Here is a 72,089-nt window from a genome sequence, read left to right on the forward strand (position 1 = left end):
CTGTGCCATTTCTCTCTTCCCTCACTAACCCAAACTCTCCATGATGAAGGCTTCCAGAATGCAAATACAACCTAGGCCTCTCAGATGGATTTGATTTCAATCAACATCCGTGCCAAATGAATATCTTTGATATGCAAAATGTCCATGCTAGTGAATAATAAAGAATTATTTTTCCCCAGAAAAACTTTTCTTCCGGGAGGTTAAAGGAAATAGCAGGTCTGTAAATGTTAATATACCTATTGTAAAGATGAAGAAATTGAGGGACAATAGTTAAGGGAATCAAATGATCAGAAGAATTGAAACCCATAAAATCTTGGGGAAAGTTAATATTTCATGGTATTTAATAAAGTGAGGCTATTATAATCCTCAGATGGAAGTACTTTGAAAGTTTATAGCTAAAGCCTATTAAAAGCATGTTTTATCAATAAATTTTAACATGCTGAACATGTTACCAATATAGTTTTTAATGGGAATTTTAGAATATCAAATAGAATTATGTACTAAGCTAAGGTGCTTGGTTTTTACATATTTTAAACCATATTACATTATACAATTAACTCACTTTAAGTTCATAAAAATTCAATGTGCTTTATCCATAATTTGGTTTACAGATTTGCTACTTTTAAATATAGTTTAAGGTTTATGTAAGCATGTGCAACTAAGTGAACAACATTAGGTAACCAAACTACTGTTTGAAAGAAAGCAGAGTAAGTATATGATCTTAGTTTTGTTTGTTGTGGTCCATTTTAACTGGTGACTACACGGCTCCCGCTAACAAGAACAACTGCTGTCTATTTTTAAATGAATCATTTGCTCACAGGAACCAGTGAATACATACATAGATATGTATGTGTGTGAAGAAAAAAAAGAAATAAAACCTCTGACAACATTTGTTTTCCATTCTTAATTATTCTGCAAAGATTTTTTTAAACTAGCAGACATGAACACTAAGAAGGAGGTGTTATCCGAAACCTAGATTTGCCCCATGTGATGGTGTCATGCTATTATCAGGCCTTTGCCTGCATCAACACTAACATGATCCAGGAAAGGGAGACCCATTTGTCTGTGTCCTAAAGAACTAGGTCCTTGACAGCATTTAGACAAGATGAAGACATGCTGGTATCTGGAGAGATTCTAGGACCTTCTTACCAGAGGAAATCACAAGTGAAATGGTTAAATCAAATAGCAACTAAAAAGTTATATCAATTAATTCTATGCTGGGATCATTGAAATAAAATGGAAAAAAAAAGTATGCTCTGTTTAAAAATCTCTCAAGAAAATACTTGTGGCAACAGTTGATTTAGTGATGTATCTGAATATGCCGTCCAACGACTAGAAATAGTAATCCAGCCAGCAAAGAAAAAAATATCCCAGCTGGGGCCAGAAAAAATGACCAGCCATACAGAACAGAAGGGGTGAAATCCAAGCAGTCTTTCATTTTCATGTTTCTGTAGCTTTCCATGTCAGCCACTGCCTGGACCCAGATGACATACAGCATTACCACCAGGGAAAATAGGATGCCTGGGAAAAAGAAAAGAAAAAGCCTTTAGCCTTTCTGAAGATGTTTTTTCAAGAGTGTTGCACTACACCAATCATTTGCCTGATGATAAGCCTCTACAAATATATTTCTAGCTAAATCAAATACTTTATGCCAGACCCTTTATTATGTGCTTTATAAACATGTCATTTATCTTTCACTTTCAAAGCATCAAGGGGAGGGTTATAGCAGCATAAGAACAACAGTAACCACTGATATGTATTTATTCTGTGCTTACTGTGTGCCAGGCACTGTATTAGGTGCTTGTGAACACCAGTATCAAACATCCCAGCCCTTGTAGAGATTATTTTCTAACATTTATCCATTTTTCTTTACTGCATGTTTGGTTTGGGATGAACATTGTAATATATTATTTCTTTCAATATATGTTCTACAATAAACCAGCAAAAGAGGTACTAATCTTGTCCCCCTGTTGTAAGTACACACAAGCACAGTGAGTGGTTTTCAGCACTGATTTTCAGCTCAGTTCTTTCTGACTCTTGTTATACTGTTATATCCCAGCCAACTAGTGCTGCAATTGAATATGGCCATAAAAATAGAAGCCAAGGTAAGCACCAGACAAGAATGAAATGAAAGCACCAAACTAACATAGAAGAACATACATGATTTTTCAAAACTGAAATATATGTACTGAAGATTGATTACAGCAAAAGAAAATACCGTTTTGAATAAATGAAATGGGGGACTGATGATAAAAGATTCTATAGAATATAAAAACACATGTTTGAGATCAAACCCCTTATTAAACAAAGGATGGAAATAAGGAAAGAGGGAGGGAAGGAAGAAAGGGGCGAGGGAAAGAAGAAGAGAAGGAAGAAGGAAGGAAGGAGGGAAGGGAGGGAGGGAGGGAGGGAAGAAGAAAAAAATGCCTGACCACTAAGTAGAAGGTATCATCACAATTTATCAACAACTCCAATGTAGCTATAAACAGTTAAAAAATACTGTTGGAATTAGAAAAAGAATTACAGTGTTGGATCCTTGACCTTAATAAGTTGTATGACAGAAAAGCTTTATGAATCCTGACATCTGAGACTATAGCTAAGTATGTACTTTTCCCATGTACCTGTTACCGTAATTACCAGAAGGGAAGGATGTGGCTTTGCTGAGGGGCAGGCTCCATTCAGAGTCCACTAACTGATTCACTAGTAAGTGGCAGGCTCCACACACAAACCACACAGCCCAAGGGACTCAAATTTATTCCAGAGCAAAATATACTTGAGGGCACTTGCTCTTTGTCCAAAAGTTCAATGCAAACATGCCAAAGCTCTATTACACTCATTGAATTAACGACCTGAACCATTAGGTATAAAATTTCCATAATCTAATTGCTAGTATGTCAGAAAGATAAACTCCAACGCTGAGACTAGGAGCAGAGTCCGGAGCCCAACTGGCAGAAAAGGGAAGATTCTAAGGACCCAGCCACCGATCACGCTTCTCACGTCAGTTGTGCTCCTAACAGTATTTAGGATGCCCCTCTCTCTCGGGCCACCAATTTCATAAAGAATCTTGAGAAGTAAAAGCGAAAGAAGAAGGGCTCATAAGCATGGTGGGAATTACCAGCATCAGAGCTTAAACTTTCTCATAATCATGATACAAGATACAGAACAATGAAGAATCAACGTAGATGCTTCACTAATAAGAAGCATTCTTCACATCATGGTCTGTATTGTAAATGCAAATATTGGCTCACAGAATAATGCAACGTAGCCACAGAACAACTAATCACAGAGAAATAGTAAAGTCATAGCCCGCGAGCAAACTCCTCACAGAGCCGTACCTCAGGTTTTGACAACAATATGGCAATTCCATGTGTTGTCTAGCAACTCTGTGCATTTTAATACATTTTTCAGCAAATATATAGACAGTGCTCTCTGTTAATGTAAAGGTTTGGCTTAGGCATTTGCATAATATCATCTGCCTTATGCAAACACCTTGCAAACCTTTGTATTATTTGTTGTTATGAGTTTTCTCTTCCTCACATCCTGTGAATCTCTTGTGCTTTCAGATATTTTTATGAAAAAAAAAAAAGAAAAGAAATTGCCTTTGTGAAAAACCAGTAGCCTTAAATACATTTTTTTCAAAAGTTGCAAAACCCATTACTGAATTTTGGGTGTTAAAAAAATGCATTACAGGTAGCTGATTCTTAATAAGGAAGAATTCACTTATATTTAAATATTGCCATCATTTGAAGAAGAATTACATCCTGAAACCAATGAAGAAAAGTCATTTCTATAACTATAATCTTTAACTTTTTCACTAATTGAAGATACGGTCCATTTAATTTGTATCAGATCAGTTTATGGTTATGTCTCACCCATGGGGTAAAACAGTCAGTGCCCCTCTACTCATTAAATTGCCAGCGTGGGGTGTGTGTGTGTGTGTGTGTGTGTGCACGCGCGCGCTCGCGTGTGTGTAGAGAAAGAGAGAGAGAGAGAGAAACAGACAGACAAGAAGTAAAATGAACTAACAAATATGGGAAAAGTACTTACACCAAAAGCCAATGGTTTAGCAGCTATAGCAGTATACCCTAGGGGCCTTTATGAAGTATGTGGCCAAGAGAAGAAACAGGAGGCTGCTATTTACAGGTGGAATGATCAGATAAATAAATGTATTGAGGTTAAGCCCTATGGTGCCTGATTGGAATCGAATATGTCAATGCGAATTCATGGTTTTTGATAAATAGATAGCTACATAGATAAATAGGTAGATACTACAGAAATGAATATAGAAGTGAAAGTGTGTGCATATTTTTAAATATACATGTATGTATATACTAGATATATTTCCTGGCTCTGTCTCCCGAGAGGCCCTGGAGGTGTCAACCCCCAGTAGCCTGGGGCACCCCAAGTGACCCGATCTTGACTCCTAAATGCCAGGACCCAGAGCTTCTCAAAGAAATGGCTGAATCCAGGCTAAGAGATAAAATAAAAGATGAATCTGGAACATCCTACTACACCAGAAAGTAAAGATGTGCTCAAAGAACGATGGGAGTGTTTCAGAAACCAGCTTGTTGGGACCTGCAGCTCAAACTGAGACCATTTGATCATCACACAAGTAGTGGTACCCTATATCTCATTGATAAAACCCACAGTGATTTAAATAAATGAGGGAATAAATAGAGAGAAGGGAAAGCTTTTCCTTACAGTAGCAAACTAACTTATAAATGTAGAAAGAATGGCAGAATTAGAAATCACCATTTTGTAATCATTTAAAAAGTATTTAATGCAAGTAGGAAACAAAAATGGATGATAAAATTAGTGGATGAAATTTCTATGAAATATAGGATATTTACATAGATTCAAAATCTCTTCCAGCAAACTACTTACTAATCATAAAGAGGAAAATAGTAACTCTATATTAAAGAGACCCAGCAAATACCATCTTTTTCAAGTGATGAAAGTTAACATCACCAGTGACATAACAAATTGATGTTACAAGTCACCTGATGGGATGTGGTAAGGACACACCATCACTGCTATGATCTTGCAGCCAAAAATACAAAGCTTGAATCCAATCATGAAGAAATATCAAACAAACCCAAATTCAAGACTGTTCTACAAAATCAAAACTGAGAAGATCATGAAGGTCAAAGAAAGACTTATTCTGGTTTAATGGAGACTCAAGTGACACAACAAAATACAAAGCATGATCCAGGATCAGGTTCTTATTAATGGAAGAGTTAGGAAAAAATCAAATGGAGTCTCTGGGTGAAAGAACTTCCAACTTTTATGTAAAGTTGAACATATTTCAAAACAAAAGGAATAACTCAAAAGAAAATTGTGGCAGAAGTCTTTGGCCATGTGTGTTAGAGGGAACATATGGGTGGAGAAGGGCCAAGGGAAGCATGCTTTTACCCAGAAAGACACATCTTCCTTTGGTGGGATATTGTGACTATTAATAAACAGTAATATCATTGACTTGATCCACCCATGGAGTGAAGTATCTCCTCTGAGACAATATTATTACTATGGAAAAATCTTAATTATTATCTCTTGATATCTTAAGACTCTCATTTATAAAAACATCAACAATAACTGGCTTGAATAACAAATGAGTTACATTTCAAACCCAATTTCCACCGTGATATTAGTAAGAATAGAAAATATTTGACCATGCATGGTGGTTCACACCTATAATCCCAGCACTTTGGGAGGCTGATTAAAATGCAACTCTGTGCATTATAGTTGGAGATTGCAGTGAGCTATGATGACACCATTGCACTCCAGCCTAGGTGACAGCTAGATACTGTCTCTAAAAAGTAAAAAAAAAAAAATTTTAAAGAATAGAAAATATTGCTAATATTTAGGTAGTAATTTATTTTTAAATAAAATTACATTTAAATTTGGTCATACATTTGGAAATAAAAAATTTATTTCCAATTAAATTTACCTATTTTTGATGTCCAACAAAAAATTTATAAAATAACTCACTAGAAGCAGAATCAAAACATGGCCCAAAGGCCACAAAGATTTGTGATCATAATAAAACCATGGACAAACAATTGAGCCGCTCCAAGAAGTCATTAGATTTCTTCTTATTGGCAGTATGTGGAAGAATCATTCAAACTATAATTTTGCATGGATTCTCTCACAAAGTTGAAAACTTTTCCCTTTAAATGTCACGAATTCAAATTGGAAAGTATTTTTCTTCCTAAACAAAAGACACATAAAATTTAGTCGCAAAAGGCCATTAAGAACGCAATTGCTGATGATAAACAATATGGAAACAAAAACAGACAGATTCTCCAAGGCCAAGTCAAAGACTCAAAGATGGAGAAATAAAATTGCTCATCCTCATTATTTCACAAACACAAGAATGAAAAAAGGAGGCATACTAGAAAGATCTTTCTACTATAATATATTATAAAAACCAGATTTAAAAACACATCTGTAAAAGGAAAAATTTAGTCCCAGAAATGAAAAACTTTCTTCCTTAAAAAGATAGGCAAATTATCAAGCTTCTATATTTTTGTCTAGAAGTACATATACTGTTACATGTATTCTTTTTTAAAAAAATAGTTTTGGAGTTACTTAAAAATTATAAATTTGATCTTTAACTGCTTAAAAGTAACTAAACTGCCTTTAAATGGGCTTTAACAACTTGAATCATGGACAGTTATAGGTTACTTGGGGAAGAATCGTAAATTCCAGATGATTCAATGGCATCGTTCAGTCATGCCTCCCTACAGGGACAACTCAGTTCAGCTTTCTATGAGCATAAGAAAGTTCATAGAATCCCATAATCAAACAATGCATTATGAAGCAAGGTAAGGTGAAAAGTAAATTAGAATCAGAAAAATTGTCTTTTCTCTATCTGGAGGATGTACACATGCTAGAGATAGGGCAATGTTCAGCAAGGCCATCTGCATAGAACTCGAAAGTAAGCATCATAAACTTTCAGGGATGACAGCATTAGCTTACTCATTGTGGCTATTTTCAGAGGATGAAAATAAAGTGTGTGGTAGTTATTTGTCTGCCAAGTTCCAACACTGAACCTGTGGCATATAACAGAATAAAACCCTGATAACAGGAGTCACACATTAGGCTGACAACATTCTCAAACGTTCCTCAGAAAACATTCTGAGGAAGCAGCAAGTGACTAGGTTACTTTTCCAAGTGGAGCTACCCGGAAGGCAATAGGGAGAATTTGTGCCAAGTATAGAATCAAAGAAAAAAACCTGGGGTGTGAGTAAGTGTGCTAAGGACAGCGGCATTCATGGAATGGCGAGCCTAGATCTGACGTGTCCAAAAGAAAGAACAAAAAGGAAACTTGATAAGCTGTGTGTTTACTGTCACTTTCTAAGAGGAAACATAGCAGTTCATCAAGAAAGAATGAATGTCTTCTGTAGATCTTCATAGGAACATTGAGCAGCACGACTGACATCTCTGCAAGGGCCCTTTAAAGACAACACATAAATCATCTTTATATATGCATTTCTTAAATTGCCCATACCTAATATTTGAAGGTATTATGTTAAACTCCAATAGTTTGAAGTTTTGTCTAAAGGGTAAAAACATTCCAGGTTTATGGTTTTACTTCTCTCTTTCTTTTAATTGATGTATACTTTACCTAGAATAAAATATACTGATTTTAAGTGCATGATTTGATGTGTTTTTTACAAATGTAAACATCAATGTAGCCACAATCCATTAATAGGATATATTCATCACTGAAAGAGGTTCTTCATGCCCCTGCACTCCCCCCGCCTGAAGTATCTATCACTATAGCTTAGTTTTGCCCTCAGAACGTCATATAAATGAAATCGTAGCAGCCTTTTGTTTGAGGCTGTTTGTACTCAGCATAATATCTGAGAACTCATTCGTGTTGTTGCATGTGTTAGCAGTCCACTGCCTTTTATTGTTGAGCAGTTGTTCCATTTTATGAGTACACCACAATTTGTTTATTCATCTACTGATGAACATTTGGGTTGTTTCTAAGTTTTGACTGTTATGAATTAAGCTACTATGAATATATTGCTTTGTGATGTTCTAACTCATACATAAAGTTTTCAACTAATGGATAACATTTCCTTAGACAAATGGTTTGGGACAAAATGGCAATAAAATCTTTTTGTGGCGCATGATCTTATACAAAATTGGTGAAATGGCCCTGGGTCTTACTGATGCTACGGCAGGGACCTGAAGTGAACCTGCTGAAGCTTCTTTCCTTTTCCCCAACCCCACAACTGCACAGCCTGCTAAGTCCCACTGAGAACACAGTTCTTAGAAAACCACTGCCTTAGTCATCTTCCTCAAACATCAGTTTTCTCAACAAAACTTCTGACCGACATTCAACAGTGCCCACTGAGCAAACACGCTTTCCAAGTGCCTAGAGCACAGGGATTGTTTCGTGACCGGTGGTTTTCATTTCCTTCATTCTTTTTATTATTGCATATTATTTGCATTTTCATTATGTGTTCTTTGAAATTTATAAAAATGTTATAGAAATGAATGAAGCTTAATTATAAGACCAACACCTGTAAACTGGTCTCCAATCTGGGAATCAGGATACCACCCATGACATTTTTTCTGGGACTCCTTTGGAAACAGAGTTGCACCCCCCAATATTTAGGGAGCATCTCGCAGATTTAGAGGGTCAAAAATTACAACCACAGAGAAGGAGCTAGACTCATAAGCAGCTGGCTATTCGAGAACGGGCAAGTGATTTAGCCTCTTGGGATGGAATCACAATGCTCCCTCATGCTGTGCATAATATTGGGGACCATTAGGATTATTTGACTTGATCCCCACATTCATAAAAGACTCTCAATTAGACTTCAGATGATACCTGCAAATTACATTATATGTAGGATCATTCATTTATGTATGTATTTTAAAAGCATAAATGTATTAAATATAAAAACTTTAAAAATGCTACAATATTTGCAAACCTGTTTTCACATGTATTAACTTTAACAACTAGGAACCTCACAAATTGTTTGAGGCTTTTCCCAACTTCAAAGAAGCCCTGTGTGTCCTGCTAAAGGAGAAAACAGGGTGAGGGCAGGCTGACCTACTGTCCCAGTCCATTCCAGTGTCCAACATGTGTACTTGTCTTTCTCCGCCTTATATGATGGGAAAAGGGAAACCTGCCAATTCTACATTTGCAAAAGAGTAATTCTTGCCAGTACACTGTAATATATTTCAAAGTAGTCTCATAAATATTTTTGCATTCATTAAAAAAATTAGGCAGTTTTTCCAGGAAAATTAGCTAGAAGTTCTTTAAAATGATTTCAGATGGGGTTTTTGTAATAATCACTTCTTTATTCTTTACATTAATATGCTACTGTTTTCTCTTATAATACAATTGTGCTCATTTTTATGTATCATATTTCAGAAATTATAAAACAACTAATGCATAATGGCCAACATTCTTGATTTATCTGCATTCTTCATTTCCTCAGACTTGTTTTCCACCGATTTTTCTCTAATTATCTGAAACAGCCTTAATTTCTTATATAGTTATAATATCATGATTACATCTTTCTGATTTTCAGACACTCATTGCCGCTCACACTTCATCATACTACTTTCCAAAAACATTAATTGGCTCTTCCTTTTCATTTTCTGGACTCATATTTTCATTTAGTCAACCAAACATATATAACGCCTATTGGATTTCTCAAACATGTATGGCTTTCTTAGATTGGCATAATAATTCTCAGCATTAAACATCCTGTATACTCAGTACTCTGCATTCTGCTGAGAAAAAATTATTAACAGAGAGTGATCATGGGGGTTTATCCATCTCTACAAGTAATTAGGGATTCAATCTGAAAAGCAAAGTTGCATTTAATGCCAAGGACGTCTTGATTCACAACAATTGAGTTTCTGGAAGTAGGGTGTGGTTGCAGAGCACATGCCTGGATTCTAACTGTCTTGTTTCCAATCCTGGCTCCAAGGTTTATTAATCAAAAGGTTTTACACCTCACTGAGTAAACTTGAGCAAGTTGCTTACTTCTCTGTCTCCGTTTCCTCATTGGTAAAATAGAGACAATGCAAGGGTCTCCCTCAGAAAGGAGCCACATGGAATTCCCGGAAGTAAAGCACTTAGCAGGTGTCTGGAACATGCCTAGCCCCTATAAGGAGCATTGGCTAATTCTGCCGTCATCATTATTATTATTAAGATTTGACATGAGCTCCTGCTAATAGCTAGCAAATACTACTTTCTGAAATCTTCTACAGCATCAGAGATTCTCATGTGACTGAGCTATTTCAGGACTGGCCAAGAGGCAGAAGAATAAACTCGCCAGGGTGCCTTCCAGTTCTGAGATTTCCTGAGAGCAGTGAGGGAATAAAAACTTCAAACGTGTCTCTCCATGTCTTACTGGAACTGTCCACAAGGTGGCACCAGTCCTCCCGCAGTCCCAGGACTGAACGTTTTGAAAACAAGGGGAATAGGGACTTGTGTTAAGAACAGTTTCTGCTTTAGGTGTCCCGTCAAGCAAATCTCTTCTCCCTCCCCATAATCCCTTTACTTATAGGAAAAGTCTTTCTGGGTCAGACTCTTCGTATGGGTCAACGTGGTCATTCCAAGGAGCCTACACTCCATACCTAACGCGCTTCTCTTCCCATACAAGGAAGTATAAAGATTCCTTCTAAAGTCTCAGGATCAAAAAAATAAAATGAAAAGAAAACAGAAAGTGTAAAGAAAACACAAACAAAAAAATTACAAAACCCATACAATACAATACAATACTCTTTAGTCACTCACTACTAGTTATTTGGAGCAAAGTGACTATTTTGGGGAGGGTATGCAGTGAAAAAGAGTATTTGCAAAGAAATTAAATCCATTACTGTAATGAGTAAAAAGTTGATGTTAATGAGATACATACTTTGAAAAATAAGAATAGATCATACGGAAAGTCAGTCTGCCTTCCCACCGTAACAAAACCTAATTTCAGACCAGAGAAACTACTCATAGGCCAGAGATAATCTTGTCACTTTGCACATCTGAAAACTCCCTTTCAGGGTAAAGACTCATCACACCCTATAGTAATATGTCATGTGAGTGCAAGCATGCATTTGCCAGGCTTGTAGCTCTAGTTCTTAGAAGAACGCCCATTTTTTAAAGGGGGATGTGGGAGGTGTGGGGAAGAATTTATTCAAGTTTGAAGTCCAAGGTTTTTCAGAAAAGCTCCACCAAAGCTAGTACTGAGCTGGCGATTAATCTGGGTGGGCGTTAGACCCTGACCCGGAGTTTTGCCCAGGAAGGGATGCATAACAAGTCAGGTAAGGGTGACCACTCACAGGACAGGAGTAGCTCTTTCCGGAGCAATGGCTCTGCGTCTCTTCTCCTTTACACGTTCTCATTTCCGCTCGTGGCCTTGGTCTGGCTGAGATGTTCCAGACTCACAGAGCAGGGGATTGGTCTCCCTCACTGTCACGTGGTGTAGCTACTATATCAGAACCACATTCAAAGCTTATTCTAACAGCCTGTTACACATATATCAACTAAAAGAAATGCAGAGGCAAATAAACTTTCAAGAAGAATCTGAGAAAAAAAGTAATAATTTTTAAAGTGCTTTTGTACATAAAAACTCCTTGCAACTCTTTCCTGTATAATATTAAGCAATATTGACTTATTTTTAGCACTTGACATTTATATTAAAATGTCAGACCAAGGACGTTAGAAAAATCCACATTAAAATTTGAAAACAGACATTCCCAGTTTATCAGATCAATAGGATGAGTATCTGGAGTTTGTCCGCAGGAAGTATCTGTTTATAGCCTGGATCCTTCACTACGTGGAGACAGCAGGTGCGGCAGGGTCTGCGCGTGCGCGTGCGCGTGCCTGCAAGTTTAGGACGCCTGCCTCCCAGCCGTCAGCAATTCTTTCCTAATCCCTTCCTGCGCTAGTTCTTCCCTATGTTGCCTCCATACACTCTCCTGCCCCCAATGGCTGCTTTACCTCCGGGAAGATGGAAGGATCCTCTGTAGGAGCCATGTGTTTAGTGTCAGCCAAAGGAAAATGAGCACCTAAACCGTCCTTTGGCTGCTGTGAGCTATTCTTTCTAGGATTAAAAGGGAAAAAAAAATCTTGTTTTATGTATGCATCCTATCTCTTCTTATCTCGTATAGAAATAAGTGTGGGTTACTGATGAGCTATTGCAATTTCCCTTGATCTTTTGAAAGAAAAAAGGAAAACAAACCACAAATCCCACTTCCTTCTCGGTCAGTCTTTTTATTCCCTTCATATCCAATGACCTTTCCTACACGCGTTTATTAGGAGGGTTCGCATCACTACACTTTCAGAAAGCGCTCCCCTCCAGAGCAGGAGGAAACAGGGTAAGCTCCAGGAGTCTGTCCCACATGGCGGAGGATTTACACGGTTCATCCCACCCAGCTCTGCTCACGTCTGGGGAGCAGCAATAGCTGTGAAGTAGCCACCTGGGGTGAAGAGCACACCCTGCGGTCACGGAATGGGGTGCAGCAAACAGGAACCCGCAGGAAGCAAACCACACTTTGCCTGTATCGCTTTCCAGAGGCCTAAATTATACTGCACGGCTACCCTCTGCTTCCATTAACATATCTTGGGCCTAGAGGAATAGGGTCTTCTCTGATCCGTGGACTTACAAGATACCTAGGCAGTCTCGCCCAGGGGACAGCCTAACGAGGGATTTAGCAGAGGTTCAGGAGCTCTGCAGACCTCTCCACCCAGGTGGGGAGACTCTGTCTTCATCTCCACTCAGCAGAAAAGCTCAGTGGTCATCCCAGTTTGCCATTCAGGAAAAGGTGATTTCAATTATGGCAGAAAAATATTTCTACCCTGATGTGCTGATAAAATAGCAATTGCTAGATTTTATGGCTAATCCCCCAATGCCAGCATCCTAGAACATCCAGACCGCAAGCTTATCCTTGTCCACACACGTAGACGTCTTACTCATGCACAGCAATTGCATGTTGCTTTGCCATTGTGTTGATGTCGCTGTGCCCGGGGGTGAGGAATATTCGGCTCTGCACTAATTTCCTTCGTATAATGCAAATGTTTGAATGCCATGCCTACTCATTCTAACACTTCCTGTGTCTTTCCTATCACATCCAATGTCATGGGGGCAGGAGAAGACAAGTGTCAACCCCGTTGTGTCTAAGAGTTCTCCCAAGTCCACATTCAAACAAATGGCAGCAGTTGTCTGGGCCTTGTGGAGGTGTGTGATGACTCACTGAAGCACAGGCTCAGGGTTGTCATGTCCTGACAGTTACTACACACTTTGTCCAGAATAGACCCTCCTCAGAAAACATGCGGCCTGGCCTGCCTAAGGAAGTATCTGCCTAAGTGCAGGGAGTGGCAACATCCGCCTTCCCAGCCCTTCCAGCCCTCCCAGCCTTGCGCTGAGTCTGTGCGCCCAGCAAGGGCAATACCATGGGCCCCACCCTCACACCCCGCAGCTGTGGCGTCGCATCCCTCAGCCATGCATGGATTGCCCGAAAATAGTTCTGCTGATGCCAAAGTATCTTCCTATGTGCACACGCCCAGCAATGGTCATTTAAAATTTGTTTCTGTGCTTCCCTAAGGCCATCTGCCCAAATAAAGAGTGTCCAATCCTGCTTGTGGCATGGATAAAGCAGCCACAGCACCCGGAGCCCAGGCAGCACCTGTTCCTAACCGCTGGCAGAGCGCAGTGTGTTGGCCCAGGGCAGGCAGGGGAGACTCATGATAAGATGAACAGTAATGTTTTATCTCATGCAACTGGATATCCCACCCCGTTCTCGGGAAACAAATGGTCACACACAAACAACACAAAATTGTGCCATGAGGGAAATTAAAAGTCAAATTTGAACAAAGGGTTCTCATAAATCATCAAGTTTAGTGGCTTTGGGAATGGGCTCTCAGAACTCCCGGGGGGATTTTTCATGAAGTCCTGAGCAAAGAGACCTTCAGCCTCTTACCATCTGCAGCACAAGATTCCTTGAAAAAAGAAAATCCACTGGTCATATAGGCATGAGTGTATGAATATATATCAAATACTTTCTATAAAATTCTCAGCCAAATATAATTTTTTGGTTATACTATTTTCTTGCACAGATTATAAAATGGAAAAATGAACAACAATTTTTTAAAGGTATCAAACACACATACAAACACACACACACGCCCCCTACAACTCTCTAATTGGACCAAACCCAGGATCAAAGCATTTCTGAGTTTGAAATGATCATGCTGCCCATAATGCATTAGTACTAAACTATTGTTAGTACATGTTACCTTTATTGATTAACTGAGATTTTAAAAGAAAAGCAAGTAATTAAGAAGAAATAAATATTTGCATATTTTAGCAGAGTATTGTTATTTCTGGAAAGACCACTGAAAACTATGCACCCCATTTAGAACTTTGAATGAGACAAGGGTAGCATACGGTTTGGGGGAGAAAAAATATTTGGCAAAGATGATGCTCATTTTTAAGGGACATAAAGGGTGGTCTTATGGAATTATGAATTAAAACAGAGAGATGATAATTTATGAGACCTAAGTGAGAGAAGCCAGATGCAAAAAGCCATATATATTGTGTGATTCCATTCTTATGATATATCCAGAACAGACAAACCCATAGAAACAAAACATAAGTTAGTGGCTTCTCAGAGCTAGCAAGGAGGAGAGGAGAGACAAGAATGGGGTTTCTTTGTGGGGTGATGAAAATATTGGGAAATCAGAAAGTAGTGATATTCACACAACTCTGTGAATGTATTAAAAATACCACACTGAACTGTACACTTCAAAATGGCAAATTGTATGGTATGTGAATTATATCTCAATAAAAATCTTCATCAAAAATGATGGGTAAATCCAGTGAAACAAAAAAGTTGAAATAAAAGACAAAAGAAAGGCAGAATAGATTTAAAAGGGCTGTTCTTTTCAAAGTGTGTGTTTGTTTGTTTGTTTGTTGTGAGCTCTTTGAACAGAGGGTTCATATCCAATTATTCTTTTTATTCCCTCTGCAAATTTAAGCACCATATTATGCAAACAGAGTTGTGTTACCTGACCATTGATTAAATGATAGCGAGAGACATCAGGAACTCTCTTTGCAATGATTGTAAAGACAAGAAAGCTATCCATTCTTTTCCTCTCTTTCAACTGTGACGACAATGTCACCTAGAAACACCCTGTCACTCTGGTCTGCTGGTACAATACAGAATAGTCATGTACACTGACCTAATCACATTGAAATGTGTCTACTTCTCTAGAATTGTTACCTTTATAAATAATAGCCTATGCTTATGTTTCCAAGTTAATGGTTTGGCTTTAACTTCCCAATGAAATGAAAAAGACTTAAAATTCACAAGACTCACCTATTCAATTACTTTTCTGTTTATACTACAATCATTTTAGCAAGAATCCAACTAGATGGAAAGCTGACTAAAATAAATAAATGCAAGTTTTATGCTGAAAAGAATGTGTTTAAATAATGCACATACAGCACAATTAAGACAATTCAATGGTGATGAGGCAGAAAAAGGTTTTTGTTCCTATGATAAATAAACCACAAGAGTATGTCAAAAATATCCTCACAGGTCTATTTTTTTAAGAGTGTGCAAAAAATTCACCTATATCCTGATATGTTACGGAGACACATTATGATCCCCACTTTATAGTCAGAAAATTAATAGAGAGATTAAAAGGCTCCTGCACACTCAGAACGAGTCAATGGCAGAGCTTGTCCCTCTAAGCCTCAGTGTTCTCATCTGTGTCATGGGGCCGAAATGAGCAGAGACTGTCTCATGGCTAAGTGTGTCAGCACGTGGAAAATGGAAAGTCCCCGGAAAGTGTCTGACATACAGTGGGCACTCAAGAATGATTGGATACGAATATCATTGTGTTACTATTACTAAAATACTGACACCTGAATCTAGAAATGAAAAACAGAGCGAAATGAAGAAAAACCGCAGTTGGAAATCACACCTTTGGCACCGTACATACCTGCAGCGATAAATGAGCCGCCCCCAGCTTTGTAGAGAAAATGGCTGGCAAACGGGGCTGCACAGATGATCAAAAAGCTCGCGGTGACCACAGCGACGACCCCCAGGAGCATCAGCACAGCCCAGAAACCACGGTAAACTGGAGACCGCAGGAGAAAAGGAGAAAAGGGAAAAAACAAAAACACTTAGAGGAACAAGAACAGAGCAGACTGTCACACAGTGAGTTTGTTTCATTCATTTTTCTAATTTCAGCCACAGCACTGCTAGATGGAATCCCAGGTATAGATCTTGAATTATCTTACACAAGGGATCTTACCAGATGACCTTGGACTCAGTGATGTCCATGTCGATGACCTTCAGTCAACTCTACCTGCTCAATATTTGCACCATACACATGCTCATTTTTCTGACCTGGTTTTCCACTGTAGAAGTGGGAGCACCTCAGGTTCTGGACAGACTTCTCTCATGTCAGCACCCAGTTGGATAACATACAGGTGTTTTATGCCAAATTTACAGAGACGTGAAAAGGTGTTCACGTTATTTACAAACACTGTCTCACATCTCCTGCTGAGATATGTTGGTACCACAGTGATCTCTGAGAAGCTGATAATAATCACCCCAAACCCCTAACAACAACAACAAAAACATTGCTATTTAGATAGTGGCTCTGTTAGAAAACAGCCTAAGGCAATACAAAATGGCAAGCAAAACTATTTTTAAAAGTTTGCACAGCTATGCTTTCCAAGCAAATATGATTTTAAATCAGATTTATTTAAGGCATGCTACGTTCTCTTAATATTTTTACTTAGAATGGTTCAAAATGAGAAGTACAGGAGTCTCTAAGTCAAGGACGAGTAAGGCTGAATTAATGGCTGCAGCTGGTGAGAAATGGAACGTGTGTTTAGTGATACGTATTAATAGCAAGCAAATAAAAAGGAATTCTGACGATCACTTTTGAGTTGGATAATTATGGATCTATTAAACAAATTCATCATTTCCAAAAGGCTAAAACACTAAAATAAAATCTTGTTAGTATAAATGGGGGAAAGCTCAGTAAAACATGAGTCAAATTATATTTTAAGAAAATATAGAAATTTTATAAGAAGGCAAAGAATGATTTTTTTCAACAAGCCTGCCCAAAAAAGAAGAAATATATCAATCAGCTGGAATCTTAGAGAAAAGACGATAGGAAGATGGCAATTTGAGAAGAGGATTCACCACAGTTAAATGGGACAGGAAAGCTAGAATTTTTGTGTGGATGAGGAAGTCCTGAAGACAGGAACAAAAGGTAGGCGTTTACTCCCTGGCATTCCAGGTGTGCGGTGTTCGGAAGTGCTCTGCAGCTGTGTTCAGGCCCTGCAGGCAACAGAGAGCTGAAAGGATACTGATGCCAACTTTTCAGTGTGGGAACTTGGAGTGGCAGACTGTGGGCCAAATATTTGCTGTCCTTGTCCCACCAGAGTTTATTAGATAATTGGTGAGTCCCACATTTTACATTTTCATTCACTTCATTTACAAAAAGGCTAAGATTGACTGTCACAGGACAGATTCTGTGCCAGGTGCTAGGGGTGTAGCCATTAGTGAGAGGCAGTGCAGGAAATAAGAAGCCCAGTCCGTTCTCCCCTGATCAAGGCTAAAACCAGGTAAGTGTGACCAACAATTATGTGAGCACTGTGAAAAGTAAACAGTAGCAAGTGGATGGAGGATGGAAGTCAAATCTTAAAGAAAGATCAGCGTGGCTGCTAAGATTATCTGGGTTTTCTTCTTTTTTTCTCTTCATAGATTTGGCCTGAAGGTAAGCCAAATTGGGAACTGTTTAAAAGGTGCAAATAGCAGGAAAACCCTAGTGCAATCCCTTGTTGTGGACGGAGATCTAGGAAAAGAGGCCCCGGCAAGCCAGAGTGTGGAGCAGGGGAAAATCTCCGTGTTTACTTTCTCTTTTTATTCCCCTAGTCCTGCCTCTAGGTCAGTGTCAGACACAGATCTGCACTGCTGCCCTGGTGGAGGTACGGGCTCTTACAATCCCAGAAGGTGACCCAGCCCTCTGGATAGAGGACCCAGGAAAAGGGACAGTCACAGTGCAAAGAGCGGGGAGGAATCATGATTATTTATTTTTGTCTTTTCTCTTGCTGCTTTGCTGTGTGACACAACTGCGTGGAACTGTGCCACAGCACAGGAGGCCCAAACTCTCAGAGAGTCCAATCTTTCTGGCCAGAGAAACTGGGAAAAGGGGGCCTAGAAGCCAGAGGGTGAGAAGGAATCCCACAGAGGAGAGAGCTGGAGAAGAGACACTAAAATTCTGTGTTTGAACCTACACAAATACCAAGCTTACCCTTAAGTTTCACATGCACAGAAAATGGCCAAAGAAGTATGGGAAAGGCTTTGAGAAGTGAATTACTGTATACAAACCACCCAGGTACCAGAGCAAGCCCTGAGTGGTGCATGCCCCAGGGCACGTGACACAAATAGCACAGCAGACACTTTGAAAAGTGAACTGACATTGAAACTGCCACCACAGAAGAAAAGGACAGAATGAGCAAGTACATTGCCTCTTAAAACAACAATAAATCAATATTCTCCAGAGAATTTTAACAGTATTCGAGTCTGACAACATAATATTCAAAATGTCCAGGATATAAGCAGAAATGACTTGATATACCAACAACCATGAAAATCTGACCAGTTCTCCAAGGGACAGGCAATCAGCAGACGCCAACCCAAAGATGATTCAAATGTGTCAGTTATGAGACAGACTTGAGAGCAGCTCTCAACACCATGTTCTAGGAACTGAGGTGAATACTCTTGAAATGAATAGAAAGAGAGAAATTCTCAGGCATGAAAGAGAGTCTGTTAAAAAAAAAAAAAAGGACTAAATTGAATTTTTAGAATTGGAAAATACAATATCCAAACTTTCAAAATCTGTGAGATGTTTTCAATAACAGAATAGCGATGAGAAAGGAAAAAGTAAATGAACTTGAAGGTAGAGCAATAGAAATTATCCAGTATGAAGAACAGAAAGGAAAAAAGATTAAAAACAAAATGAATGGAGCTTCAGAGACTTGTGGGATAATATCAAAAGTTCTCACATGTGTGTCATTGGAATCTCTAAAGCAGAGGCAAAAGATACTAGTGCAGAAAAAAAATCATAAAAATAATGCCTGAAAGCTTCCTAAGTGTGATAAAAGACAAATTTACAGATACAAGAAACTCAGCAAACTCCAAAGAGAATAAATGTAAAAGAAATCAGTTTAGACACATAATAATAAAGAAAAAGTCTTGAAAGCAGAGAAAAAAAATGGTGACCTCTTACATATACAGAAATAATCTCAATAACTACAAATCTCCCATCAGGAATAATGGAGCCCAAAAGACAGTGGGAACATTTTTAAGATGCTGAAAGAAAAAACTGTCAACCTAAAATTCTGCGACAAGTGAAAATATCTTAGAGAAATTGAGGTAAAATAAAGCCATTTGTGAAGGAGGAAAACATAGACTTTGTCACCAGCAGACCTGTTCTATAAGAAAAGCTAAAGGATGTTCTTCAGCAATGAAGAGAGACAAATGATGAATATCTGTGTAAATATAGTAAATTATTTTTCTCCTCTTAATTTCATTAAAATATATTTGACTGCTGAAATAAAAAGAAAATACTGTCAGCATAATACAGTAGAAAAATCTAGGTTTTGGAATCAGAGTGACCTAAGTATTTATCACTTTCACTGTGTAATCTTGGACCAGTCAATGAAACTTCCTGAACCTCTGTCTCTTCTTCTGTAAAATATGGCTGTTGTGTCCAGCCTTGAGAGCTATTGGAAGAACTATTTATAAGGTATGTGAAGTGTGTGGCATATGATAAAAGACCAATGAATAACATTTATTTTGTGGTTGCTTTTATTGCTGTTATTGTTAAAATTGTATTATCAATGCACAGCAGGTGGTATTGTGTTCAACAGTAGGAATGTGAATTATTTCCCTCAGAGAGCCTTGTAGACTGTTTTTTATGTACGACTGAAGTTGGGAAATTTCTTTAAATTACAGCTTACACTGTAGCACCAAGGTTGCATTTGGGCAAAGTGGACCGCCAATACAGAAAGTTCCACGAAGTTCTCACACTGTCTCCCATGGGAAATTTCCCTGCCCATTAAATTATACGAAGGCACTGGCCTTTTCTATCACGTGACTCTACTTCTAAATACCTAAAACACAAACAAATGGGAGCAGACCCCTGACACAAAGACAGCCAGCACAGGGTGACCTCTGACTCTGACTCGTGCCTTCGGATCCAGAGTTTGACACGATGAGATGAGTTGATCTAATCCGTGTACTCCCTTGAGAGCTGCTGGGAAGCTGAAGAGTGAGGTGGTCGCGGCACAGCTGAAGCTCAGAGGGAGCCTCGGGTGGCCGGGGTAAGTCAGAGCTACGTGCAAGCCAAGGGCTCAGGAATTACGGATCAGGCCACACAGAGGCCAGAGGAAGCAGGACTAGCCTCTGTACAGCGAGAAGCAGAGGGGTGTAAGAGAGAGAGTACGCACGTGGTGAAGGAGAGGAGGAAAGAGAGAGCAAGGCAGGAAGGGGAATAAACGCTCCCCAGAGCTGCTGGCATTCCTGACAACTGCTAGCTCCTGTGCTTTCATTTGCTCTCACAAAATAGCCTGGCTTTTGATTTGGAATCCCCTGCAAAAGGCAGGAGCAACAGACTGGTATTTAAAGGGGAGGGGGGCTGTCTGCTGGAGAGTTTCGCCCACATAGACACAGCCTCCCAGTGAGGTTCGGTAGCGCCCTCACCACGTGCTTTATATTTCTGTCTATGCCTCTAACATTCAAAAGTGCATCACTTCAAGCATATTACAAAATTTCTTGGAACTTCCTGTTTTCTTATCTGATTATATTGCGTAGTTTTTACATGCCCTGCACTTTGATTCCAGAATTAAAATGTTCAGTCAGAATAAAGACTTGTCTGGTGGAATTGGGTGGGGTTCGTGCACTGTCAAAAGTAAAACTGAGCCAATCAGAAAATCATCAACAGAAAGTGAATCAAGTGTATGAATTTGGGGAGTCAAACATGATATGAGGTCTCCTCTGCTTACTAACCTGTGAGACTGTGACAGACCTCAGTTTTCTAATGTGGAAAGTGATATCCTCAACACAGGTTTATAGTGAAGATTAACTGAGATAATATATGAAAAGTAGCGGCATACAGTAAGCACTCAATATATCTGCTATGATTATTAATTATTACACCTTGTCATTAAATTGTCTTGTCAATAATGCAGTTGACACTAACAGAAATCTTCTAATCTCATAGATCCAGGCTAGGGATAGGCTTTAAATTTTAATATATGTATATTATACATACACATATACACACCTATATATTAAAACTTAAAACTAAAAGCCTGTCCCCAGGTTTTCAGCATATATATGTAAGCATATATATGTGAGTGTATATATTAATATATATGTTAATACACATTAATATATTACATATAATATATATTTTAATATGTTAATATATACACGCATATATGTGGCACATATATAAGTTTGTATAATCATATAGCTATGTAAAAAATAATTAATTAAATACTTACACCTATAGATACATATGACTATATATACACAACTATAAAATCTGAGGGGGGATGTTTTGGTTCAGTTAGTGGTTTATGTTGTTCCAGACTCTTATATCTTGAATGTACCTCAGAGAAAACTGTGTTTGTTTCCTTGTTCTTTATATGAACCCATTAAAATTGCAAAGTCTTGTCTTTGAAGGTTTTGGACTATGCCTAGTATTAATAAAAACATCTCTAAAAATCCATTTGTACCATTAAATACAATTCAATGCTTAACTTAAACAATATCGAATTTCTATTAGTTCCTATTAAAGAACATGAAACAAGATTTACAATGTAAATAGATTTACATGTAATCTATATCATCACAATTTGGATTAATTAAAGGAAAGTTTCATCTGAATCCATGGAAAGATTAAAGTATGAAAGACTATATTCAAAGAAAATAAGTTCTGTTGATATTAAATCGATTGGTGAATTGACCTAACAGAGTACTCCTTGGCCAGGTGTTGAAATGAGGAAGATTGCTGGTAATCCGTCTAACGTAAATGTTGTATAAATGGGCATCTGTGCTGAATTCCATGTAAAGGGCTAGAAAAAATGAAGCCCTATAGTATTTCTTTTTCCAGTAGAATTATATTAATATAATATTAATAGCAAAAATGTACTAAAACCTTATTAATTTAGATGATGGGCAAAAGCAGCCTGAAGTTTTAATTGTGGATGATTTCAGAGTAAGTTACATTTCAAGCCATTCACATCCATCCAATGACTCAAACGGGCGTCTCACCAGGGACCTCTAGGAGCTGCCCTGCCAGGCTCGCTTGGCAAATGGGCGTGTTGCTGACAACAAGAAGCCACTTAATTTAGCCAACATACACCGAGCGCTTTCTATGTAGAAGGCACCAAAAACTGCTAGAGTGAGACATAATCTTTGCTCTTGGGAATTCATTTGAGCAGAGGGAAAGCAAATAAGTTTACCGCTGGGTGGTAAGTGCCTTAATGGAGGTATGCTTCACCACCATGGCACCTGATGGACTACTGCACGGAGAGGCCGCTATTTCAGGGCTGGGTAGCAGTGAGAAAAGCCATGCTGTGCTGGGTCTTAATGTTTGCCCAGGATTTCAGGAGGCAGCGGTAGGGGCAAGGTCGTTCCAACCAGAGTAGGAAAGAGTTCTACGGAAGGGGGAACAGTTAGCAGCTCCCCGTGGCTACCTCCATGGTAGATGTGGGGAAGAGAAAATGGGGAACCTGGAAATGCAGTCGAGAAGCCTTGTATGTCTTTTCAAAGAGCTGGTCCCATATCATACTGGTGCTAGGTAGTCACTGAGTAGGTAGCCGTTAGTCCCAGATACCCACCATATTGGTATCAGAATATCACTCTTGTGACTATGCAGAGAATGAACCTCTTAGAAAAGGGTAGAACAGGGAAAACTTGTTAGGCAGTTATTGCAACAACCCAAGTGGGTGTTAAGGCCTGACCCAAAGCCGAGCGGTTGGGATAGATGAAATAAGCTTTCGTATTATCGTTGTCATGGGTGATAGGAAACCAGCAAGAATCAAGGGTGTCTCTATAGGTTTTCGTTTTCAGGCCGAAACAATTTGTTCTGTTAAGATGTTAACAGATTTCTGCCTGGTTTTGCATAATATTATAATGTGTAGAACAAACCTTCTTTCCTACAAAGTATAGAGGGAAAAGTCAACCCCAAAATGATCACAATTCCAAATTCATAGTGTTTTGATAAGTGATTTTCTTGCACATACAAAAATGTAAATATTTTATTTGCAGCTTAAAAATAAACTTAAGTGTTATTCATTTTTCAAAGCTTGCTATAGAGCTTTAGACACCCACAAAGCTAGTTCATAAAGCTAATCCTATGTTTCGACACATCCTCAGGCACACGCAGTGTGAAGTGCTATAAAATGTTCTAAATGAAGCCACAACAAAATACACCACTCCCCCCGCCCCCCACAGCAAACAAGGGCCGCTGGCATATGTCGCCGTAGCTTTAGGCAACATGCTTCTTTGCACAGGCCAGCAAGCCTGGCCTTCATCTCCATAGACTGCTTGTCTTGGCAGTGTTGGGCAAGTCTAAAAATACAGTAGTGCCTGCACCAAAGCAGAAGGACAGGCTGTACAGTATGTCCGTGTCTGAACTCCACAACTGTGGACACGCCAAGCCAAGCCAAGTGCTCGGTGTGGTCCATTGATTATTTTCTGGACAAAAAGAATACTGAGAGATCCAGTGGAGTTTATTTATCTCCTTACTATAAGCACTGGCCAGTGAAGGAAAAGCTTCCAGGGAGGGAGCACTTTGGACCAGAGCGGGAGGGACCCCACCTTCCGCTCTGCCGTGACCTTGGGAAAGTCCTTGAAGCAGGAGAAGCACGGGTTTCTTCACGCGGGCTAGAGAGCTTTCCAGGTCTGAGAGTGGACCCATGTTCATTGTCTTCTTTGCTCCTCCTAATGAGCTTGGGGGGTAGGCAGGGAGATTTCCCAGGAGCTGAGAAGGGTGGCTTTATCGGATGAGCTGTCGTAGGAGGGGTGGCTGCAGTAATAAGAGTAACAGTAGACTGTAGCCTGGGAGCAGCAGTGCCAGCATCCTCAGAGTCACGGAGATGAGGAAGTGAGGTCATGTGTAAGAAGCCACTCAATGCCCAGTCCAGGGGACCAGGTGAGCACCCAGGGCTTAACCTCCAGTTCCAAGGTCTTACTCTGCCCCCTGCTCCCTCAGTTAAGAACCACCAGACTCCCGGGCCCTCTGAGCTGCTAGTTGTCTTGCAGAAGGTACTGCATGCCACTCGGGGGCTTGCCTTTGCAGGTCTTCTTTCCTAGGCCATCACGGCAATCCCTACTTTGTGCTTTGCAGCTAACGCTCAGAGAGGTTAAATAACATCCCGAAGATTAAACAGCCAGTAAATGCCAAGGTCAAGATTTTAATTCAAGACTGTTTGGAATCTCAGCTATCTCTCTGTTGTGTTTTTCAAATAAATTGGCACTGATCCCTCTAAGTCTTCTAGTGTCAAATCCTCCCACTCTGGCTCCTTCTGCTATAGCCTCCAGAAATGTCGAAAATACACTGAAGTTCCCTGGGGGGAAATGTTGTCATCATGCCTCAAGGCCTTTGCAGTCTTGCTTCCTCTAACAAGAATAAATAGCCTTCCTACTTGCTATCAACTGAATGTGTCACCCAACTGCCACCAAATGCCTATGTTGAAATCCTAACCCTCCAAGAGAGAGAATTTGGAGATGGGGCCTTTGGGAAGTAAATAGGTTTAGATGAGGTCCTGAAGGTGGGCCACTCATGATAAGCTTAGTAGTTTTATAAGAAGAGAAGGAGAGACGCCACATGAGGACACAGTGAGAAGGCACCCGCCCGCAGGCCTGACGGGGGCCCTGCCCAGAACCCAGCCATGCTGGCACCCTGAGCCTGGACTTCCAGCCCCCAGAACTAAGAGAAATCAATGTCGCGTTTAAGCCATCCTGACTGTGGTATTCTGTTACAGCAACTTACTAAGACACTACTTACCCTTCCCCTGATCAAACATCCTTGTCTCCCCGAAGGGACAGAGTGGAGGGAGTTACTTCCTTATCTCCACTAAAAGGCAGGAGAGTACAGAATCAGTAGGAATATAGACAGATTCAAGAATTGGAATCCCCCTCACCAGCTGTTTGAACTTGAGCAAATTATTTGGCTTCTCCATGCCTCAGTTTCCTTCCTAAAATGTGATAATAATGACACATATTTTCCACTTTCTAGTGCTGTTGGGATGACTGGAACAGTTAGTGCAGGTACACACCACGCAGAGTGCCAGGCCTGAGGACTCCATTCGTGTTCTTGACACGCGCCAGTCCCTGGCCTGAGCTCTCCGCACTGACGTTCTCTCTTCACATACTCACCTCTACTGCTTGACTGCCAGCTCCTTCCAGCCAGCGACTCTGTCTGCCTCACTTTTCTAACCCTAGTGGAAGCCTTATGCCTTGCATGGAATAGATGCCCAACAAAATACGAGTGACTAGATAATCAGGAATATATTACTCCACCCCATTGCAATCTCAGGATTAATAGGATGCTCAGTGGCCACGCACCTGAAGGACGACAACTCATCTAAAGCAGAAATGAATCCAGGATCTTGACCTTGCTACAGGTCTTTATCACCTAGATCCCTACAAGGGAGGCACTTGAAAAAGGAGAGCTGCGGAATCAAGTAATCAGGCGTCGACACCTGGGTACCCAGTGAGAGCAGAGGGCTGTTAATCACCCTATCCCCGAGCCTCAATTCCAGTCCTTAAAAACGAACCCAGAGCTTCACGCATTTCTGTAAGTGTTTCTATCCAATTCTACAAATGCCAGAAGAGAGACAAATTTTCTCATTCACAGATTCCCTTTTTTTAAGAAAAAAAATTCGGATTCATACCTAAAAAGATGTGATCCTTTATACTAAGCCATGGAAGGAACATTTTAAGACCACTTTATTGATATACTGTTTTGAGCATTAAATTGGAATCTGTTTGCCAGAAGCTTTGGTACAGACAATAGAAGATGATTATAGCAAAGTCTTACTTATGTAGTTGTAAGTATTCTATTCCAAGTATTCTAGGACTCTTGCATCTCCATTTTCATATCTTTCAGATGATTTGCCTCTATGAATCTCAGACATCCTAGAGTTGTATTTTTTAGGGAATCTTTTGATCTTTTATTATATTGCTATTATATTAATACATCTAGAAATAATCTTTTTCAGGATGTGACTCAAAAGTAGTTTCTACCGCTTTTATGTCAGAAAAGTTAGTTTAGAAATTTCATAATGCTAAAATGACTTGATACTCCCCCCTCTATTTACATCATAAGACACCCAACAAAAGAAATGATTAACAACCAAATTAAATGCCACTCTTTCATTCACCTATCCCCAAGCATTGATTGCAAATCTACCTTGTATCAGGCACTGTGCTAGGTTAGCACTTACTGGTGATATAACATGAAAAAAGTACAGTATGTGCCACCAAGCAGTCTAAGGGGAGAGAAATACACAACCAGAGGGCTATCAGCTATGCCAATGCAAGGAGAGAAACTGGACGGCATAGTCCTCAAGAATAGAGGAAGGAGGCTTGACCCGATGTTAGCTACTTGCACAAGGCCTCTTGAGAGAGGTGATTCTTAAAGAGGAGAGTGGGACACACAGGAAGTAGAGGCAGCAGAGCAGACAGAACAAACAAAAGAAACCAGGGAGAGGGCAGCGTGCATGGAAGTAGCTTAGCGTGGAGGTGCAGACAGTGGACACCTCTGGTGTTGGGCAGCAGCTGGAGGGAGAAGGTAGAGGGCATCATGAGGGTCCTCGCATGATGTGGTCATTTTCTAGTAGAGCATTGTGGCCCACGGTGTGTGAACTTTCTATACAAATGATATGAAAAATCACTGATTACCTTAAGTTAAAATTGCCTTATTGTCCACACAGAGCTTCAATCTATCAAAGTCAAAACCATTGACAAAAAGTTTACATTCCGTTTTGCATGGAAGTGTTTTCAGTGAGAAACACAAAGAAAAAGGCAGAAAAACCGCACACTCCCTTTTTTTTCTTATAAAACTTTATATTTCCCTGCTATTTTTTCTTAAGGGGTAAAATGCTATGAGATAAAGGCACCAAGAACTCTGACAATACCTCATGGAAACTAGCCTGCCTCGTGGGGAAAACAAAATGAGCAAGGACACCTAAGCAAGGAATTGGAATAAAGAGGGAAATAAACAAAAAATTTCTAGGAAGAAAATAAAGACACAGAGAGGAGAGGAGCCTCAGCTGATGGGGCGGGAGAGTTGTGCTGGCAAGTCGTGGCCCGTGCCTGCCAGCAAATGCCTTGGAAAAATACTTGGCCGGTTCGGGATCAGGACCTGCGTAGTTTGGGACATGAACCACGCACGCATGGCATGCTAGCACAGCCAGCGTAAGATGAGCGTCTCCTTGGAACAGACAAGATAGCTGAGAAATAGCTGGCATCCCTGGCAGGGTGAGCACACCTCATTTCCTTTGGAACAAACTTTCACACTTTGCTTATTCTACTTAGCAAGAAACAGGATCTTTCTTTATTCTTTCTTTTTTTTTTTTTAGAGATGGGGTCTTGCTATGTTGCCCAGGCTGGCCTCAAACTCCTGGGCTCAAGGGATCCTCCCACTTCAGCCTCCCAAGTAGTTGGGACTGAGCATTGGTGTTAAAGTCAGCATTCACTAAGTAAAGTACCTAAACCCTCCGTGGGCATATTTCACTGGCCTGGCCTCTTCTAGGGATGGAGCTGAAGAAATGCGGTGGAAACATCTATTGGTAGCCTTGAGCTCTCCTCACTGACCTGACAGCTATTTCCTGTGTGTTCTTTAGAAGCAGTCACTTAACCAGTCTCCCTGGTTTTTTGTTTGCTTCTCTGTAAAAAGAGAACCGGCAGCCTCAGAAGTCACTTCCCCTTCTGGTTAGAGTCCCAGCAAGCAGATTGTCAATATTTCCCTTTGATAATGAACTTATATACATTGAACTTCCAAGCCTTTGCTTGAAAGGACCAGTCTTCTAAAATTGCCCATTTTAAGAAAAAAATCATTGCAAAAATCAAACATAGTGTTCCCATAGCTACTCTGTGCATGGTTTAGTAGGAGGTTTCGTTTTCCTTATTTATTTGCAGCGATAGGATATATCTTTGGAAGACTTTCCTCTCTAGCTACTCAACACAGCAAGCTGTTACTGAAAACACCCTTCATAGCGCATAACAACAGCTGTTGCTCTGGAAACAAGTTAACACTTTGCTTTCCATAAAATGGTGGTTCACTTCCTTTAATACTAAATCAGTGCTCTATGAATGTAAGTAATAGCCATGGCCTTGGCAACTGGCAGACTTGAAGCAATGAATTTGGGTACTAGGAAAAGCACCTGATAAAAATCAATTATATTTTGAAATGACTATATTTAAAAGTCACTTTAATTTTGTTTCCATACCCCCAAACTTGTTTGTGAATAGCAAAAGAAAAACTGATATTGACTCACTATGTCAAAACTAAAAAGAAAAATAATAGAACTTACCAAATCTTCTCTAATGAACAAATAGATTTTGTTTTAAAGTGAATATTGCTTGTGAGGAACACAAAAAATAATTTTTTCTACAGTGTTATCAAGAAGTTTATTACAAAGGAAGTTAGGGAAATGGAGGTGGCTCGCTACAGAGCATGATGTTTGGGTTAAGAGACCTGAATTCTCTGTTTCCTTGGCTTTCAGATGTCAGCAATAAACCCTACCCATAGTGCAGTCATTGAGAGTCAAGGGGGTAGTATTTAAAAAGTAAGGAAGGTGGGCCAGCACAATTGTCTATAATATGAGTGCCATGTATGTTCCCATCATTTCATTCAATTTACTATAAAAAAGGAAACAAATTCATTTTGTTGTGGGATTAGCAATTTTTATAAAATGAAAAGTCAAAATAATTTTTCTTATTTTACAAATTATTGGTATGTTAGTAGTTTTCAATAAGCAGAGAGAAAAACAAGAAGATAGATAAATAGCTTTGAAGAAATCGTGATGGCACCTCTGAGCATTTCAATTGCTGGTGATTGCACTGGGTCAAATTCCTCATCCAAGCACTGGAATTCAAGCAATGCTAATGTTTATTATTCTATTTATGAGTGATATGCAATGTGGGAGTGAGCCTGATAAGAAGGAAACCCAGAAGGCATAACTTTAGGTCAAATGTTTCTCTACGCTCTGGACAACCTGCTAAACTCAAGGGTGAGATCTCAGAGGCTCCTCACTCTACTGCTCAGCAGCACTTGGCCCAGCTGATCACTCCTGGCTCTGAGAAATGCTTTCTTAACCTAGTTTCCAGAACATTACACTCCTCTAGTTTTCTGCCCAGTACCCAAGCTGCCCATCCTCAGTCTCCTTTGCTGGTCCCTCCTTTAGTCCCTGACTCTTAACAACGGAGCACCATAGGGCTCAGTCCTTGGACTGATCTCCTTTCTAACTACACTCACTCCCCACATGGTCTTGTTTTGTCCCAGGAAGACAAGACCCCCATGCAGTGACCCTCAAATGTGCTGTTCTTGCCCAGACCTCCACATTGAACTCCACACTCTGAAATCCAAAGGCGTCTTAAACATAACATGTCCATGAACTTCCAAAGCTTGCTCTTAAATTTCAGGTCTACCTCAGCCTTTCCTAACTCTACTACAAGCAACTTCATCCCTCCAGTTGCTAAGGACAAAAAGAGTCAGCACTGACTGCTCTCTCCCTCACACTCCACACCCGATCCATCAGCAAATGCAGTCAGCTGTTCCTTCAGAACCAGAAAAAGTGAACTTCTGTATCCAGAAAGATGAAGTAGACATACTCATCCCCATTCCTTCTACCAAGTAGAACTAAAAACCCTGGAAATTATCTATAATCAGCATAAGAAGAGTCTAGAAGGTGGACAGCAGAAGGCAGAGCAGCTGGGACACTGGGACCCAAGGAACAGCTCTGTGGTGAGCTCCCTGGATTTTCTCATTGTCCCATGTATTCCAGACTTAGTGATGAAAAAGCCAGCAAGCCAGAATCGACAGTGAGCACAAACTGAAAACAAAACAAAACAAAACAAAAAACAACAACAACAAAAAAAGTCTAGCCAAACTATAAGGTAAAGTATAATGTAGCAAGGTAAAATTTTAGAAAATAACCCCTCTACTTTGGCCAAATACCACAGAAAAACCGCAGCCCTACCGCCACCCAAAAGCAAAAACAAAGAGGAGGGTGTACACTTCTACCCTCTTCATTCTGTAACAAGGTGCCTCAACCACATCCCCATGTCTCCCCAACAAACCGGGGTAGAATCAGAGAAAGCTAAATAAGGAGCCTGGACTTTCATCCCTTCAGGGTAACAATGAGGCCACCCTCCATGATGACAGTGGACAGTGTGGGGTACCCAGACTCCTAAGTGACAGAAATGAGGCAGCCCCTCCCAACTCAGGTGGTGGTATAGGAGGCCTGGGGAGAGTCAGGACATTCGCCACCCCCACTGCACACTGCCTCCCCACCCTTGTCTGCTGGGGGCAGTGCTTGGAGTTGTACTAAAGCCTTAGGTAAGTTGGAGGCCAGAACCCTCAGTATCACTCACCAGTAACAAGGAGCATCTCTCCACCACAAATGTCACAGAAGACTTGGCATTAATGAGGCAATGCCCACCCTTTCCCCCACTGGAGTGGTGTCAAAGGAAGCTAACTAAAACAAAAGATTTAAATAAGATCTACAGTCTCATAACACAATATTCAGAAAGTTCAGGTTTCAAACAAAAGCAGTAGTACTACCAAGAACTAGGAAAATCAGAACTTTATTGAAAAAGAACAGTCGATAGACACCAATGCCAAGAAGACAGAGATGGTGGAATTATCTGATGGGGATTTTGAAGCAGCCATAAGAAAAAATGTTCCAATAGCACATATGTAAATGCTTGAATCAAATGTAGAGACAAAAAATACAAAGAAGAACCAAATGGAAATTTCAGAATTAACAGATACAATAACTAAAATGAAAAACTAAACAGATGTGTTTTACAGCAGAATGAAGGAAACAGAGAAAATAATCAGTGAACTTCAAGATAGAATAATGGAAATTACCCAATCTGAAAAACAGAGAGAAAATAGACCGGAAAAAAAGGAACTAGGAATGAGAGATCTGTGGAATTATACCAAAAGTTCTAACATTCATGTCTTTTGAGTCTCAGAAGGAAAAAGCTGGGTGGGCTGAAAAAGTATTCAAAGAAATAATGACTGAAAATTTCCAAAGTTGTCAAAAGACCTAGACCTAAAGAGTTGAGGAGCTAAGCAAAACCCCAATAGGATAAAGCCCAAGAAATCTACACCAAAACACACAATAATCAAACCTCTAAAAACAAAGGGCAAGAAAAAAATCTTAAAAACAATGATGGAGAAATAGCACATAGAGGGAAAAATAATTTGAATGATAGTGGATATTTTATTAGAAACCATGGATGTTGGGGGGAGGCGGCAGAGCACTTTTCAAGTACTGAAACAAAAGAGCTGTTAACTGCCAACTTTATAGGCAGCAAAAGGTATCATTCAGGAACAAAGGGGAAATCATGACATGTTCAGATGAAGGAAAACTAAGAGACTTGACACCAGTAGAATTACTAAAAAAAAAAGGGATCTTTCTAAACAAAAGCAAAATAATAAAAGAACAACAGCAAGAAAGTAAGAACAATAGGAAGAGTTCAAATATTTATCAACACAATACATAGTCCTCCTCCCTTTGAGTTTTCTAAATTATGTTTGATAATTGAAGCAAATAAAAAGTAACATTAACATGTGGTTCTCACATGTTATATGTAGAGGAAATACGTGAGATAATTATAATTGCCGGAGGGTAAAGAGACATAAAGGGAGATAAGGTTTTATACTTCCTTTGTATTGGTAAATGTCAACACCAATAGACTGTGATAACATAGATTTATAATGTAATATTTATATCAATGACTATAGAAGTTATACAAAGATATTCTCAAAAGCACTATAGATAAATCAAAATGGAATTCTAAAAAGGTTTCAAGTTGCCCATAGAAAGATAGGAAAAGAAAACAGAGAAATGAAAAACAGAACAAACAAAAAAAATTAATGTGGCAGAATTAAGCCATAACATATCAATAATGATGTTAAATATAAAAGGTGTCTAAATACATCAACTTAAAGGCAGAGCTTCCCAGACCAGATATTTTTTTAAATCACCCAATTATATACTTTCTATAAGACACTAACTTCAAATTTAATGATATAGGTAAGTTGAAAGTAAAGAATGAAAAAGTTTATACCATGCAAATGTTAATTAAAGGAATGTAAGAGTGTAAGACTAGATAAAGTAGACTTCACTATAAAGAAAACTACTAGAGACATTACATATTAATAAAAAAGTGAAATCTACCAAGACATAGCAATCCTAAATGTGTATGCATCAAAAAACAAAAAACAAAAAACGGAAAACAAAAACAAACAACCAAAAATCCCAGAGAGCTACAAAATATGTGAAGCAAAAACTGATGGAACTGAAAAGAGAAATAGACAAATCCACATTTACAGTTGGAGATTTTGATACCTCACTCTCCATAATTGATAGAACTACTATACAGAAAATTAGAAAGTAGATAGAAAAACTAAACACCATCAACCATCTAATCAACATTTATAGGATACTCTATCAGAACAACAGAATACACATTCTTTCCAAGTGCTCAGGAGCATATATCAATATCATATCCTGAGCTGTAAAACAAACCTCAACCAATTTAAAAGAATTCAATTATATAGTGTGTTCTGTAACCACAAAGGAGAGAAACTAGAAATTAATAACAGAAACATAATACTAGAAGTGCTAGTCTGTGTAATAAGGCAAAAAAAGAAATAAAAGGCATGCAAATAAGAACGGAAGAAATAAAATTGTCCCTACATGATTGTCTATGTAGAAAATCTCCAAAAACTCCCTAGAACTAATAAGAACATTTAGCAAGTTAAAATCAATTGTAACAGAACAACAAAGTCAGATGGCGGCAGCGGGGGGCGGGGGGGGGTGGGGGGGGAGCGGGGATGACACAATTGGACTGGACTTCAAGGCTTTCTATAAAGATACAAAAATAAGACATTGTAGTATTAGTGAAAGAGTAGATTAAATAAATCAATGAAATAAAACACAGAACCCAAAAATAAACTCACACAAATATAGACAACTAGTCTGACAAAGGAACAAAGAGAATTCAATGGAGAAAGACAGTTTTTTCACCAAATGGTGCGGAAACAATTGCATATTCACATGCAAAATGATGATTCTAGACACAGCCCTTTTACCTTTCACAAGACTTAACTCCAGATAAATTATAGAGCTAAATGTAAAATGCAAAACTATAAAACACATAGAAAATAAGAAAATCTAGGTGATCTTGGGTTGGGCTTTTTAGGTACAATACCAAAAGCAATACCTATGAAAGAAAAAATTGATGAGTTGGACTTCATTAAAATTAAAAATTTCTGTTTGGTGAAAGACACTGTCAAAAGAATGAAAAGACGAGCCACAGACTGGGAGAAAATCTTTACAAAACACATATCTGATAAAGGACTGGTATTCAAAATACATAAAGAACTCTTAAAATTCAATAATAAAAAAACTCAGTTAAAAAATGGCAAAAGGATTTGAACACACACTTCACCAAGGAGACATAGAGATGGTAAATAAGCATATGAAAAGGTGTTTGACATCATATGTCATCAGGGAATTGTAATTAAAACAATAAGCTACTACTACATACTTAATAGAGTGGCTAAAGCCCCAAAACATTGACAGCACCAAACACAAGCAAGGATGTAGAACAACATGAACTCTCATTCATTGTTGGTGGGAATGCAAAATGGTATAGCCACTTTGGAAGACAGCTTGGCACTTTCTTAAAAAACTAAGCATACGCTTACTATATGATCCAGCAATTATACTCCTTGGTGTTTACCCCAGAGTAGAAAACTTATTTCACACAAAACCTGCACCCAAATGTGTACAGAAGCTTTATTTGTAATTTTCAAAACTTAGAAGCAATCAAGATGTCCTTCAATAGGTGAATGCATAAGTAATTATGATATATCCATACAATGGAATATTATTCATCACAATAAAGAAATGAGCTATATAGCCATGTAAAGACATGGAAGAACCTTAAATACATATTACTAAGTGAAAGAAGCCAATCTGAAACAGCTACATTCTGTGGAATTTCAACTATATAATATTCTGAAAAAGGCAAAACTATGGACACAGTAAAACTATCAGTGGTTGCCAGGGGTTGAGGGAGGGAGGGATGAATAGGTAGAGCACAGAGGATTTTAGGGCAGTTGAACTACTCTGTATGATACTATAATGGTGGATACATTTGTCAAAATTCTCAAATGCATTAGGTAAAGAGTGAATCCTAATGTAAACCATGAACATCAGTTAATAACAATGTATTAATACTGGCTCATTAATTATGGCAAATGTACCGAGATGTTAATTATAGGGAAAACTGTACGTGGTGGCATGGGAAGAACTCTCTGTAGTTTTTACTCAATTTTCTACAAATATAAAACTGCTCTAAAAAATAGTCTGTTAATTTTTAAAAAATCAATTGAATTTTTATATACTAGCAATGAAACATGGAAACTGAAATTTAAAATATAACATCATTTAGAATTGCTCCAAAAATGAATTAATTGGATATAAATATAACAAAACACACAGTAGTACTACCAAAGGCTGATAAAGGAAATCAAAGATGACCTAAATAAATGAAGGGATATACTGTGTTCATGGATTAGAAGACTCAAAATAACGAAGACATCAGTTCTCCCCAAACTGACATATAGGCTTGATAATTCCTATCAAAATCCCAGCAAGATTTTCTTATAGATATATAACAAGATGATTCTTAAATTTACACAGAAAGTCAAAGGATCTAGAATAGGAAAAGTCAAAGGGTCTAGAATACGTAAAACAATTTTGAACAACAAAAAAAAGAACAAGAAGGTAGAAGGAATCGCTCTATCCTATTTTGGCATTCATTATATAGCTAAAACAAGCAAGATGATGTGGTATGGGCAGAGGAATAGATTCATAGATCAATGAAACAGAATATAGAATCCATAAATAGTCCTATACAAGTATAATCAACTATTTCTTGATTTAGATGGAAAAGCAACTCAATGGAGGAAGGACAGTCTTTTCAACAAAGGATACTGAAACAACTGGACATCCATCTTCAAAAAAAATGACCCTCACACCTTATTAAAAAGTGACTCAAAATGTATCATAGATTTAAGTGTAAGTCATAAAACTATAAAATTTTAGAAGCTTGATCTATTTTTTAAAAATAAATAAATCAAATTTTATCAAAATTCACAACTTTTATTTTGCAAGTTTCTGTTAAGTGATGAAAAGACAAGCTACATAATGGGAGAAATGTATAAACCCATTTATGATAAAGGATGTATATCTAAAATATATAAAGCACTCTCAAAATTCAATAGTCAAAAGATAAATAATCTAATTATAAAATGAACGAAAGACATGAAGAGACATTTCATTGATAAGGATATGTAGATGGCAACTAAGCACATGAAAATATTTTATACATACCAGACATTAAAGAAATAGAAGTTAAGAACAAATTGAGCTATCATCACATAGCTATTAGAATGGCTAAAGTAAAAAATTGTGGCAATAAATGCTGGTGAAGACACACAGAACCTGAATTTCTCACACGTTGCCAGTGGGAATGTAAAATGGTACAGCTGCTCTGGAAAACACATCGGCAGTTTTTTAAAAACTTACACATTCACTTACCATATGACCCAGCAATTGTATTTCTGGGCATCTATCCCAGGTAAATGAAAATTTATGTCCTTACAAAAACAGTGCACAATCTTTGTAATAGCTCCAAATTGGAAACAACCAAAAATGCCCCACCATGGGTGAATGGTTAAACAGCTACTTAGCAATAAAAAGAAATGAACTATTGATACATGCAAGCACTTAAATGGATCTCAAGGGCATGTGCTTAAAAAATAAGCCAGTCTTAAAAGGTCACATCCTGTATAATTCCATTTATAGAATACTCTTGAAATGACGAAATGAGAGACGTGTATAACAGATTAGTGGTTTTGAAGGGTTAGGGAGTGGTGGGGGGAGAAGTGAGTATTAAGAGGTATCCCTGGGAAATCTGGGTGTTGATGGAATAGTTCTGTATCTTGATTGTGGTGGTGCTCACACCACACAAATCTGCACATGAAATAAATGGCACAACAGCATGGATGGAACTGGAGCCCATTGTCCTAAGTGGAATATCTAAAGAATGGAAAAACAAACACATATGTACTCTCTATTAAATTGGAACTAATGGATGAGCACACATGTGCATAGAGGAAAGTATAACTCAACTGAAATCAATCGGGTGGGGGGAGGAAGAGATGGGCACAAATCTACCTAACGGGTACAATGAACACTATCTGGGTGAAGGGCACACTTATAACCCTGATCCCTGTAACAAAAACATTTGTACTCCTGTAATACTTTGAAATAAAAAATAAATAAATAAATGGCACAAACTATACACATGCATCATACTGATGTCAGTTTCCTGGTTTTGCTATTGCACTAGAGTGATGCAAGACGTAACTGATGAGGGAACTGGACCTCTGTACTATCTTTGCAACTTCCTGTGAATCTATAATTATTTCAAAATAGAAAATTTAAAGAAAATAATCAGATAGTGTAGAATTTGCTAAAAATATGTGCTGATATACTTATGGTAGAAATTATATAATATTCAGAATTTGATTTAAAATAATCTAGTGTGGATTATTCCTGCAGATTTATATAGACGAAACAAGATATGTTGATAAATAATTGAAGTTGGGTGATGATTATTGAAGTTGCAACGTATGGGTTCATTATGCTCTTTACTTCCGTAAACATTTGAAAATTCCTATAATAGACTAGTAAAAACAAAACCAAACAAAAACAAAATCCAGGACTGATATTTTAAGGTACATAGCAGCCCAGACATACACAATTTTTTTGTATGTTTTGTTTATTACAAGCCATGTCCATTTGATACATTTCCTTACTGGTAGTTACCTAATTTTAATAAGACTATCCTAGAATTAGAGAAATTTTCATCTCCTAATGTCCTGGTCCAAGCCATCTGGAACATAGGAAACCTGCTAACTGGGCGGCCTGGTTCCACCCTTGCCTTGCTATAGTGTGTTAACGACGCCACAAACTGGAGGGACTCTTTTGCAATATAAATCAGACTGAAAACCTCCCTAAACCCCCCTCATCTCACTCAGAGTAGGAGCCCACGTCCTGACAACAGCCCAGCCTCCCCCAGCACCCTCTGCCTCTCTGACCACATCTGCTCTCCCCTCGCTCGCTCTTCTGCAGCTGTCCCAGCTTCTTCTGTTCCCTGCACACAGCAGGCGTGTCTCAGTCTCTGAGCCTCTGCAGCTGATGTTCCCTCTGTTTGGAACACCCTTCCTCCAGATATCACCTGGCTCTGTCCCTCACTTTCTCAGAGGCAAGCTTTCCTCTGACCACATTGTAGAGTCATTATCTATATCCACCCACCCCCCAAATCCCAGGCCCCTTTGCCTCCAGCCCCTTTCCAAGTTTTGTGTTTATCCAGAGTACTTGTCATCTTCAAACTACTATGCATTTGACCAATTTATGTTGCTTTGTCTGACTGTCCTCGCTGGCATTTTAACCCCCAAAGGCAGGGATTTTTATCTGTTTTGTTCACTACTATTCACCAGGTCCTACAAAAATGCCATAGTATATGCTCAATAAATACCTGCTGCATGAATTTTAATCACTATTATCAGATAAAGAGTGGAAAATCTTGACCAGTACAGACCATAATATTAACTGTCATGTACTACGGTGATGGTGATAATGATATTAGTAGTAATAACGCACATTTATTTATGAAGCCTTTACTCTTTGCCAGAAACTCTGTCAAATGCCTGATGTGGTCACACACACATACACACACATTCAGAGAGCCGGAAGCATTTCACTAAGGAGAAGCTGTGATAAATTTATGTTCCCTGATGATGACTTATTTTTGGTGCTCTAAATTGGTATATCATCATAAGAATAGCTGACATTTATTGAATACCAATTACATGGCAACCAACCTACCAAGCATTTGTATTATGATGTCTTTTCATTTTCAAAACAAGTGTACGAGGTTGATACTCTTCTTATTTCCCTTTACAAACCAGTTTGTAGAGTTTAAGAACTTGCCTGAGAACTCTTAGCCAAAGTGTTGGTACCAGGTGATGAGGGCAGACTGGAAGCCCAGCTTGTAACCCCCCCGAGAACTCTCACCACGAGCCAGTCCCTGGGCGGAACACCCTGTACAGCATCTGTTGAGACCCCAGAAGAGGGATCAGGGAGCCTGCTGAGACAGCTCAGCTAGACTGCAGAACCCACACTCAACCCAGGCCTGTCCAGATCAAAACAAGCCTCACCTTGACCATGAGGTCACCCTGTCTAGTATTGACGTTCCCTCCACACACAGCACTCTCATCTTTTATTTCCCCGAGTGTTGACTGACTTATTTTGCTTATTTCCTCCCTACAGTGAAAGCTCCATGAGGGCAAGAATTTAGGGCTGATTCTGCAAACATCCAGAATAGTGCCCAGCATACAGTAGGCACTCAATAATTTCCTTTCTTGGATCTAACTGATACTCTCTTCTAAGAAAAGGTGCAGAGCTTGGGGCAGACGTAATCATGATTAAAGGTAAGAAAGACTCAGGCAGCTCCCTACCCCTGCTTGGTTTGAATATCCCGTGTGAAAGAAGGTGGCAGAAGGAAACTACTATTACGCGCTTTCAGGCCCAGATCTGGGGCTGGACACAGAGGCTGGGCAGTCTGAGGGTCATTCCAGAGAAGAGCTTGGGCCTAGGTCAGACGTGTTGGGAGTAAATGTCCAGAAAACCCCAGTGGTTCCCATAAGAGGGCATTTGGTGCCCACCCACCCCCGAGACATCTGGCGATGTCTGGAGATATTTTTGGTTGTCACAACTGAGGGGGTGCTGCTGCTAGTGGGTAGAGGCCAGGGGTGCTGCTAAAAATCTTATAATCCTCAGGGCAGTCCCACAATGAAGAGCTATCTGGCCCCAAATGTTGACAGTGCCAAGGTTAAGCAATCCTGCTTGGTAGCAATGGGAGATCTCTATCATGAGAGGTTTCTTCTTCTGAGTGTAGCAGGCACATTCAGGGCTCACCAGAAACCTCCATAAAGGTGGGAGCCTTTCCTCTGTGCGTGGAGCCAAGACACACTGCTGGGAATATCCACACAGTCTTGTTTTCAGAAAGTCATCACCTCCCATTGTTGGAGGGATGGTATGTAAACAGCCAATCAATCCTGAGAAGCCCATGAATAAATCGTAGAAAACACAAAATGGCATCCTCTGAAAAAAGTAATTTTTTAATTACAGCTTTGATGTTGTGTCCTGGAACTTCCAAGCTGACTCATATGAAAGCTGTGTGAGCTGCCCTGGGAGCGGCACTCAAGCCTGAATGCTATGGAGCCTGGGCTGGGGTCCCAGATGAAAAGTCAGCTGTCAATCAGGAATTGCAGCCACCCTGTAATATGATGCTGTGTCTGTGGTCATGGCTGTGTGATTCCAAATGTCTGAACGAATAGCAGGAAATTAAGTTGATGTTAAGGCATTTCCAGATATCTGAGTGGTTGACATTTATGAAAAATAATGAATGAATTGCATTCTACATTACATTTTGCAGTGCATGGTTTTTCCTATATGACGAAAGCAAAGCAGAAATATTTGAAACTATTTGTTATATTTAGGACAACAGCCAGAATCACCGTATATGAACACACACACAAATTAATAAATAAAACCCAACTGCACTAGAATAATCAATGTGCAAGCTGGAGTGTGTGTGGGAAGGTACCCTGATGAGATTAGGTACCTATGACATGTTGATGTGTCCACGAAATTATTAAGTATATACATTTATACTAGCTCTGGACTCAAATTTTAATTCATTACTGTGCTGTTTCAAGCCGTCAAATGTAAGAGCATTCATTTTTATATTTCATTTTGCTTTGTATAGTGAAGCAAGTTTTTTGTGTTTGTGTGGTTGTTTTCATAAGGGTGCTGTGCTCCTTCGGTGGCTATTCCAAGCCCCAGTGTTGGCTAATTGCAAAGGTCTCGACTTCCTCACTGCTCACTCCCTAAACATCCCAGTGTGGGGTTTCACATTCCCACCATTCTGCTCACCGCCCCTTTAGGAGGCTCGCTGCTTCCTGACCTCTCCTCTAGGAAGAAGGGAAGGGAGGAGAAAGCCTGGGGAAGAGCTTGGCCCTCAGGGGAATCCTCCAGTGGCAAAACGTGCAGGAAAATGGAATGGGTTCCCATTGCCAGGAAAAGAGGACAGAGCCCTCAGGTCCAATCTAAGAAAATGGGCCGTGAACCAGAATGGGACACACAGCGGAAGATCTGGAAGTCTCAGGTGGCTTTAAGTGTAGAAGCAGGTGCCTGGAAAAAGCAACCTTAAGGGGAGTCTGTAGCTGTGCCCTTGTAAGAGAGGCGGCTATTAGAAGCAGAACTGTTGCACCATGAGTGTAAGATCCAATTCCTTATTGTTCATTTCTCATTCCCATTCACTCTACATGTGTTGCGGAGGACCACTGCCTCCTTCCCAAGACTCTCCCCTCCACCGGCTCCTTTCGCAATGCACCAGACTGCTCATTAGCATGTTTCTCAAGCTTCTTTCTCTTCCTCATTTGTGGGCCATCTTTGCTTTGACCCTCTCCCCTGCACCCATGTATAATTGATATTTTACTGTCTTCTTTACTATGATTTTTCTTCTTAAAGATTACAGCTGATATCAAAAACCATCTCTGCAATTTCTCATCAGTATCTACCATGCCAATTTATTACTTTTAGGAAAACCAGTTTCTCACATCAAACTGCTTGCTGAATTATTTCAGACTGATATTCCACCATCAATTTGCATTTAATAACTAAACTAAACCCCCACCCTCTACTTCAAAACATGCCTCCTCCTCTTAACTCTCAGATTTCTGTCCTCCTTGCCAAATTTTCTTAATTGAAGATCATTCACAGTTCAGTACCAGTTTGCAAACAATTTGGTGCTATGGCACAATAACAACAAGGAAAACCTATTCCTGTCTTTTGATTCGCCATTCATACTTCTGGAAATATAACCAGAAGAATTAGTACAAATTATGAATAATGATACATGCATAAAATTGTTTTTAATGTGGAGGTAGGTAGCAACTAACATTAAAAAATTTGAGAAACTAAAAAAAGTTTGTGAAACCATTAAATAAAAATATGGAGAAATATGTACTGACATAAGAAAAATAGAAAAGCAAGGTAGACATTTGTATTTAGGGTGATTAATACTATGCACAACTTCTATCTGTGCACGTGAGTAATGATTGGTTAGTTCCAATTTAATAGTGAGCACATGGTGTTTGTTTTTCCATTCTTGCAATACTTCACTTAAGAGGATGGTTTCTAATTCCAACCAGATTGCTGCAAAAGGTATTAATTCATTTTTAATGGCTGAGTAGTACTCCATGGTATACATATAGTGGATAACATCCACATCTAGTGGATTTTATTAATCCACTCATGAGCTGATGAGCACTTGGATTGAGTCCACATCTTTGTGATTGTGAATTACGCTGCAATAAACATTCTAGTGCAAATGTCTTTTTGATAAAATGACTTTGTTTTCCTTTGGGTAAATACCCACTAGTGGTGTTGCTACTGGGATCACATGGTAGGTCTACTTTTAGTTCTTTGAGGAACCTCATTTTCCATAGAGGTTGCACTAGTTTGCAGTCTCACCAACAGAGTATAAGTGTTTTGTTCTCTCCACATCCATGCCAGCATCTATTGTTTTGGGACTTTTTGATAAAAACCATTCTCACTGGGGTTAGGTGATATCTTATTGTGGTTTTGATTTGCATTTCTCTGATGATTAGTGATGTTGAGCATTTTTTCATATTTATTGGATATTAGTCTATCTTCTTTTGAAAAGCTTCTGTTCATGTCTTTTGCCCACTTTTTAATGGGGTTGTTTGATGGAAATCATGCAGGTGGGAGCCAGGAGGAGGGGTGAAATCATACCTAACAGGTACAATGTACACTGTCTGGCTGATGGGCACATTTATAACTTTGACTCAAGTAGTACAAAAGCAATCCATGTGACCAAAACATTTGTACCCCTGTAATATTCTGAAATTTTAAAAAATGAGGGAAAAAAAAGAATTTTGGGATCTCTGGGGGAAAAAATACTATGTACAATTTGCAAATCAAAAGGCCTGGAAAGAAAAACACTAAAGTAATGATTATTGTTTGAAGGTAAGTGACCATATTACCTTTTATTGTATACTTTTTTAAACTCAACTACACCTACTTCAAAAGGAAATTCCTTTACCATGCTAGATACCTCCAGCTTTCTTTTGTTTGGCTACCAAGTTTTACATGTTAGCTCTTCAAGTATCAGTTACATCTTTTGTTCCCTTTTTGTTCTGTTCTACTCTTGTTCAACCCCTGATGATTTTGATTCACTCAGCACTCCCTCCCAGCCCTGCTCCCCTTCTCCTCTACTACAGTTGCTAGAAAAACAAAAGCCCCACGTCCCAGCTTTATTCGTGTGACACCACTCTGATGAATAAGGCAGAAACCTACTGGAAAATTCTGGAGACACTCCTGCTTTTCTGAGGATGGCAGAGTGTGAAGGTGACTGTCAACCTCCAAGGATGGTGGAAGAAAAGGTTGGCAGAGCCTGGGTCCCTGGCAGTACCATCATGGCAGCTGCTTCTGGCCTTCTTCTTAGGGGAGAAAAACAGCCCTCATATCCAGCTGCTCTCTGCTGCCTGTTACTTGCAGCCCGATGCATTGCTGCCTAATATCTTGCCTAGCTGCCTTCCAGCTTCTAGTCTCACATCACGCTCTTCAACTTACACTTTTTAAAAGGGAGAAGAAAGGAGAAACCAGAAAAGAGTACCAGATAAATAAACATTGACAATGAAAAACAAAGGACAGCTGACGGGTAAAAAACAATGTGGAAGACCAAAAATTACAAAACGTATGCAAAAAAAAAAATTTTTAAAGGGCAATCTAAGTCTGTTTAGTAAAGCATTACAGAAGTCCTCCACACATCAATCTTTACTTAGGGTGTCAGTATTAATACCACAGTCCGGTGTTACAATGGAGTCTCCCCAAAAATACTCATTTAGCTGTTCTTCTAGAGCAGACACAAAACTGAGCCAAACAAGCTAGACCCTGCTCTCATGGAGTTTAGAGTTGAACTGGGAAGAAGATAAAAAAATACATGAACATGGTAATTACACAAGAAAATAATTAAAAGCTGCACTATGAATTATCAAATTAAAATGTGGGTTTTATAAAGGAGAATGTGGCCCAATTGGTGCATTAGTGGGTAGGAGGCCGGCAAGGAAGCCTTCTTTAGAAAACCGAAGTTTGAACTAGCTGCAGGGATAAGCCCGCTTTGTTAGAAACAGAAACAGAGGAGGGAGTGGGGAGAGAGGAACAGCGTTTGGGGAGGGCTATGGCATGTACAAAGGCCTGTGGCAAGGGGACAACCCTGAGCCCAAGGAACTCAAAGCAGGTCAGGGTGGCTAGCCCCAGTGTGTACATATTTGTTCCAACTCTTCAAGAAAAGGTGAAATTTTGCCCAATATATTCTGCTTAAGAAAGAAATCAAGTGTTTAGTTTTTAAAAATTTCCACTTGGCATAAATAAAACTAAAGTAGTTTATTGCTGAAAATACTAACTGTAAGTTTTATATAACATCATTCTACACAAACTTTTAAGCATCTACTAATTACCAGGCACTATACAAAGTTCTGGGGATGTAAATACGAATAAGTTACATTCTGTGACTTCAGGGAGCTCAGATACACACTGGAGAAACTGAGGTAAACAATTCTAGTTAATTATAATGAGCCCTTTGGCAGGCTGTCAAAGGATATGGAGACAACAAGAAAGAGAAAAATTAATTCACTTAGGGTTGAATTATCTTGAAAATTTATTTATGTTCAGTACATCATTACCAAATGATAACAAAGAAATGAACTGTGACTGAATGTGAGCATGAAACAAACCAGAAAATCTAAACCTGGCAAATTTCAAAAGGTAATAGAATGGTTTAATGGACTTCTAAGTATACAAGCCTACCTCAAAAACAATTCTCAGAATTAGACCCCCTCACCAGGCTGGAGCAATCCTCAAATAACTAGATTTGAAAATAATTGAATTTCAGATTATGTATTTGAGATTTTTGAAAAAATGAAACACCAAATTAGACCTGACTATATGCACAGGTCAGGTTCTGATAGAAAGGTAGAAAAAGCCAATATAACTTTAATTTGTGCTTTTGTTGAGACACAAATAAAAGACTTATACTTTTTAATATTAAGCACTGCAATTAGCTTTTTTATTCATTGTGGTTTATAAGATTATCAATAAAACAAAAACCAGAGATGTAGGTCTTTGTATGAGTTCTGCCAATGATCAGCTGTGCAAAGACAGAGAGTCACATGATTTCTCTGAGTTCCAGTCTCCTGATTATGAAAGAGGAAAGTCTCATCAGTAGTGCCCTGATTCTAAAGCAGTCACTCCAGAGAAAATCTTACACCACTATATTATTTTCACTAAATCCAATATCAACTAACTGTAATTGTAAAAACTCAGGAGAACACAAAATCATTTTACCAACAATTTTCCAGGCCATGATACATCAAGATTTTATATAACAATATTTTCAGTTTACTGAAGACAACTCGGCAAGTATCTAATGCCTGGTAATTATGAAGCTACGTGAAACTAAATAGTGGCTCTGGAGTATGGTAAAGATTATGTAGTCTTTTTAACTAGGAAACACATACTGAAAAGTCAGATAGAATACTTTTGATATAATCTATGCCTTTCTCTTGGATACAGGAAATAAACAAAAACATAAATCACACAAATACAACATCAGATTTCCTTGTACATTATTATGAGGGTAAATTAAACTTGAGTATACTAGTTCTGTCGTAAACATATCTTTGCACATCTCAATCATTTTTTACTTAAAGTGTTTGATAAAGTTTCTTAAAGGGAATAAGGACTTACAATATATGTGCCAAAGAGGAGTTTGATAATTAAAAAAAAATTGATATGGTTTTGTCACTAGATCCAAAAAATGACACACTAATTATATGCAGTGCTACATAATAATTCTAAGTGTAATTGCAGTATAATTTTTCTGACATGTATTTACTATCCATCTCCATCATAATTATTATGCATAGATTATGTTACCTTGTTTCTCAAATTCTCCACTATTGCCTCGAGGTGCAGATTTTTCAGATTTGTACATTCCTTGTAAAACACACTGTGCCTACCATACCTGTACCATCACAGGACTTCAGCATATGAATAACGACAACAACAAAATACTAATATTTATGCAAACAATGAATGCTCTGGAAAGCCAATCCTGTACTACTTCTCAGTTCATTTATAAAAGTACGCATGTCAGGCAAAGGGCATATTTTTTATAACTTTTCTGTAAAACAAAATAGTTTGTCCTATTTCTTCCTATGCCATCCAGCTCTTCTCTTACTAGTGAGAGAGTCCACATTCTACGTGAGACACAGGGTTTTGACAAATGTGAAATGTGATGCCTCACGCAGTTTTTAATGGGAAGGAGCACCCACACCATGTTTTTGGGGAAAACAGCCACAGTTCTTTGCACCCAAGGAACTCCAGGGGACAAACACATCTGGAGGTCAGCTCACCATGCAGACCCCACACCCTCTCCATAAAGTGCCATGTTCATGATGTGATGTAAACAAATGCTAAGTTTTTTGACAAACCTAAAACAAAATTGCAACATATGGAATTACATATTTAACAGAAAGATTAAAAATAGTTAAATGTAAACTGTTTTAAGTTCTGTGATGGTGAATGTTCTCTATCAATTTGGTTAGACTATGGTGCCTAGTTGTTGGGTCAAACACCAGTTTAGATGTGGCTATGAAGGTATATTTGAGATGCAGTTAGCATTTACAATCCCTTGACTTTGAGTAGAGCAGATTTCCCCCATAATATGAGTGGGCCTTATGCAGTTAAAAGCCTTAAGCGCAAAGACAGGTTTCCTGAGGAAGAAGGAAGTCAGCCTCCAGACTTCAACATACAAATTCTGCTGCAGTTTCCAGCCTTCAGACTTAAGACTACAACACCAACCCTTATCTGAATCTCCAGCCAGCCAGCACATTCTACGCATTTCAGACTCACCAGACCTGACAATTATGTAAGCCAAATCCTTAAAATTTCTCTGTGTGTGTGCGTGTGTGTGTGTGTGTGTGTGTGAGAGTTTGTGTGTATGTATTCTACCGGTTCTCTTTTTTTTGGAGGACCTGGACTAATAGAAGTTTATTTAGAACATTAAATATAGTAGGCATTCATTTTGCAAAATAAACACTTTTTGGTTTTGTATATGACATTGATAGTCTGTACCAAACCTTAGTTTTAGAGTTATTAAAAACTTCATGTTTTTAATATGACTTTCCATTAACAATATCTGCTATCTTTTTCTATGGGACATCACACACAGAGAGTTCAGTCATTTTATATGAATGTAGTAGCATAATTATATTCTCATGTGTAACAATGGCAAGAAAATGTTCTAAAAGTAGGATGTATATTACAATATTTTCAATTGTAAGACTAGTTTTAGGTCAGTTAAATCCTTTAGAGGCAGTTCTTCCTGTTAAACATCAGTATCTTTCATATTGGAAAACACACGTTTTAAAACATAGTTTTTGTAAGTAGCAAGTAAATTACAGTGGCTTTACATCTAGGTCAAAGTTATGCTCTTTAAAATTATAAATGGTGTGTTAAAATAGCATGCGTTTTCATATTCAATAGTTTGGTAGAGAAAATGTTGAAATTACAGGTGTTCAACTATTTTTTAATTGCTTACAAAAATTTTGTGGCGGGTGTCTTTTAAAAGATAAGCTCATTTCAGAGGCAATCTGAGGACAGAGGGTACTTACTGACTGCAGAGTCGTAGGAGGTGGAATTGTGCTGGCCTCTCAGGAAGGGATATGGGGACAGGTAAGCATGTGTGCAGTTCTTGGATGGTGGCTGATTGGCTGGGAAGGAGAGCAAAGCAATGGCATTTGTTACTGAGAAGCACAGTGATGACTCATTCCTAATGGAACAGAAATGCCAGGGGAGGGATTACACAAGCAAAATACAACTGTTGGTCCCATAGACCAATTCAGAGAATTGTGAGAGGGAGGAAGACCTCCTAAAAACCACTATCGAGAAGCACAGGAGAACTGAAAGGTGGATTCATCCAGAACATCTACCTACGTGACATAATTCAATGGAATAAGTACAAATGCCCTTAATATCACCTTAAAATTAAAGGTGCCATCTTTTATTTATTTTTCACGTGTTCTCCAGCACCTAAGATATGCTTAGTATGCATTAGGTATTCAAAAATAACTGTTTTAAAAACATAATAAATTTAACCTTGATTCATTCCAATTAATAAAAAATTTATTCTATGTCCATTTTATTTGGGGGGAAAAGATACAAATGACCAATCATACAAGTTAATAATTCAAATAAATTTTAGCATTTGAAGAAATCAAAAGAAGGAAATTTTATGTTGTCTGAAAGCTTTAAAATTTCATATGTATACTTTAAGGTGGAGTGAAATATTGAAATATTCTTTCTTTCTCTAAGTCTTTGGCAAAATCTTTCTCCTACACAATCTTACTGACTTCCCTTTACCAAAATCTAAATAATTGCCATTGGCAAGTTGCATGCTTATTCTCTCCTGCCCCAAAACCTCTATAAGATAGCCTATCAGATATTTATCTCAAAGTGCCACTTCATCACTACCTTGTTCCTTTTACATAAGCTAACTTACAATCAGCTTGCTTAAGTCTTCAGTTATCTCACATTTTTATTATATATTCCATAATCCTGACTATTGTATAAATACCATACTTTGATTTTTCACAGGAGTGTTTGATAAGATTAATAATTTCAACCCTCAATAACTTTAGGCTAATAAACAGTTCTTTCACTGTTAGACACAATAAAACAAATGCAAGCTATTTTCAATAAACTGATTTTCGAAGATTAATACAATAGAAGAAATATATTTGAAAGAATGCATCAGAGTTTTTAAAAGTTATTCTACTTCAAAAAAGAACTTTAAAGTTCAACAAGAGAAGGCAAACATCAAAAGCAAGGCATGTCTTGATATTACCCATGAACTTGGTTAAAGCCAAAATAAAACAAGCTTTCATCTGCACTGCTGGTAATTAAGTTTCATTATAAAAAAAGGATGTTGTTAACTTTGAAACTATGAATATAAAATAATACGCCTCTATTTATGGATTTTTACATTTGAGATTTCAAGGGCTAATAGTAAAAGAAAGGTTTTCTTGCAACATAACAATAATAGGCACTTTAAAAAATACTATAGATAATATCTGTTTTGTTTGTTAGGGTTAGTGTATTTTAAATATGAGCAGAGAAACAGTAGGTAATTCAATTTTCCAGAAATATTTAGACTCCTATTTTATGTTAGAAGATAGATTAATTATTCCTATAACCTTTCCTACTTAGTGAAAAGGAATCTCTTCATGAACCTTTTGAAGACATCTTATTGAGGTCTTACAATTAAGAAATTCAACTCTCTGTAAGTGACATCTGCTAAATAAGAAGTTATTCATTTTTATTTTAGAGACAGGGGGTAAATAAAGTTAAGTTACACTTACTATACCAGAACTTCCAAATATTGGAGTCATTCTCTTCCACGATCCCATTAAACCAACATCTCCAGAAGAATCCTTCATGGTGGAAAGTGACATTTTCTATCTGCACAGAACACAAATGAAGTAACTTGCCATCAACAGAAATACAATCAAAATTATTACATCCAGGAAATTTTTAAAGAAATGTATTTTATCCCAGATAATAATGATCAGTAGCTTTCTATATATCTCTTCTATGATGAAATAGACATTCCACTACTATTCTCTGATTTCAAGAGGATACATAAGACTATCTTCATCAGTACCAAGCACGTCAGTATTCTAAAGAAGAAACTCACATTCTGTTCACCTGAACAACTCCCCACTTCAGTCGCAAGAAGCCAATAATCCGATCCAAATGCCACCAAAAACAATAAAACCCCCAAAGCACCAAAAAGAGCCCCAAAGAAAATGGCGATATTTAGTCTCATTTTCAATTCACTGGTTTCCTTTTAAATAAAATACGAAATTTTGAGATGGTAGACACCTAGTTTCTTAACAATAATGCCAAAAAAGAATAAGGGTTTTGACTAGGCAGAATCCCCTTGAGAAGGCTGTCCTAGCTCATGTTTTGGTGGCTTCTTGCTCACACCACCGCCGGCAGATTTGTACTCCCTTTGCTCTCCCCTGGAGGGACTCCAGCCCAGCAGCTGAGAATGACTGGCTATTTTAAGATAGTGATTGAGGAGCTGCTGTCTTTCTCCCGTGGGGATCAAAAAATAGCTGACCTTCCCCTGACTACAGCGAGGAGTACCAGGAACTGGCTGGGATTATCATAATTGCTGTTGGCTAATCCATAGATGTAGAGGAAAGATGGAATGGCTATGAAGTCATTGGTCCCAAATCTCAAGTGTCTGAACAAGCTCCTCTTAGCCTAGCATGACCATTACAATCCCAAAGACACTTAAGATTCTCTTTGAAGGTATATACATGGCAGCTGTAATGAACCATAAAGACTTCTCTTAAATACAATTGAAAGTGTAATTAACTTCTTAATTCCTTTTGGACATTTTTGTGGTAGAAAATAAGTTTGGGATCAAATGGTCTGACATAACCGAATACAGTTCAGGATAACTTAGACTTCCAGAGGTGTACTTAAAAATCCAAATATTATTGTAACAAAATTTTTGAAAGTATAAAAAAGCACTGTATGCAGCATACACCAGTGTCATAAAAGCAGCACTTCCTACAGCGGCTCATGGATCTTACACAAGCTACTCCAAATAATCATTTCACAAGTGGACTAATGAAAACATTCTCAAAAATATACTGTGTCCTGAACTGAGAGGAAAGAATCTGGTCTACTCTTTCTTTTTCCTTCATTTTAAATATCTAACTTCCTCAAAATGTGAATCACACTTAATACCCATACGGACCACCTAATAGTAATGAATCTCCACTGTCTTCAAGCCTTGTCTCTTTACAGTTCATTTGCCTTGCATGAAGACAACAGAGAGTATTTTTTACTAAGTATTTGTGCACCCTGCCACTGTCCCTTTGACTATTGTTTTTATATTATCAACAAAAACATAGACCACTTAATTTGCCAAGGAGGCAGCTGAACTCTACCAGCCTCCTTCACCCCTTCTTTTATGTGTCATTGGATAGATCCTTATGACAGATCTTGTGAGGGCAAAAAGATCCTTAGTAAGGATGAAGAGTCTTTGTCTGCTCTAGCTATATGCAATTAGAGGTATTTAAAAGCCATGAATAGAATTCTAAGCCACAGAATCATTAAGTTTAAGGGTTAAAGTGAATGTGAGGATTCACCTGAGCTTTGCCCTCACCTAAGACTCAAATATATTTTATAAGGCTCCACACACCATCAAGCTATGGCATTCTAGCTTGAGACATCTGAGAACGTCAGTAATGGCCATAGAGCTCTGCCTTACTTTCTGCCAAAAGCTGCATCCTGGGAATTCCCAGATATTTATTCTAGTCTGTCCTCTGAGATTATATAGCACTAGTTTAAACCCTCTGACGTGGGACAGAACTTTCTGATATTTTGAAGACCACAAACATCTTATGCCTCCTCAAACCACAGCCCCACTACATGCCTACATATGGGTCTTCTTTTTTCCTAAGCTAAATACTCTGTCCCTTTAAGCATGCCTTAGATTTGCACTACTCCCAACCTCCTCCTCTCTGTTTTGGTTCTTTCTTAAAATATTCAAGTACTTGGTTGAAGTAAGGCATAGTGAAATATCCTGGGTATAGTCCAACAATTTAATCCCACCACCTTTCTTTTGTGGATACTGTGATAAGAACAATAATGAACTCCCCAAGATGCCTGTGCCTGATTTCTAAACGTGATCACATAAATCTGTGAACATGTTACGTTACATGGCAATATCTTGGATTACACCAGTGGGTCCAATCTAATCATGTGAATCCTTAAAAGAAAAAGCATAGAATCTTTCCTAGCAGAGTGGCCGGAGGAAGACACGTGACCCCAGAAAAAAGGTTCCCAGGGCTGCTGGTTTGAAGAGGGAGGAAGGAACCACAAGCCAAGGAATGTGCACAGCCTCTAGAAGCTGAAGGAGGAAAGAAAACAGATTCTCCCCTAGAGCCCTTGGGGAAAAAAGGCAGCCTTGTCAACACCTTGATTTGAGTTCAGTGAGACCCCTGGGGAGTTTAGATTTCCAGAACTATAGAATTGTTAATTTGCATTATTTTAACCTATTAATTTTGTGACAATTTGTTACAACAGCAATAGACAATACAGATGCTATTCTATAATCCATGCAATATCAGGTCAAATTAAGTTTTCTGCAGGGGAGGGGAATATATCTTCAAGAAGTGCTTTTTGAGAATCTGTGAGGATCCAGGCATTTCATAAGAATGAGGGTTACAATACACAGGCCCTGACCTTGAGGAGTTCATGAGCTAGTGGGGGTGAAAAAAGTGATTCATTAGAACAAAGTACACAGAGGTTGTGATAATGACTTCCGGTCACTCTGGACATGTTCCGCTGCTCCCCCCTCCACCCCCTCCCTGGATCAGTGTGGTCATGGTTGCTGTGGTCGTGCAGCTTGGGTTATAAGTGACAGCATGTTGCCATTTGGAGAGAAGGAAGAATCTGTCAGACAGGATGGTTTTATTTATTTTGTTTATATTTCAATGGTTTATGGTAAAAATTCCATACACTATTGCTAAGTCCTTAATATAAATAAACACAAAATTTTAAAAAATGTATACAACAGTATAGGACTTTGTTGTTGCTACAATTCATTTCAACTTTGGTCTTTGTCACAGAAAAATATCATCTTTCTGGACTAGGTTCATCAACTCATACTGTTTTTCTCACCATGATTGGTTTATCTAAAAGTGTATAAGCATCAATATAAAAATGTTGCCAGTGCAAATGTAGGACAGGGCAGAGCCCCAGACATGTCATTAAAGACCCCGCTCAGTAACCAGGTATGTTTATTAAATCAGTCATTAATGCAAACAACTTGAGTATTTCCAAACATTCATACGTGTGCATCTATTGGAGAAAAATGCCATAGAATACTTTTGACATCATAAGACTGAGCCCGTCAGCTCAATTATTCCCAGCACTGAGCATAATGCTCGGCACACATCAGGCACTAGAATAAAATAAAAATCAATCCGTAGTAGGGCTCTTGGCTGAGACACAAATACATGACCTCCTGAGCTATCCAGCTGGCACTCCACCCCAGCAGAACAGCACTTACCCGGCCTGGCTCATTCTCTGTTAAGCTTTGGAGAGCTGGATTGTAGCAGGGTGCCTGTATCCTGTGCAGATGTTCACAAACCATCTTTTCAAAACTTCATGTTAGACTTTTGCTGAGAAATGAAATGGACCTTACCACTTGGGGACAAAAACAGTCTTTTTTCTTCAGAAAATTGGACATTTTCCTGTCACTTGAAACTTCTCTGATTTTCCATGATTCTTAAGGTATTTCTAACAGCCATTCAGTGTCTCTTCCCCAAGTTCTGTAAGCAGCATAAGAACATGTCTATGCTCTGGGAAGATTGATAAACAGCTGTATGGTTCCTATGATCTCTTTACAAATTCAAACATAGGTTCTCACTTCCCTTTCACTCTCTTTTCTAGTGAAAGGCCAGGAGATGAGGGGAAATAGGCGTGGCTGAGCACTAACTCCAGATCATCATAATCCTATAAGAAAACAGCTGCATGGCATCTGTAAGTATCTGAGCCTTATGCTAGCAGTCCCCAACCATTTTGGCACCAGGGACTGATTTCACGGAAGTCAATTTTTCCACAGACTTGTGATAGTGGGTATGGATTGGGGATGATTCAAGTGCATTACATTTAGCAGGCAATTTATTTCTATTATTATTACAATGTAACATATAATGAAATAATTATACCACTCATCATAATGAAGAATCAGTGGGAGCCTTGAGCTTGTTTTCCTGCAACTAGACGGTCCCATCTGAGGGTAATGGGAGATGGTGACACCTGAAGTGTGTTGCTTGTATCCAGTCTACTCCGTAATCTCATTTTGGTTGCTGTCACTACAGAAAACCGTGCTTCATAAAGATAGGATGTTGGAAACGGAAGCAGGCTTTTCAGTGCTTTTGTGGCAATCTCGGGATATTCTGCCCTGACTTTAATCCAGAACATAATAAAGTTGAAGTTGTCTCAAATGTACTTTTAAGGCCACCATCATTTGCAATCTCAAGCAGTTGATCCTCTTTTAGCACAAAGTCCATTCACCTGGCTTATTCACAAATGGGTCATGGATCCATTCCTTCCCCATTTGGGGGTCTTTTGTGGTTGGGAAGTAATGCTCAAACTCTTTTGAAAGCTGAGATAGATGGTTATGCACCAGCTGGGAGAAAGAAGGCCCTAGCTCAGACTCTTTGAAAATCTCTGCTAATGTTTGAAACATGTCAAAAATCCCAATGTTCACTCGTCACCCCCAGAATTCCAGTTTGGCTTTGAATGCAGCCACCTCATCTGCTGACTTGAACACAGTTGTCATTCTCCCCTGAAGTGAGAGATCGAGTTCACTGAGTAGGTTAAATATGTCACACAAGTAAGCAAGTTTTGCGACCCATTCTGTGTCACTGAAATGTGCTGCTAGTGGTGACTGTTTTCTTAAAAGAAACCTCTGGAGCGGCTCTCATAACTCAAAAACTCTGGCCAGTGATCTACCTTTAGAAAGTCATTTCACTTCTGGGCATAAGGGAAGACATGTGTTCTCTGCGTCCATTTCCTCACAGAGATGCATGAACAGACGTGAGTTAAGGGTATGTACTTTAATGTGGTTGATAATTTTAATCACATCCTGCAAAATGTTGTTTAGTTCAGTTGACATTTCTGCTAGCCAGCATTACTCTATGGGTGACTCAGTGGATAGACTCATATTCAGAAGTGACCTCCTTGACCTGAATAGTGAAACCAGAAAGCCGTCCAGTCACGGCAGCTGCTCTGTCTGTGCATATACTGACACAAATGACCAATTCAGTTTTCCTGATATGTACTCATTCAAAGACTTGAATCGTTCTACAGCTGTGGTGTTGGTTAGCAACAAAAGTGCACAGAACATATCCTCCTTCACATTCTCCTGAAAAATATATCCCACAAAAACAAGCATTGTTGCCTTGTTGTCAACGTCCATAGACTTGTCAACCTGGATTGTGTACCATGGTGAGTCACTAATCCTCTCTAACAGTTGTGCCTCAATATCCTCTGCTATTTCATCAATTCATCTAGTTATGGTGCTATCTGAAAGAGGAATACTTGCCACCTTTTGAACTGCAGCCTCTCCTAAAAGTTCATAGCAAATGTCCTTAGCAGCAGACAGAGTCAACTCTTCACCAATAGTAAAGGGCTTCTTAGCTTTAATAATGTGGTTAGCCAGTAAGAATGATGTTCTCAGGGCAGACACATTTGATGAAGTGCTGTGCTTCAATAATTGCTTCTGTTCTTCGTGTTAACATTTTTTTTTCTTTTGAAAAACTCCAAAGGCTTGTCTTTTAATTCATAGTGCTTGATCTCCATGTGGTGAAGCAGTTTTGAAGTCTTCATGGCTTCCTTGAATAGCTGGTCACCACGTATTATGCAAAGCAGCTTGGAAAATGTGAATCACCTGTTGCAATCAGCCTGTACTTTAAGTAGGACTCCTGGCATTTTCTTTTAAATGCAGCTTTCAATTTGTTGGCAGTCTTAGAGTCTTCTGCTATCTCATTATTGGGTCTTTACCCCTTTTCAAAGAAGCTCTCCAGTGACATTTGTTTTTTACTCATTTCTGCTGGGGTTAGATTGTGGGCTTACCAAAACTGTGATTGAGACAAGTGCTCAGTGTGGGAAAGAGGCTCAGACAGAAGTGGTAAATAAAATAATGGACAGGCCATGCATGGACTAAAATAAGTGTCAAATTCTGACTTAAAGCCTGCCACCAGATGCAGCTGTACAATTGATGTACATCAACTCACTTACCACTATAATGCCTGCCACCAGATGCAGCTTAATTGTCACTTGCCACTCACTGTTAGGTTTTTGATATGAGTCTGCAAGTAATTGATTTGTTATTGCCTATGTGCAGTCAGACCTCTCTACTAATGATAACCTCCATTTGCAGCCGCTCCCCAGCACTGGCATCACCACCTCAGCTCCACGTCAGATCATCAGGCATTAGATTCTCATAAGGAGTGTGCAACCTAGATGCCTTGCAAGGATCTGGGATCTCAGCATCAATCCTATAGGAGAAATTGATTGTCCAAAATGTAAACTGAGGTGAACAATAACAGCTAATATTCATGCACCCCTACCATGTGGCAAGCACCATGATGAATATATTAAACACCTTGAATATGGGTAAGTCAGGTAAGTTTTCGGTAGGCAGAATATGAAGCAACCAGTGTCTCTGTGGGCATCCACTCCCTTGGGCAGAAATTTTATCATTTAAAAGTCTTCATGGTAGTAGGAGTTAAAAATGTTCTAGTTCTATGAAGAAGGAGAGAGATAAGCAAAGAGGGATCTCCACGGGGTCCCACTGCTAAAGGCAATTCTCAATAATTTATGGGTTATGTTTCTATGATTATTTCCTGAATGTTACCCCTTCACTTTGTTTAAGACTTTCAGCCTGTTCTCATCGTACCCCTGAGTCTAAATGAAGGCTGGGGCTGGGGGGTGATCATCCAGGATACGATGAGCCTGGGGACAAGAACAGGAACTGCAGGTACCAGGTCCACCCCCAAGGAGGTGCCCTCCCTCCTTGCCAGTATATGGAACGAGGGTCTCACTAACCTAAGAAAAGTGGGAGTTTCCTTTCACAGATAAGTGATCTTGGGCAAATGGTTCAACTCACTGAGTTTCAGTTTTTTTTATGTGGTAAATGGGAACAGCGCTTCAGAGGATTGTTGAGGGTATTAGGGAAGATGATGAGTGTCAAATTAGTTGCTGCTGCTATATATTAGACTTCTCTTTTGTCTTGCCTTTAGCGGAAGATCATTATTGACAAAGAAATTCAAAAGCAAATAATAAAACAAAATTAAAGTACAAAAAATAAAATAAAATTCCCTCTGCTAGCATTCCAAATCTTACTGAAGTCATTTCACCAGACTGATTTCTCACCTAGTGCCTCCAGGACCTCTGTACCCCTCATCACGCAGTCATCTTCCTCCCTGGGCTGCCAGCAGCTCCCCAAACCTTTGCCTGCTCTCCTCCCCTCTGAATAGAAGGTCCTTCTCTTACATCTATTGGATAAACTCTTCATTAGTCCATTCAATGAATATTTATCAACTGCCTACCGTGAGCTACATGTTCTTCTAGGGGTTGAGTTAACTCCACAAGGAACCCTTATGCAACCTCTAATACTTATGCAACCTCTAATACTTTTTCATATTTGTTTAATTGCTCTCTCCCTTTCCTAGACAGTTTTTGAATTCATATGTTTTGGGACTAATTGAGTCAAGAAATGTTTGTTCAATGAACAAATCAGTTTAACAATGAATGAACACGTGAATGAAAGACCCATATACAATTTGATGCTTTATTCTTAAAGATGTTACTGGGGACGTTGGCAGAAATGTCTGAGTGCTAAAAACAAGTTGCACTTGTACAGACCACTACTGCTATTTTCAATCTTACAGACACTAAAAATATTGATTCATTTAACAAATATTTACCAGATATGTATCACTTGCCTGCTGTGTCCTGGGTTGATGACAGTGAACAGAATGTGTTCTTTAACCTCAACAAAGTAATATTCTCACATGACTGAGAGTACTTCTCTCTTCATCTTGGTGCCTGGAAAACTCACAGGCTACCCACAAACGGTGTACCAGCATTCACCCTGCCTTCCCTAACCTCCTTCTCGTGGGCCCTGACGTTCTCACACACACGCACACACACACACCCCTTTTTAACCTATTATTTTGTGTATGTCTATGTATGCTGCTTCAAATAATTTTAAAAATAAGATAAACACCAAACAATGAAGCAAACCAGCAAAGACTATTTGTGAAATCAGGTATTAGAAGGAATAAAACGTGCCTGACTAAGAACACCAGCTTAGTCTGGTTTGGTTTTTCCATTTGGAAAACTTTTTGAATTCTTGGTTGTCTCTCCTTTTTTTCCCCTTATCCTGATTACTTCCACTGTCAGAATTTCATCTGGACATTCTCCAGACTTCCTGCAAATAACATCTCTTTAAGAGTCTCTATTCACTTAGAGAAATTGGAGTGAAAATGTTTTAAATTTAAATTTCTTAAATTAAAATATAAAAGTTAAAAAAGTGATCTTTTAAAGTATACTAACATCATTAACATTCCAAGATATTGTGATAAATTCCCCCCTTGGTTTTCACAAGTTAAATAAAACTTAACAAGCAAAGCTTGGATGGCCATAAACAAGGGAAGGGAAGGCTTTGCCTATGTTGATCCAATGTCTTTTTATTCAATTAACTGTTTTTTTTTTTTTTTTTAAATCAGTAGATACACTGAAACTTAGCGAAAATTTCAAGTTATTTTTGATTTGTGAGTGATAATGAGAAACATATGCTTTTTTCTAAGGTCAAAATTTCTAATCCTGATATTTCAATATTCTTAATTATCTCAAAATATTTAATGAAACTATTTAAACATTCTCAAAACAAAATTAATTCTAGTCCATTTTTGTTTATATTAATAAAACACAAGCATGGCTGTACTTGGCACCCAACGATGCTGAACAAATTTTAAACAGATACAGAAATCAAACTCTCATGTCTTCTACAAACTGGGAATGCATGTTCCAGAAAACTGGAGTAGTTTACATAAAAAACCTGCAAATCTTTTCTGGAGATTTTAGGGTAGATTCTTTTTCTTCATGGGATAATACATTATAGGTCTACAATACCTTGTTTGCCGTTCTAATATCCAAAAGTCTCTGAGAACCAAAAGTTTTTGGCAAAGCAGATCTGATTGACATGAGGCTGTATATGAACTGCAGTATGGATTCCCGTATATTTTATTGCATAAATAAGAATGTGTTTAATTACAGGGCTCCCCAGGTTCCACTGTGGGTATTATATAATGTACAGTGTATGCACCACTTACTTTTGTAAAATCCCCAAAATTCTGAGTGCTAAACACATCTGGCTCAAAGGGTTACAGATACGGGATGGTGGTCCATACATAGTTCTAGACAGAGGACAGTAGATTCAGTGATGACCCTAAGATCAATTGCTTTCCCACGGTCATTACTGAAACAGATTTTTACTGCCTATGAACTATATGCCTCTGTGACTCTAATGACCCTTTAAATCTGAGTTTTGTATCATAGTTTGTGGTTCTTGTGCGACATCCCCTCTACTACCTCCCCCACTCACCAATATGACAAAAGGACCATTTCAGAAGCATTTTTAAGGATTATTTACAGGTTTTCTAGTCTTACACATAGTACAAGAACAACAAATAAACTCTATGGAGGCGATAAGAGGTTCTGTTTTGTTAGATCCCTAACACCTAGCACAATGCTGTAGGTAGCTGCTCAGTACAAGTTTAGCTGTCAATCTTGAGTTGAATTAAATTGGTTTGAATACTGCCATCTGCTGGCCACAGGCAAAATTTGCATTCCATAATACACTGGTCAATTGTTGGGATTCTTATATATCAAAAATATTGTAGGACAAGGACTTACTAGTTTTACAGTATTTGATGCTGAACAGCCTTAATTAAGATGATGTCGTCAAAGTATCAAGGCTGTAGCAAACATCTTTCATTGAACAAAACTATAGCCAGATCCACAGGCTCATTCACCTCATTAATTTAGGCAGTTTACTCTCCATTAAATTGAGAGTTACTTACACAAGTAACTCACACAAAGAGAGTTATATTACAAAATTATCTTTCACCTTGAAAAAGGGTTTGCTACCTAGCTCCAGGATATATTTCATAAAGAATTCTATTAGGGCACTTAAGTACCGTAACTCTTTAAAGGGAGGAAAAAAAACCTTAAAACTTATTTGCTAAAAATCTCCCTTCAAATGCAATCAATACACAATAAAAAATTTTAAAAACAAAACTGGGGACCAAAGGGGAAAATATTTTATACATAAAATTAGAAGTTAAAATGATGACTTATAGAAATGCATCTATTTTATAAATAAATATACATTTTAAACCATTGGAATTTCAATTTAGTTTAATCATCCTTTTGTTTAGTTGCAGTTAACATAATTCTTTTCTGAGGGTGCATATTACCCTCCATAAGCTAGAAACTGTGTAAATGTGAAGGTTCCCCTCTCCTGTCCCTTGGTCGTAGAAGTGCTTTTCAGGAATCTTATGTGCAATGACTTGAATCTTAATTTAGAGAGAGAAATTTTCATTTATCCTTGGCCCTGGGGTATGTTGTCTTTCCCTTAAATGCCTTCATTACTAGGTCCTTCTCTTTCAGGGAAGATGTAGACGGACTTGCTCCTCTGAGCTGTCTTTCCAGAAGAGGCACTTGTAAGAGGCTCTAATGCACCCAGCATGACACGTGCCCCCAAGGAAAAGACAATCCAATAGGTGAAAAAGGGAGTGGAGGGCAGGGAGACACAGCAGTGTGACCTAGTGTCACCAGGTCTCCAGGAGGAAAAAATAGTTAGTGTTGCCTTGGTGTGAACACAGTCAGAAGTGATCCAGGGAGAGGCTGCTGTCGACGGAATTGATGAAGGTGCTACCAGTTTCTGCACAGATGGCTACACAGTCTTCTCTTTATGTTCTGCTCAGCCACGTCTTTTAAGTTTGGTTTATTTTAATTACGTATGTGGTATGGGGCAAGCACTTAAAGATTAGAACATATCAGGATACTCAAATAACGCAACAGCTATTAATAAATAACAAAAATGACAACAGCAACAAAATAATAATGCCCAGTGCTCACAGTGCACTTACGTTCTCAAGTGCTATTCTAAGTACTTTGTGTTTATTGACTCATTTAATCTCCACAATAACCCAATTCAGTAAGTGTTATGATATCCACCCTTTTATCTATGAGGAAACTGAGGCAACTCTGAATCTCTCTGGGTGAGGTTTCTTGGACTAGGCACTTGTTATGGACTGAATTGTGTCCTCCCAGAATTCATATGTTGCCCTAGCCCCTGATGTAACTGTATTTGGAGATAGAGTCTATAAGTGGGTCACTAAGGTTAAGTGAGGTCATATGGGTTGGGGCCCTGATTTCATAGAAATGGTATCCTTATAAGAAAAAGAAGAAACATCAGAGAGCTCTCTCTTTCTCTGGGCACACACAGAGCACAGGTCACGTGAGGACACAGCAAGAAGTTAGCTGAGTACAAGCCAACAAGAGAACCCTGGCCAGAAACCAACCTGGTGGCACCTTGATCTTGGACTTCCAGCCTCCAGAACTGTGAGATGTCTGTTGTTTAAACCACCCAGTCTATAGTAATTTGTTATGGCTGCCTTGACAGACTAATACAGCACTATTGCCATATTGGACAGATAAGTCTTTGCTTTGTGTTGTGGGATGTTTAGTAGCCTTCCTGACCTCTACCCACTAGATGCCAATAGCGCCTCCCCTAGGTTGGGACAATCAAAAATGTCTACAGAGAGGCCAGGTACCTGTAATTCCAGCACTTTGGGAGACCAAGGTAGGAGGATCACTTGACACCAGGTGTTTGAGAACAACCTGGGCAATACAGCAAGACCCTATCTTTACAAAAAAAAAAAATTGAATACCCAGGTGTGGTGGCTCATGCCTGTAGTCTCAGCTACTCAAGAGGCTGAGGTAGGAAGATCCCTTGAGCCTAGGAGTTTGAGGCTGCAGTGAGCTATTATCATGCCACTGCACTTCAGCCTGGGGAACAGAACAAGACGCCGTCTCTAAAAATTTTTTTAATTAAAAGTAATTATCTACAGAGAAGCAAGTGTGGTAGCGTGCACCTGTAATCCAACAGAGCGAGACCCTGTCAAAAAAAAGATCTACAGAGATTGCCAAATGTCCCCTTTGGAAACCACTGCTCTATGGGATCATTACAAAACTCCCCGCTCCAGAGTCTGAGAGAGAATGAGCTGAAGTGGTACTCATCTCTGCACCAAAATTCAAATTCACTCAAGTTTTTATGTATTTACCAAAGACCACTAAGAATCCCCGCTAGTCTTTAATTTCATAAGGTTTTGAATGTCTGACATTTGGAAAAATGTTATATTATGGCAAATCAGGAAGATGGACAAAAGAAAAAAACAAAAGATTCTGGAAGGGAGCACTTCTGCTTCAATGAAGACTCAGATGGCAGAATTTCCTTAAGACAGAAGCAACATCAACAGAGAAAAGATGTACATGTGACTGTCCTATGACAACCATGGGAGACACATACAAATTAGTCTGTTTCATTTTTCAAACTTTGTGCATATAATAGTAAAGTTCTGGTAAGGTCCAATAAAGCTTCTATTGTGCCACTTTATATTAAACACTGAATTTTTTAAATGCATTTGCAGAAATGCTTACTCTGCTTTCACTAGTAGAAAAATATGCAGAAAACAACCACTTCAGAGCTCAAACCAGAAAATGAAACATTGTGGAACTGAAAGTGAATTTGTGCAAGTAGCATACTAATTAGATAAAATTTGATTTCTTTTCATTTTTGAGGTGTTAGGTAGCTATCTTTTCCTGCTTCATTGTTTAAAACAAATGTTTATTTATTATAAATTAATTAACATGATCACCAGATAGAAAACTGGGAAATATGCAAATAAAGAAAATACAAGTCCATGTAATCTCACCACCTAGATATAATCACTGGAAACATTTTGATGTATGTTTTCTCATTCCTTGCAGCATGCATACATATACACATCTAATTGTTTTGTGTGCAGGATGGGAGGCAAATATTTGTATTTTTTATATAGAAATTAGAACTAATATTGAAATTTTACAGAGGAAGTTTGTGTTTTAAACACTATGTTATGCAAATAGAAAATGGTCTTGTTTTGAACCATAAGGAATTCATTCCATGTGAAATATACATATATATGTACACATATATGTAAATGCTATTTTATACACAATTATGAAATTTCATGTTTCCAAAATAGTTTCATAATAGATGATTGGTTTGAGGCTCTCTTTAAGGCACCTTTTTTGAAATATAATTTATATACCATAAAATTATCCCAATTAAAGTGCATAGGTCAATGAATGATATTTAGTATATTAGAGTTTTGTGGCCATTGGTATAATCTATTTTTAGAACATTTTCATCACTCCAGTTAGAAATTTCCTGTTAGCAGTCACTCCTTACTCCCATTCCACTCCAGCCCCTGGCAACCACTAATCTACTTTCCACCTCTGTGGATTTGCCTATTCTGTATATTTCATATAAATGGAATAATTCAACATGTGGTCTTTTGTGGCTGGCTTCTCTCACTTAGCATAATATTTTTGAGTTCATCTATGTTGTAGAATGTGTCAGTACTTCATTTTTTATTATTACTGTATAATGTTTCACTGTATTTATATACTACTTTTAAACTATTACAAATAATGTTGATATTTCTAAAGCAAAAATGTTCTTATTCTACTTTTTAAAAAATAAGTTCAGGATCTTAAGTCATAAACCAAAGTGAGATAATTAAGGGTAAAAAGTTTCAATTCTTTGAAACATGTCTAATTTAGGGCACTAACTTTATCCCTTTAAAATGCATAAATCCAAGAATATGGTCCATTTATTGTGATAAATTTCACTAGCAGTCTTGGATTTGTGTCACCCATTATTTATTTTAGAGTCATCCTTGAAAATGTAGACTGCTTGAAATTAAGTTCTTCCTCCAAAACTCTAAGAGTGGTGGAGAATCAAAGCTTCAATAACTGAGGAGATGATTTAAGACCAATCTTAATGAAAGAGCAAAAGAAAGCCTGGGTTGGAATTAATGTAAATTCTTCTCAGATAATGTCATTTTTATGTTTTTAGTTTAATTTGAGAATTCAGAATAAAAAAGAAAAGAAGAAAGAGAACAAAGATGAGAAGAAGGTGTCTGTTTAACTTAGGAGGTCAAAGCACTTATAATATTAATCCTTCTTTATAACATTACTAACATCCTACCTCAGGAAAATGGAGGAAAATTGCAGTTAAGGATTTTGTTTTATTTGTTTGCTTGGTTTTAGTCCTAGTAAAAGTCAGCCTAGACTGACAAATAGAATTCAAGCAATTGACAAATGATAACTTTTATGGAGTGCCTAACACAAGACCCACCACATTGTAGATAATCTATTAAAAAGTTGTTCCATACCCCTTTCCTGCTCTAACCTGAGTACTTTCCCAATTCTCTTTAGATAAAAACAGATGCTTTATCATGTTGACTTAGAATAATATATATAATACACAGCAACGTATTAGGAGCGGAGAGATCAATGACAGTAGCAGGAAAAGATAGACCCAGAACCTAGAGAACCCAGCTGCTCAAGGGCATTTAATTGAGGGGCAAACTGTCTGCAGCAAACTATTACTATCACCTGGATTTCCCAGTTTCCTTGACATTGGATTGGAGCTGTACATCTAGATAATGGTTATTTGTGAAGACATGAGAAGTTACTTCCAGTCCAAGGATTTTGCGAATGGGTGGGACTTACTCATCTCTCACATTGCCCCTGAAGGCAATCATGAAGACCAAGTATCAAGACGAGAGAGCTACAAGATGGAGAGACATGGATCCCTGAGTTATCATAGGGAAGAAAGCTACCTGAGAGTTGCTTGACCCTCAAAGAGTGTTACATGAGCAATCAAAAAGCTTTCTATCTTGACTCACTGAGGCTTTAGGAGTAATTGTGGCAGAAGAGCTAGCCTTTTCTGACAAAAGCATCGCCCATCTCAAAAGCCCCTGAAGACTCCTATTATTCCAACACAGAATACTTACCAAAATTCCTAACAATGGCACTGCTAGATGTTTGAGATGTTTAAGACCACAGGGATCCTGTCATAGCTAACACTGTCTATACAAATCCTTCTGTACTCAACAGGCCTTCTGGGTGGGTTTTTTTGTGTGTGTTTTTGGGGGTGGGCCAGGCACCAAGGATCCCCATTTTTTACTTTCCCTTGGCTCTACATTTCATGTTTACATGGCATCTCAACTCAACATGGAAAGACCACTTTTCTCCCTACCATATACCTGGCTGACTCTAACCACTGCCCAGAGGCTCCTGGTGTCATAACCTCTGCCACCATATTTAACAATTTGGATATTACCATCCTAGGTTAGACATGAGTTTAATATGCATGTTCCTTGCTCATTAATATTTGGACAGTGATGATTTTTGTACTTAAAACACTACTCAAATATGTAGAATTAGTTGTATCTCCATTATTTTCTACATCTCTTATAACTGCAACTATACAGATTATGACACTGTCTCTAGCAAAGTCAGTTTCCAAAACAACTAGATCAACACACAGCCTTACACTAAAGGACTAGCAGAAAGGAAGTTGTGCTCACCTCCAACCTATACACACACACACACACACACACACACGTGTGCATGTGTCTATATATAAAACTATGTACTTTCCTATATAGCATGTTGAGCTTTCAACAAAATACTACAAGACATACAAAAAGCAAGAAAATAACAGGATCTGAGTTCCACTGGCATGATGGCAGCTTGAGGAGTTCCATGGACCCACTTCCCAGTGAAACAAGTATAACTGGTGAAAAGTATTTAAAATACCCAGCCATTTAAAGTCTAAGGAAATGGTCTTAAAGGCATATAGCAAATAACAAAATATTTATTAAAGAAAATCCACTAAGTATTCATTAGAACATCAAGACTCTGTGATTCATGCCAGGGCCCAATACCTCCCTCACAAAATATATAAAAATTAAGTCAAAGGGGATCTGAGGCTGAAATTTAAGGGCTAAAAGTATTAAATTATTAGAAGAAAACATAGGAATAAATCTTCATGGCCATGGGTTAAGTGATGGTTCCTTAGATATCACAGTAAGAGCACAAGCAACTAAATAAAGCATAGATACACTGGAAACCATCAAAATTTAAAACTTTTTTGTGCATCAAAGAACACTACTAAGAAAATATAACCCATAGAATGGGGAAAAATGTTTGAAAATCATATACCTTGTAAGGGACTTGTATATATAATATGTAAAGAACTCTTACAACTTAATAATGAAAAGAAAACAAACAATTAAAAATGAGCAAACTATCTAGACCAATATCTCTCCAAACAAGATATACAAATGGCTTATAAACACATTAAAAAGACTCAACATTGTTAGCCATCAGATAAATGTAAATCAAAACAATAATGGAATACCACCTTATATCCACTAGAATGTGCTATAATCCAATTACAGATAATAAAAACAGTGGTGAGGATTTGAAGAAATTAGAACTCTCATATACTACTCGTGGAAAAGTGAAATGATGTAGCCAATTTGTAAAACAGTTTGATAGTTCCTCAAAAGTTTAAACATAGAAGTACCATCAACCCAGTAATACTAGGTCAAGAAAAACAGAAACATATATTCACACAAAAATTTGTGCACAAATGTTCATAGCAGCATTATTTATAATATGTCCAAATTAGAACCAAACCAATGTCCATCAATTGATGAATGGATAAATGAAATTTGGCATATCCATGCAATAGAATGTTCTTTGAAGGCCGGGCGCGGTGGCTCACGCCTGTAATCCTAGCACTCTGGGAGGCCGAGGCGGGTGGATCGCTCAAGGTCAGGAGTTCGAGACCAGCCTGAGCGAGACCCCGTCTCTACTAAAAAATAGAAAGACATTATATGGACAACTAAAAATCTATATAAAAAAATTAGCCGGGCATAGTGGCGCATGCCTGTAGTCCCAGCTACTTGGGAGGCTGAGGCAGTAGGATCGCTTAAGCCGAGGAGTCTGAGGTTGCTGTGAGCTAAGCTGATGCCACGGCACTCACTCTAGCCTGGGCAACAAAGTGAGACTCTGTCTCAACAAAAAAAAAAAAAAAAAAAAAAAAGAATGTTCTTTGGCATACTTACTACAACATAGATGAACCTTGAAATTATCATGCTAAGAAAAAGAAGCCAATCACAAGGGAACATATATTGTATGATTCCATTTATATGAAATATACAGAATAGGCAAATATGAAAAGATGGAAAGTATATTAGTTGTTGCCTAGGGCTGAGGGGGATTGGGAATTCAGAAGGTGATATCTAAAATGTATAGGGTATTTATTGGAGGGTGATTAAAATATTCTAAAATTGTGATGATGGTTGCATAACTTTGTGAATATACTGAAAGACATTAAATTCTATGCATTAAATAGGTGAATCAGATAGTACATGAATTATACCTTAATAATGCTAGAGAAAGAGAGAGAGAGAGAGCACATTCTCTAAGACTAAAAAATCATTACATGCAAATCCACATATGACACAGATGATGAAACTATCACACAATGACATTAATATAATTATGATTAATATGTTGGAGACTACAATGGAAAAGGTAAACAAGATGCAAGACCAGATAGGTATCATCAGCATAGAGATGGAAACTATAAGGAGACACAAATGCAAATTCTAGACATTGAAACCAAGTAATAGAGATAAATATTGCCTTTGACATTTTCATCATCAGACTCAACACAGCCAAGGAAAGAATTGGTGAACTTGAAGAGAGATCAAAAGAAATGATCTAAAATAAAATGCAAAAGGAAAAAAGTGTGAGAGAAAAACAGAATATACCATCCAAGATCTGTTGAGCAACAGCAAATGGTCAAATGTATGTGTTATTAGAGTTACAGAATTAGAAGATAGAGAAAATGGGGCAGATTAAATATTTGAAGATATAATGGCTGAGAATTTTTCTAAATTATAGACAGACACCAAGTGGCAGAGCCAAGAAACTCAGAAAATACCAAGTAGGATTAATACTAAAATAGAAAAAAATACATATGTAGGTATCTCATATTCAAAATGCTAAAACTTAAAGAATTCAAATAAAATTTTAAAGCCAATCAGAGAAAAAAGGGCAAATTACCTACAGAATAATAATAAAAGAAAGGAAGAAGTAAAATTATCCTTGTTTGCAGATGATATAATCTTATATTTAGAGATACCTAAAGACATCACCATAAAACTATTAGAACTGATAAACAAATTCAGTGAAGTTGCAGGATATAAAATCAACAAATAAAAATCAATAGCGCACTCTCGGAGGCCGAGGTGGGTGGATCACTTGAGCTCAGGAGTTCAAGACCAGCCTGAGCAAGAGCGAGACCCCATCTCTATTAAAAATAGAAAGAAATTACCTGGACAACTAAACATATATAGAAAAAATTAGCTGGGCATGGTGGCGCATGCCTGTAGTCCCAGCTACTTGGGAGGCTGAGGCAGGAGGATCGCTTGAGCTCAGGAGTTTGAGGTTGCTGTGAGCTGGGCTGATGCCACAGCACTCTAGCCTGGGCAACAGAGTGAGACTCTGTCTCAAAAAAAAAAAAAAAAGCAATAGCTTTTCTATATGCCAACAGTGAACAATCTAAAAAAGAAATCAAGAAAGTAATCTCATTTACAAGAGCTACAAATAAAACAAAATGTTTAGGAATAAACTTAGCCAAAGAAGTAAAAGAGCTCTACAAATAAAACTATAAAATATTGATGAAAGTAATTGAAGAGGACACACATAAAAATGGATATACCATGCTCATGGATTAGAAGAATAAATATCGTTAAAATGTCAGTACTACCCAAAGAAATATACAGATTCATTGCAAAATATCAATGACATTCTTCACAGAAATAGAAAAAATAATACTAAAATTTGTATAGAATCACAAAAACCCAGAATAGCCAAAGCCATCCTGATCAAAAAGAATAAAACTAGAAGAATAACATCACCTGACTTCAAATTATACTACAGAGCTATAGTAACCAAAACAACATGGTACTGGCATTAAAACAAGCACACAGACAAATGGAACAGAATAGAGAACCCAGAAATAAATCTGCGCATTTATAGTGAACTCATTTCAACAAAGGTGCCAAGAACATACATTGGGGAAAAGACAGTCTCTTCAATAAATTTTGCTAGAAAAGCTGGATATTCATATGCAGAAGACTCAAACTAGATCTCTATCTTTTGTCATATACAAAAAAAAAAAAAATGGACTGAAGACTTAAATCTAAGACCTGAAACTATGAGACTACTAAAAGAAAACATTGGGGAAACTCTGCAGGATATTGGTCTGGGCCCAAGAAAAATGGACAAATGGGATCACATCAAGCTAAGAAGCTTCTGCACAGCAAAGGAAACAATCAACAAAATGATGAAACAAACCATTGAATGGGAGAAAATATTTGCAAACTACTCATCTGATAATGGCTTAATAACTAGTATATAGAAGGAGCTCTAACAATTCAATAGGAAACAATCAAATAGTCTGATTAGAAAATGGGCAAAAGATCCAAATAAACATTTCTCAAAAGAAGACATATGAATGGCCAACAGGTATATGAAAAAATATTCAACATCACTTGTCATCAGAGAAATGTAAATCAAAACTAATATGAGATATCATCTCACCCCAGTTAAAATGGCTTTTATTAAAAGATAGGCAATAATGAATGCTGGTGAGAATGTGGAGAAAGGAGAACTCTCCCACACTGTTTGTGGGAATGTAATTAGTGCAACCACTATGGAGAATGGTATGGACATTCCACAAAAAATTCTAAAAATAGAATTACCATATGACCCACCTATTCCACTGCTAGGTACATATCCAAAATAAATGAAATCAGCATATTGAAAAGATATCTGCACTCTCATGTTTATTGCAGCATTATTCACAATAGCCAAGATTTGGTATCAACATAAGTGCCCATCAATGGGCAAATGGATAAAGAACGTGTGGCACATATACACAATAGAATATTATTCAGTCATCAAAAGAATGAAATCCTGTCATTTGTAACAACATGGATGAACTGGGAGAACATTATGTTGGGTGAGATAAGTCCAGCACAGAAAGACAAATTTTGTATGTTCTTATTCATATGTGAGAGCTAAAAATTAAAACAATTGATCTCATGGAGACAGAAAGTAGAATAATGGTTACCAGAGACTGGAAAAGGTACTAGGGGGTGGGGGACAAATGATGGTTAATAGGTGCAAAATATAGTTAAATAGAATGAACAATATATGATAGCATGACAAAATGACTGTAGTCAACAGTAAGTTATGGCATACGTTAAAATAACTGAAAGAATGGAATTGGAACGTTCCTAACACAAAGAAGTGATAAATGTTTAAGGTGATGGATACCCCAGTTCCCCTGATTTGATTATTACACACTGCATGCCTGTATGAAAACATCACGTGTACCCCATAAATATATACTATTATGTACCCATATTTTTTAATTTTTAAAAATGAATAACAGTTATAGCATATTTCTCATCAGAAAACATGCAAGAATGAAGATGATGAATGAAATGTTTCAAGGACTAAAGGAAAAGAAAACACACATCAATCAAGAATTCTGTACACTTCAAAAATGCAGTAGAAATCAAGCTTCATTAAGTATTTTGGTCAAAAGTGTAGTTGTTTGTGTTTTATTTCCCTGAGTCTATGACTTGATGAATCAAAACCTTTATGCTGAATCAAAAATGTATACAGTTTCAACAGAGATATGTATTGGAAAATAAAATGAAATATTTCAGTTTAAAGTATCTTCTCAATGGCAGAATAAGTGTTTTCACTATTTTTGCTTCTTCTAGACATTGAAGTGCATAATCTTATCTCACCATTCTAGTGTCTTACTAGGATATCAGCTAAGAATGATAAGCTTGACGAAATAACATTATTAGATACTGGCATTCTCAGAAGAACTTGTCAGTCCAAGCAAGAGAATTAGTATCAGTAAAATATTCTATCTTTGCTACCACTGCTACTTTGTTCATGGGGCTATTAAAGAAGCACTGTGTGGGTGGTGACATCCAAAGAGCATGCAATTTTGTCCACCTGGTTGTTAAGAGTCTCCTCTGCAGTGGAAACCCACTGGTGGCATCCACGTAGGACAAAAATATCTTTTACATTTTGTATTCCTTTTGAGACATCCATACACATACATCTTCTTCAGAATTTCTTGTCACTATGTCACTAATCTTTTCCATCCAACCAGTTAGAAACTATCCGTGAATAGTATGGTTTTTTGTTCTGTTTTGTTTTTTGGCCAACATTCATTTCAGACAAAGTGGGCAACAAAGGTGCCGCTTTAAGTTCTAACAACTGGGAATATTTTCCTTCATCACTATCCTTTAGAGTCACCCCTGCATAGTACTATAGTACTACTGATGTCCACTTTCAGGTGGCATCAGGATAGCACACAAACATATCTGTAAATTAGGCTCAAGGGGTTTTCTTCTTCAATCAACTGATTGTAAGGAATGCCCCAGGAGGTCATAGATATGAATGGAGACAAGACAATGCAAGAGATTTTATTCCTAAAGGACTCTGAGTCAAGTCATTCTGAAATAGCCCAAAATTGATTTTCTGTTTGGCAATGCAGACATACAACCCTATGTCTAAGTGGGTGTGGTGGGCAGAAAAATGGTCCCTCAAAAGATATCTGTGCCCAATCCCTAGAACCTGGAAGTGCTACTTTATATAGGAAAAATTAAAGGTTATTTTTGTTATATTTGCTCTTCCAAATATTTGTGGACAAAGTTAAGGATCAAGAAATTGGGGGATTATCCTGGATTATCCTCATGTGCCCTAAGTAAAATTGCACGCATCTTTAAAAGAGGGAGACAGAGAGAGACTGGAAACATACATAAAAGAGAAGCCATTGTGAAGACAAAGACAAGGCAGAGAGAGATTTGAAGATGCTAGCCTTGAAGATTGGGGTGATGTGGTTTCAAGCCAAGGAATGCCTGCCATCATCAGAAGCTGGAAAAGGCAAGAAATGGATTCTCCCCTAGAGTCTCCAGAAGAGCACAGCCCTACTAATAGCTTGATTTTGACCCAGTGATATGGATTTCAGGCTCCTGGCTGCTAAATACTATGAAAGAATAATTTTTGTTGTTTTCAACTAGCAAGTTTATGGTGATTTTCTACAGCAGCTATAGGAAACTAATACAGTGGGTCAGATAATACCAAGTTAATGATGGAAAACTCAGGCACATGGTCACTTCATGTCCCATAGTTTAGTTGAGGCCCAGGAGCAAGCTAGAAGCTTCAAAAGAATAATAGATAGCTGCTAAAGAGGGAATATATTTGCTGCAATGGCTTAGAGATCTGTGCTGTGATTTTCCTACTGGGGCTTTCCCAAGGCAGCATCCCTACTTGCCACAGACATTATGAGGATCACTGGATATGCAGAATGATGAGGCCCAATTAGTGGAGCACCTCTTACACAGCCACCTGAACTTACTGCAGAGCCTTCTCTTACTCTGGTCCCCACTTGAAGTTGGCAGATTTACTGACTTGAAGTAGCACACTCAAATGTGATATATGTTGCTTCCAATACCCAAAAGAGCCTGCCAAGAATCATGCCTCTTTTTTCATGGTAGGTGGTAAGTGATAAAGTAACCCATATTTGCTCTTGGAGGTGATAACTTTACCTACTCAGACCACTAAACCATCAGAAGCTTCAATGTAGAGAGCCCC

At 38.2% G+C, this 72,089-nt stretch overlaps 1 protein-coding gene across 1 annotated transcript; it reads right to left on the reverse strand.

The window, feature by feature from the left end:
* Positions 1-1,300: 1,300 nt before the first annotated feature.
* TMEM182 (transmembrane protein 182) lies at positions 1,301-49,428 on the reverse strand. Its single transcript, XM_069494891.1, has 5 exons — positions 49,297-49,428; positions 48,962-49,061; positions 47,216-47,314; positions 15,974-16,111; positions 1,301-1,521 (listed from the first exon to the last, which is right to left on the reverse strand). Exons 1-5 carry the CDS (start codon positions 49,426-49,428, stop codon positions 1,301-1,303), a joined length of 690 nt encoding a protein of 229 aa, XP_069350992.1.
* Positions 49,429-72,089: the final 22,661 nt, after the last annotated feature.

This window comes from Eulemur rufifrons, chromosome 19 (assembly GCF_041146395.1).
Source record: "Eulemur rufifrons isolate Redbay chromosome 19, OSU_ERuf_1, whole genome shotgun sequence".
Classification (NCBI taxonomy): domain Eukaryota; kingdom Metazoa; phylum Chordata; class Mammalia; order Primates; family Lemuridae; genus Eulemur; species Eulemur rufifrons.

Excerpts from the sequence above, each read along its gene's own strand:
- TMEM182 (XM_069494891.1), bottom strand. The coding sequence starts at position 49,428 with ATGAGACTAAATATCGCCATTTTCTTTGGGGCTCTTTTTGGTGCTTTG. Across the intron at positions 16,112-47,215 it reads CTCCTACGACTCTGCAGTCA|TTTACCGTGGTTTCTGGGCT; the intron begins GTAAGTACCCTC and ends TGCGGTCTCCAG. Across the intron at positions 1,522-15,973 it reads CGGCTCATTTATCGCTGCAG|GCATCCTATTTTCCCTGGTG; the intron begins GTATGTACGGTG and ends TCTTTTTCCCAG.